Below are 51,841 nucleotides of genomic sequence, written 5' to 3'. Positions count from 1 at the left end.
TCATGTTCAGGGAGAAAACTAAGTTTCAGAATCCGAACAAAAACATGAAAGATAGATACTAAGAACTCATGTGGAACGAATCTATGGAATGAAGACTCCAATCTTCCGATTTGGAGTCTTCAATCTTCAATTCTCTCTCTAGAAGTGTTCTTGGAGGTGGTGTGAGTGTTGGAGGCGGTAAGTGTAGAATGATTCTCGTCTAATCCAACCCTAGCCTTTTCTTCTCGTTTTTCCACTTCAAAAATCGCATTTTCAGCACGCGTCAAACTGACGTACCCGGCCGGGTAGAATTTATGAACTGTAAATCCACCCGGTCGGGTGACCATTTCAGACCCCTTTCTGAACTCGTCACGCTGTCTTCAGGATACCCGGCCGGGTGGAATATTTGTGCTGTAAATTCACCCGGCCGGGTGTCGTTTTCCGGATCCTTTCTGGTCCTCAAGTCCTACCCGGCCGAGTAGAATTTATAAGAGTAAAACTCACCAGGCCGGGTGTAGCCTTTGAAGGCCCTGCTGCCTCCTATGCACAATCGGCCGGATTTTTGCCTCTTTTTTATCTACTTATCCTAGAACACTCAACAAACACATGAAACTCCAAAAGATAGGTTAATTGGCTGGAAATAGACAATTCAAGCATCAAAACTCAACATTAAGCACCTCAACATACCAATTAAACCGACTAAAACATGATTTTATCAGCTACCTATATCTCTGATGTAGTTAAGCTGAAATAGAGAGGTCGAGTGAACAGTTACAAGCAATGCCAGAGCAAGCCACTATTAGGTGCGCGAGCAGTTAGAGAAGCAAAATGAGGCGTCGCGCGGGGAGTTGGAGAGGCAAAATACAGCAGCATGTGCTGAATTAGAGAACAAAATACGAGTTGCGCCTAGATTTAGAGAAAAAAAAATGGGAGGTTGGAACAGTTGATGAACTAGGGGTGTCGAAACGGGTAGCGGGTATTGGGAAACCCTCAACCCGACTCGCTACCCGCCGGGTAACGGGTACCCGCTACCCGACGACAACGGGAAATGGGGCGGGATCGGGTAGTTTGTTTTAAATTTTTGCGGGTATGGGTATACCCGCTACCCGCTCGAGTATACCCGTTAAACCCGATAATACCCGTTATTTATAGGGGTTTCAAATATTTTATTTTAGTTAGTTAGTTTCAAATCCATATATACTCCCTGATGATACACTTTATTTCCAATTATTTATCCGCTGCCAAATGAAGGATTGCAAGATTGGTGAAAGTGAAACTTTTATTAGTTTAGTGTCTTTATATTAAAGATTTAAAATATATAGACTTTTAGTTGAAGTTATATATATTTAGACTTTTGATGAAAGTGAATTATTTTTTATTTTATATTAGACTTTTGAATGGTGATTTAATTTTAGACATGCTTGACGTTTCTATCATATTTGCTTATTTTGGATTTGCATTATATTCCATACATAGTCATATTATATTTAAGAGATGAGAAATCATCATATTTGTGCATAGTTAATAGTTGGAAATTATACAAATACAACAAAGTAAAAAAAATAAAAATCTAAAGTCGAAGTGTAGCAACTAGCAACAATCCCAAAATTCATTCTAGAATTTCAAACAAGTACAAAAAATTATTATATATATTAGATGATTAGCATTGATGATAAGCGAAAACTAAAAGCATAATACCGTTGAATAATATAATACACAATTCAAATTATGTGTGCGGGTTTGGGTACCCGCAACTGCGGGTTTGGGATACCCGATGCGAGTATGGGATTACCCGTTTAACTATACGGGTCGGGATTGGGTAATATTATATTGAAGTTTTCGGGTACGGGTACGGGTACCCGCAAAATCGGAATTGGATACCCGCGGGTACCCATTTCGACACCCCTCTATGATGAACCATAGTGAGTAAGTTGATGAAATGAGAAGTCAAAAATAGATCAAGTCTTATAAACTAAAAGTGTAAAACAATATTACTAATTTTATGTAATTTTAGAAATTTGTTACTTTTTTTGTTGTCATTATAATTTTCATTTTAATAAATTGTCCAAATAAATAAATTTAAAAAAATAATACTATTAGAATTGCTGATGAATACTAATTTTTGCGAGCAAAAAATTTGTGATGTATATACTAATTTTGCTAGCACAAATGGTCGAAAACCTGCTAGCAAAGTAGAGGTGCTAGAAAATTGCGAGCATAACAGAGGTGATAGCAACCTTGCGAGCACAAATGTGGTGTGGTCGACTTCGCCTATTAGCGAGCACAAAGGTGCTAGAAAAATAACTTCTGCTCGCAAAAGTGGTCGTAAAGTTTGCTACGAGCGTCGTAGCTAGCACAACCGGTGCTCGTAGTGTGTTATTGTTACCTTTTTGTGAGCACAAATAGTGCTAGCAAATCACCTCCTTTTTGTAGTTACTGAAGGATTAACGACGGCAATAGGTAAAGATTTAACCCGTTGTTGACCCGAAAAAAATGAAAAAATATTATTGTAGGGATCAGATCATTTGGGATTCACTAATTACTGGGACCTCTTATATTGTATTGCACTTAAGAGATGGTCAATCTCCAAGAACTGACACCAAGGATACAATAGATACAAACTATACAATCTAACGAGCTGCTACAAGTTAAGAAAACCCTAGCTCTAGTCAAAACCCTTGACCGGTTCTGGACTCCGAGCTTCTAATGGCTGGAACTTGACCTGCACTCTAACAAGATTAATTAGTATAGTAAGAAATCAGATCCTAAGTGATCTGAGACAAGAAAACACAATGAAGCACAACAAGTCAGAAACCGAGGGACTATGGCTCAGGTTGCACACGCAACTTCACAGGGCCAAAGACCCGTCTGCACCACGAGTCACAAGGGAGCACCGTGAGACAAATCAAACCCCCAAACCCTAGGGATTAACCGACTACTACTTCACCGAAGCCGTTCACAACACAAGCCAACACACACTCATCTCAATCACTGCCAAACCACCAAGAACATCACCGATTGTTCCCCATGTTAGGTTTGGTATACTAAAAAGCATGTTTCGAGCAAGTTTCGTGCGAATAGAATCTTGCTTGTATACGGAAAACTCTACAATCCACTTTTAACCCGATTCAGTATTATTCGAGCAGTTTTGCATGAATAGAATCACTATTATTATTACATTGTGTTTGCTTGTGCATTTATAAGATGTTTTACAAACATTTAAATACATAAGAAGTAACAAAGCCTAAGTCTTTTGCTTAGTAGACCGGTTGTGGGCGAGTCCACTTTAAGGTAATACGGTCAGTTCTATGCAATGCTTTGCAAAAGAGAGAGAAGAATTTCACAACCTAGATAGGCTTTGGCTACCTATCGTGAAAGGTTGCAATATCAGTCCGATTATTTCTAAGCCTTTCTGAAATAAGATAACGTTGGTGTGGTATAGCACTGAATGGATCTAACAGCAAGACGTGTCTTTATGCCATCTACTGAAAGACTAGGTCTTAATAAAATACTATTTCTTAATCTACATACGTTAGCATTGAACATACGGTATTGATTATGCTTTACTTTGACTTAGCAAATGGTGCGGGATTTTCGCAACCCAATAATCATGATATATTGGGTAGTGATGATTAATATCTAGCGGTGCTAGGATTGCTATTATGTTGAGTTGCGCGCGAGGTGAGTCTCGTTAGATAATGTCCTCAAGAAGAGCTCGAACAAGGTTTTGTTATTTAGAAAAGGGGTAACTGCTTTTAAAGTCACCAACTTTCCATGAATTCAGGTTTTTCCCACGAACTTTAAAAAGTTCGTGTAATGTCACGAACTTTATTGTCGGTTGCCATTTTCCCATGTCAGGTTTTCCGGTCTGATTCAAACTGTTCGTTTCCTATTAAGACAATGTCCAAATTCTTTTTCTTATTATCGTTATCTTCGTCTTTGAAATAGCTTTGCGTGGGTACCTTGTACGCCTCAATCGAAACTCGGATGAAGAAGTTATGGTCATTTGATGAAGGCTGCGACCTTTGTGCGACCTTGTACCATCATAATGGCCATAACTTCTTCATCCGAGTTCCGATTGAGGCGTACAAGGTACCCACGCGAAGCAATTTCAAAGACGAAGATAACGATAGTAAGAAAAAATAATTTGGACATTGTCTTAATAGAAAACGAACAGTTTGAATCAGACCGGAAAACTGACATGGGAAAATGGCAACCGACAATAAAGTTCGTGACATTACACGAACTTTTTAAAGTTCGTGGGAAAAACCGGAATTCATGGAAAGTTGGTGACTTTAAAAGCAGTTATCCCTTTAGAAAACTGGTCAGTTGGAGTTTTATCACTCTGTGAATAATAAATAAGTGTTTCTTGCTAAGTCCACTCTTGGAATTAATAAGATGTTAATTAATTAAGTCCATAGCAGACATTAATTAGTTAATGGGCATTTATATCTTAAGCATGGGAAATAAATAATATAAATAATGGAAACCAGGATAACTCATAATTTTGGATTTGGATGGGGAGTGCAATATTACTTCTGTAGTGGCTGCTCGTAATATTCCAATTAAAAGCTTTTATTAAATTGGGGTTCAATTTAATTAGTAAAACGCTAATTGGAGGAACTCATATCCAAAACCTTTCATAGATCTCTGTATGGGCCCAATATGAACTTAATATAAATAGGAGAATAAATGAGACAGAAATTAATTTTTTCCCATAGAAAATAGCGTCTCTTTCTTCTCTTTAGTAGGAGACGATTTTTCCTTTGATTTTCTCCTCCGTGAGATTTCCAGCTCCTCCTCAGTGAGGAATTTTCTGTCTTCTTTATTCGAGTCCTAGTATTTTGATAAGATCAACCCACCCTGATATCGAGATACAGTTTGGAAACCAGTCAGAAGATCTGTGGTCTAATATTGAAATCATCACGTGGAGAAGGCGCGAGCAATCGTTGATTTTTTGGGAAATCAAAAATCGGTAACCCTAAACCGTAGAAATCATGTTTAGGATTTATATTTTCTAAGCATGAATTATTTGCATTCTAGCATGCAATTATCTGTTTAACATGTGAATTGATTAATCGCATAATCGGTCAAATAGATCCTTGTCTGATTTATTTATATTGTACAAGTCTTCCGCTGTACAAGGGACACCAAACCCCAGCGTCACACACCTCAAACTCCTCATAAATCTTCACCGAATGAACAGATCGAGACTTAATAGTTCGATCACTGCCAGATCCACCACATCAACACAGCCGTTGAAGGATCTCACTCTTCCTCACACAAATAGAGAAAAGAATGACCGGAGATGAGAGAGAGAGAGAGAGAGAGAGGGGGGGGGGGCAATCGCTAGAGAGAATGCAGAGAGAACTCGAGAGTCAAAGAGAGAGAGAAGTGTCTAGAACAAAATGAGGCTGTAGAGAGAGAGAGAAGTCAGATTAAACACTCACAACAAACACACCCTTGATCCAACAGCCTTCATTCAAGATCAAAGTGAAACGGCTACATGGCAGCCATCGGTTAACCCTAGGTAAGTAACGGACCTCAATAGATTTGGGCCACACAAAACAGAATCTGGGCTTTAAATTAATTCAGCCCAATGATTTAATTCCTCATGCCCAATTTCAATTGGTCCATTTTCTCACAATTATAACCTGATAAAATTTCAATTTGATTATCTCGCAATCCACTGAATTAGATTTGTGAGCAATTATTGTCTATCTTCCATTATTCTGCATGTTTTAGCAACTGATTCGACACTTTATTAAGATTTTAATAAATCGAATAGCTTTATATTTAATATATACACATATATATATATAGGGTCCGGCTGAAGTACTATGAAGTCTCAATCATACTCCACTTACTCTAAAATTATTGAATATGTGTATATGTTTCATTTTGATGTTACAGTTTTGGTACATCACGAGCTTGTTATTTTCATTTTTATCTTTGAGTGGAATCACGTTCGTGGTATAAAATGGACCTAAACAAGACCAGATTGGTTGAATCACATTAATTTGAAAACAGAGAACTAAAACATGTACAGTTAGGTTGAGCTTGAAAATTACTAGTATGGAGTACTTTTTATTATATCAAATCCCATTGCTCATAAACACCATTTGAAGATATACAATTATAAAAAATTCAATCAGGCCCATTATATGCTAGGAGAAAATTAAAGAACCAGGATATTTCCTTCGAATTGGACCATTTAATAAAAGTTAAAATTAGGCCCACTTTTATGAGCAAGAAATGAATACTCGGCCCATTTTAAACCTAGTCCTAATCATTATAATCAGCACCCAATTTTGATAATTATATGTAATTGATTAATACTCTCTCCATAAAAGTATATGCACTTTCCATTTTTGTCTGTCCCAAAAAATATGTGTATTTCATTTTTATGAAGTTATATTAATTTAATAATAATATAGGTATCACTCTCCACTAACACTACTTTAACTACCATTCTCCTCCTTAGAGAATGTTATATTGCTTAACTCAATACTTAATTGCTAACTACAATTAAATAATAGCCATTAGATATTCAAATTAAGGGCCTAGATCATCAGCCCCGGAATGTCAATACTTTCAACAAAAAACGCCAATAAGGGTATTAAGGTCAATTTACAACAAATTAGTTGTAACTAACTTTTGAAAAATATCTCATAACTTTAAAACGCATATTACTTTCTCGATTTAAATTATTTTTTCGCACAACATATATCAAATTAAAGATAATTTCATAAGGATTCTAACGAGATCTCACTTGCATATGTTTCGATGTCAAAATTTGAAAAAAAAAATCAAATTTTTTTTATTTTTCAATACAACAACAAATGTCAAAATGATATATAAAATATGTCAATATAATACATGTAGAATGTCAATATAAGCAATGTGTTAACATTCTCAAAACATTGTCTTGACATTCTCAAAGCATTGTGAAGATATTTTCGAAACATCATAGTTACATTTTCATCCAAAATCCTAATTCGGAGTAGTTTTTTTTATCTTTTTCGATTTAATTAATAAAAACAAAAATTACACGTGGCAAATTGTAGACCATAAATTTTCTAAAATTATATGATCTTAAATTAGTTATAGTTAGCAATCAAATGATGAGTTCCCCTCTCCTCTTTTCTCTTACTTTACCAAGCATTCTCCTTATTCCTCTTACTTTATCAATTTTGTCTTAACTCTCGTACTATATCTATTAATCATATTTTTATTGAACATAGGAAGTAAAATATTTTTACTCTCACCGATAAATTATCATTATCTAAATCAAAGATACATGATTACATAAAAACTCCATTGATAAAATCTTTCTTAAAATTCTCGCCAATAAATCCTTTAATCAATGGTAAAAAAAATTTACATGATTTAAAATATTCATTATTGAGTTTGAAAAGTATATTGGACCCTAAAAATCATACACTTGACAAATTCTTATATTTATCACATACTTGAAAAGTTGTTTGAAATACTAGTATGCCATAACTAGTACATTTCGTGTGTTAAAATCCCAATACTAGTCGACGTCATATCCGACTGACGTACATGATATTTTTTTGTGTAAATAGCCCAAATAATCACAAAATTTGGTTAAATTCAAGTATATCCCTTAACTTTAAAAAATGACCAATCAAATCATAACTTTGATTATTTTATGAATTAACGCATGAGGCCATGAATTTGAATTTTAGAAGAATTGAGCATGACGTGGATGCACGTATGATGTGGACATCAGGAACATATTAATAAGCTCATATGTTTGTTCCACGACATGCTCAATTCTCTCTAGACGGTCCCAACGTCCACGTCATGCAAAATTCCCCCAAATTTAAATCCATGAGACAATTCAGAAGACTGCCCAAGTAATGATTTAATCGGTATTTTAAAGTTATGAGATTCATTAGAATTTGACTAAACTTCCTGGCTTATTTTGCTATTTTTCATATTTTTATCATACTTGACACAACTAATTTGACGTGACTTTCTACATGAATTTTAAAAGTTGTCTAAAATATCGTAAATATTTAAAAGTTGCTTACGAAAGATTAGTTTATGTCAAAAATCATATTCATGTCAAATTAAATTATACTCCCTCCGGATAATTCGTCTCACTTTGACCGGGCACAGGTTTTAAGAAATGTAAAGAAAAGTGAGTTGAAAAAGTTAGTGAAATATGAGTCTACTTTTATATATTAGTTTTATAATAAAATGTGAGTAGGAATGAGTTAGTGGAATATGAGGTTCACTACCAAAAATGATAACAGTGAAATGAGACAAATTATATGGGACGGACCAAAATGGAAAAATGGGACAAATTATCCGGGACGGAGGGAGTAATACACAAAATATAAAATTTGTATATTTAAGACCGTTTTTAAAGCACGTAGAAAATACCAAAATTCAAGTTTTTATGAACCAAAATATATCACTCTAAGAGCATCCGCAATAGCGGATGTCCCGGCAAGCTGATCATCCGTCCGGGAAGTCCGCTATTGCGTCGAACGAGACGGACACGGACGTTGGGGGGGGGGGGGGGGGGGGGGTCAGCCGCGGGTGAGCGCGGACGTCCGTCGTGACGTCCCGTGTTGCGGTGGCACGACGGACGTCCCGGCGGACGTCCCAGGCTCGTTGTAACTCTATATATACAATTTTTTTAAAAACGCTAACGCATGTATTATCAGCGAGACCACCATTCGGCTAGCGGCAAACTATACAGATTCAAGGCATAACATGTACTTTGTTTGAATCGTTTTTTGGTTTGGGATGTTTTTTTTTTGGTGAACTATGTATTTTGTTTAATTTAAATATGTACATTTTTTTTAAAAATAAAATGGTTGCATTTTCTTTGTATTCCTGTCGAAATTTTAATTTCGTAAATTGCATATTTTGTGAATTTTTATTATTGTATTGTCCGCCGGGATGTACTTGGGGATGTCCGCTATTGTGCAGTGGTGTCCTTATGACGTGTCAGTGTTGTGGGATGACCTTATGACGTGGCAGGAGATGTTTTTCGAGTGTCCGTCGGGATGTGCCGGGACATCGTCCCTATTGTGGATGCCCTAAAAGACACTACTCAATTTTCACTTATTACAAAGTAACAGTTGCCCTCAAAAAAAAGATAAAGAAAAGGCGTATGCGTGAGAAATCATTTTTTCTACTCAATATCAATTCTCGAAATAAACTACAAATCTCATACTCACACGAAATGTTTATGCATAAATAATGCCTCCAACATCAAAATTCACGTAGTATATATAATTCCTGCAATTACGTAAACAATGAGAGTTAATTAAAACTATTCAATCACGCTTAAAAAAACTGTGGAACAGAGTTTAATTAGAAGATGAAACCAAAGAAATTCAATGACTAATATAATAGAAATAGAAAATAACATATTGAGTGATAGAAATAGAAAATAACATATTGAGTGAGTGAAATCATAGCTACCACATGTCATATATGTGTAGACCATGAAAAAAATAAAATTTAATATAACTTTTTAAATATCTAAATTTAAATAAAAATAATAAAGGTTCCAAAAGTCTCCTAAAAATTAACGTGTGCCATTAAGTACATGAAACTAATTGCATAGGGAAAGGTTTAATTTGATTTTACAATGGTCTAATTTCAGTTACTAACGTATGGTGTCATTAAGTACATGAATGTAGTTGCATAGACTTATAAGGTTTAATTTGATTTTACAATGCACTAATTTAGATATTTTCAGTTATTAACGTATTGGTATTTTCCGGTTATCAAAGCTAATCTGGCGCCTGATGCCTTATGGGAGGTAATTTTATTAACAATTATCACCAAATTAAAGTACTTTGATTGGTCCAAAATGGAATTATTTGAATTAGATGCAAAATTAAGGTAATTTAATATAGAATAAGCTGTTACATTGTTTTATTAATGGCACAATATCCTATTAACTATTAATAAAACTTACTACACGTACTTAGCTCAAAAATAATTTATATTTTTTAAAATTATTTAAAATTTTGCCCAAGATTCATAAGTATTTAAAATCTCTCCCAAAACTTATAAATATTCAAATTGAGACCAAAACTCGCATTTTATATATGTATAGATATAGAGATAGGGTCATATTCTAATGCTTATAGCACCCTAATCCAAAATCAAGACTAAATCTCCACCCTTAGATTTTAAAATGAGTGGATGAGATTAAATCTTACGAATCTTAATAAATAGTAGAAAAAATATCAACAAAAGGGTAATATCATCATTATGTTATCATATGATAATTTTCGTAAATGTTTTTTTATATCAACATAGTGTATTACAAATATCAACAATATGACATAAAAATATCAACACTAGTACAAGAAAATATCAACACATATTTATTTAGATTTTTATGGTTTTATTGAGATTTTTTTGATGTATTTGTTGATAAAAATCTGGTTATCAACATTTACGAAAACTAAAATAAAAAATATCAAATTTCATCATCTGAACGTTGTCGGAACATATGCAATTGAGATCTCGTTGGAATCCTTATAAAATTCTCTTTAATTTGATATATTTTTTGCGAAAAAATAATTTAAATCGAGAGAGTTATGTAAATTTAAAGTTTTAAGATGATTTTAATGAGAGGGAATTGACATTAATACCCTCTAATTTTATTTATTAATTTTTTTAATTAAATATATAATCCATGTGACATTATTTCAACCACTTGATCTTCTAATCTAATGGCTAAAATTTAGTCTTAATTTTGAATTGCTAATTAGTTAGCAATTGATCACTCCCCTTTATATAGATATTTATTAAGTAATAAATATATAATGTGCAATAATCCCATGCCACGTCCAAATACTATATGCCATTCTTTGTAAATTAGTACAAATATTTATAAAGTACTAATAATAATACAAAGTGTGCAATAAGTGTTCGTTTCTAAAATTGATACAATGATATAGAAGTAGATGGTAGGCAAGATGAATTAAAATTTGAACCTAGCATATAAGAGAAAGTAGGCGAATAAACACCTACGGAATTATTACTTACAATATTCATAAAAACATAGTAAGAGTTGATAGAGGGGCATGAAACCTACCTCTAACATATTATTGCCTTATTCAAAGACACACAAACAACGTGCATAACATAATGCTTAACTCGACCATAGTCGTATAGATGCTACATCCAATGAAATACTAGGATCAGTGCCTAACATTAGTCGTGATTGACATCCTGCACGAGTTTGAGTCTTTTCTCTGCATTCATATTCTCCCCGTTCTCTTCATATATTCTCTTCTCAGACCGTGGTCGTGGGACCCACCATGGATGGAACCACACAGGCGGCTGGCTTTTGCTCTTGAGAAACTTAGCGAACCATGCGGCCGAATTCTTAGGATACCTTGTGAGATCATTCACATAGTCTACGTAGTTCAACCCAAACCTAACTGTGTAGCCATCGCCCCATTCAAAGTTGTCGCACCATGACCACACGAAGTATCCCTTCAGTTTCCTCGAAATGTCTGTGTGTCTGTCATCCATGCACATCACGTGTATTAATTAATAGTAGCGAGATAAAAGATTACTATACTATTAATTTGAGATATTAATTTAGATCTTACTTCATTGCTTTGAGCATGTTAGCAAGATGATCTTGGTGGTATTTAGTCCTATCATGGTCATCATCACACACCATTTTGGCTGTCTTCGTGTGATCACTCTTAGTTGAAAACCCTTTCGGAAGTAAAGCAAGTAGGTTATTAATAACATTTCATATCTTTTATTTAAAAATATATTATATGCCTTATAACCTAATAAATGAATATTACCATTTTCAGTGATGTATATTTCTTTGAGTTGTGGATGCTTGTCATTCAAATACAACAGAATCTCATAAATCCCTTTTGGAACAGAGTGCAGCCACACAGATCCAGACTAAAACAAAAGATTTAGGTGAGATATATATATACAAATATATAAATGGTTTTTAATAGTACTAATGAATAGGAGATGGTCCTTACCTTTGTTCCAATGTATTCATCTCCCTTCTTCACTGCAAAATGAAAAGAAATTACATAACTTTGTGACCATGATGATGATACTGACCAAACATGAGAACTCATTGCAAAAAGTCAAGACAAAGAGTCCATTTGTTCTATAAACAGCATATCAGTTGCTTTACACAGCTGATGTGTCCCGTAACATAATACTCACCGGAATACTTAACCCGTTGATCTGCAAAGTAGCCCTCTCCATCCGGAAGGTGAGGATCATCGGAAGCATACGGCGTCGTGTAATAATTTAGACCAAGGAAATCATAAGATCCTATGACCTTTTTCAATTCTTGAGGTGTGAATGATGCAAGATTGTCCGGTGGAACGCACTCCTCCATGCTTCGGGGGTAATGCCCATACAATATAGGCTCTAGAAACCTATATGATTATATTCAAAATGACGACGACGATGATAAAGATGAAGATAATGATTCAAATAATAATGGGAATGGTACTAGTATTTACTATGTACCATCCAAACATGAAGTCCACTCCCCTCAAAGCGGCTTCTACATCTGCGGCCGAATGCTCATCGAAGGGCGTAAACCAATGGGAATTCAGCACTATCCCTATCTTCCCTCCTTGCGCCTCTTGAAAGTGGCTTCTGTAGAGATCGACTGCTTCTGCGTGTGCGAGGAGAAGGTTTCTTCCGACTGTGTACGCCTCAGAAGGGTCAGCGATGATGAACTTGTCGCCCGTGGCAGAGTTGAGGAGTGGGAGGCCTCTACCGGGGGCGATCTTCGTGGAAAGTTTGTCGTCCGGGACACGAACTTTGTGGCCCGGTGCAAATGAGCCTCGGACGTATCCGTTCACCGCGTAGGTCCATGGCTCGTTCACGGTTGTCCACTGCTTCACGCGATCCCCAAATTCCCAGAAGCATACCTCTGCAAACTCGCGGAAATCGTCCCTGCACAACTCAGTTGGTAAGACATTTTTTGGAGACTACTTAGTGGAGTAGTAATCAAGAGTGGGATTGGATTTCTTTACTTGATTCTTTTGGATAAGAAGCCACCATACTCTTTCTCCAAGCATAAAGGAAGATCCCAATGAAATAATGTCACAAATGGTGTCATGTCTGCACATTTATATCCATATATTATAGCCTTATTACTTATTGTCATCGAAGATGAAATTAAAAAATCAATCAACTAACCATGTCAACAAAGTGTTGATAAGATCATTATAGTAAGCAATTCCTTCTTTGTTGATTCCACCACTACATCTTCCGGCTGTTGAGAGTTTCATTATAATTGATTAATCAATTACTCAAAAAACACATTCTTTAACTAAATTTAGTGCAACTCAAACCAAGCAATATTCTTGGCCATGATATGGAAAATCTATACGAATTAAACCCCATATGCTTCATCATTGCAATATCTTCCTGCAATATATACACAGAATTTAGAAACGGCACGAGTTTTAATTGTTGATGTTGAAAAAAAATAATAACCTTATATCTGTTGTACATATCACATGCAACATTTCCATTAGATCCATCAGCTATTTTCCCTGTACCCACACACACACAAACAAGCAACAATCATATTAATATATCACTTCTTACTCAATTATTTCCATGCTCTTAATTAATTAATTAATTAATTTCAAGATAGAGAGAGACAAGGAAGCCTCATAGAGAAGTCATCCCATATGCTAATGCCTTTGCCTCCTTTAGCAGCAGCCCCTTCAACCTGCACATCCAAAACAACAAATGCAACTCTAGTAATTAGCCTCATTTAGTTATATAATCATAATAAATGAAAAAAACCTGAAAGGCAGCAGTTCCAGTTCCAAACACAAAGTCTTGAGGAAACCAGTGATGGTTTATGCCACTGTTGTCGTGATAAGCCGGCACTGGTCCGTCGATCTCCCACCACCTTGAAGCACCAACTGACAATGTCTGATCTTCAACGATGACGTTGCTGTTGTCGTCCAGATGAACCATCTCAACTCCTTGGATCGCCATTGCTTCAAATTTGCACAAATATTTCTTAGTGGGTGAGTGAAATATGCAGAACCAACTTCAATTATTTATAGTAGGGCAAATGGAAAAAAAAACCATAAAGTTTGGTCAAATTATGGTCTATCTCCCAACTTAAAAAAATGGTCAATAATATCACCTCTTAATTTTATCTACGTAATACGTACATATGTTAAAATTAAAAACGTAAATGACTAAAAGTATTAAATGGCACCATCGTTTAAATAGCTGAATATTTTGTTTGCATGATAGCCGAGTATATAATTTCTCTCAAATCATGGACTTATGAGACAATTGAGAAAAATATTAAAATTATGATCACTTATAGTAATTGGCAATTTTGTTAAATTGCGGGGATAGACCAGAAATTGATCATCAAACTTGATGATTATTTTGGTCTTTTGCCATCATTGCATCTCACCTTTTATCTCATTTTCTTTATATTTTTGCAATCCTTGGTTGATTTTTACTTAGGATAAGGAAATTTAAAGCTATATGTATCGTATATGTTGTGTGGAGGACAAATTTCTAATTTAATTTTTGTTGTTTATTTGCCCTTTTTTGCTGTTTATTTGCCATTTTAATTTCTAATTTGTGTTGCTCGATTAATTCTTTATTATATACAGAGTACTAATTTATGTCAATTAGTATCACGTGAAATGAAATATGAGGACTGAGCTATCGTTGTAGTGATCGTGAAAAATTATGTTTTATCCTTTTAATTTGTTTCACATTGAGAATTTGTGTTCACTTTAGAGTTGTGTGTGAACGCTGACGTCGAGTCGATACCATCATTTAAAAGCTCTTAATGAAATTGCTGGCGTTTTCACATTGGCGCTACCTTGGATATTTTTACCTATTATTAAATCATGTTCACATAAATATTACTGAATGAACTGTAAAAAAAAAAAAAAACTGGAATTTACAACACCTACTGAAAGTCGAATGATAGTGTGTAATTGTTAATAAGTATTACTTCCTCCGTCCCGCTTAAGATGACACATTTTAATTTTTAGTTTGTGCCCAACTAAGATGACACATTTTCTTTTTTGGTAACTTTTTCTCTCCAATTAATACACCCAACCACTTTTTCTCACTCCTATTAAAATATTCATCTATCTTTCTCTCTCTATTTTAATACTTACACCCACCTTTTCTCTCTCCAATTAAACACTTTAACCAATAACTCCTAAAATCTCGTACCGGTCAAGAAGTGTGTCATCCTAGCCGGAACGGAGGGAGTAGTTTAGAATTTTGTTGAGATATAATTATTAAAAGTTTTAAATGTTACGTATATTTTTCAATTTTATCTAGGGGAATAGAAACTCAAACAAGGACAGATTGGTTAAAACTCATTAATTTGGAAACAGTGAACATTAGGTAGAAATACAAGTTAATTTGAATAGGGAAGGCCAAACTAGTACTGTGTTGCTGCTATAACTAACAGATCGATCGAAAACATTCGTAGATACATACTCAAGGATTAACAACGGCAATAGGTAAAGATTTAACCCGTTGTTGACCAGAAAAAAATGGAAAAAATTTATAATCCGATAAATTTTCAATTCAATTATCTCGCAATCCAATGAATTAGATCTGTACGCAGTTATTGTCTATCTTCTATTGTTCTGCATGTTATGCAACTGATTCAACACTTCATTAATATTTTAATAAATCGAATAACTATAAATTTAATATATAGGAGTACATACTAATTACTATGAAGTCTAAATCATACTCCACTTACTTTAAAATTTATTGAAAATGTGCACATGTTTCAGTTTGATGTTAAAGTTTTGGTACATCATGAGCTTATTATTTTCATTTTTATCTTTAAGTGGAATCACGTGCATGGTATAAAATGGACCCAAACAAGAACAGATTGATTGAATCACATTAATTTGAAAACAGAGAACTAAAACATGTAGAGTTTGGTTGAAATTCACTAATTTGAAAATAAAAGGCCAAACTAGTACAGTTAAGCTGTAACTAATTAATTTGACAGAAAGAAGCAAAGCAACCCAACTTAAATTATTGTATTAATTAATAGTCAAATTAGATAGTGAAAACAGTTGCCATATTAATTAGCAAGAATAACTATTTGCCCAAGAAGACGACACGTAGAGTTCCAATTTTTGTGAGGTACAAGTACCACAAATCATAATAGTAATAGTATATACTTTTTTTTTATCAATCTTATTGCCCATACACACTATTTCTATGAAAAAAAATATTAAAATAAGCTGAACCTTAAATCAAGCTAAGAAATGAAGTGAAAACATTTTAAATTATGAGAAAAATATCTCTAAAAGAGAAAATCAAATTAGTTGCGATTCGCTCTAAAGTAAAGAAAGGAAAATGATTTATAGAGATAATGGTAATGCAATAATGGGGGCTAAGTAGTAATTTTATCATGATTATTTCTTATTAAATTAATATTTTGTAAATGTACGTGGTTGTCCCTATAACCGTTTCTCTCTTCTAAGATGAATGAGATTTTATATCCCTATAATTGTGGCATATACCTAATACTTTCTTAACTAATTAATTAGTTACAACAAAATTTCGATTTGATAATTTTATTGGTTAAAAGTTGATTGTGATTCACTTAAAATTCGCAAATGTTGATAAATTAAATTGATTATTTTTTTGGTTTAGTATTATTAATAAAATCAATACTAATATTATAAAATATAAAATAATCAAACATTTAATAACAAGTTAATTGAAGATATACCATGCAAAATAAAATAAATTAATAAAGTCATAGATTTTTTTATTATATCTTTCAAAATAACTCTATCATACTTCAATTTTATAAGTAGTTTATTTTCTCTTTTCTTTATAGAGGAGTATTAGAGTTTTTAGTTCAATTAATGCATTAGGAGACAAATTAAAATTTGATTAATGACTTTAGTTATATCGATTGAGTTTACGATTTTGATTTGAATTCTTTACTTTCTCAAAGTTCAATTTCTATAGTCTTTTTAGAGCATTACGATCGAACTTTGATTAAAAAAATTCACATATTTTTAACTCATTTATATAATATTTTAAAGTTATGTGGTTAACATTTTGTCTTTTATGCTATAAAAATGTTAGAGTTCTTAGGTCAATTCTTAATATTATGAAACAAATTAAAATTTGTTACATAATATAGTAATACTGATTGAGTTCATAATTTGGTTTTAGCTATTCACTTTTTAAAATTCTATTTTCTTTTTATTCTTATTTTTCAGAATATTGCAATTGAATATATCTTTTAATCCAAGAACAAAAATATTAATTTTTGGAGTAATTTTTATACTTATCAAGTACAACTTAATTGGTAACACACTTCCATCCAATAGGTCAAAGGGTTTGAGTCATCACATGATAAATGCAAAATGACTATTGATCTTTTAAAGGCTATACTTTCCATTGATCATAACACTAATTTTTGTTCACAAAAATAAATGGAGTAATTTTTATTCAAAATAATAATATTTATATTAAAATAGTAAATTTTACTAGTAAGAAGAATAACTTTTATTAGTATAAACATTGACGTTTACTCAGAATTATAATTTAAATCATATATAATAACTTTTATTTATAAAAGTAATAGAGTAATTTTTATAAATAAAATAGTAAATTATTTTTTTAAGAGCAATCATTTTTAATTTTATATTTTAAAAATCGTATGACCTCTTTCTCGTATAAAATATATGTATTTTAAAAATTATTATTTAATTAATAAATTTTATACTATTAAGTAAGTATGTTAATAATAAAAAAATAAATTGTCGTACCATTTCATAAAATTATAATCAAGACTTTAAATACTCTAATTAAAACTACGGATACATTAAATACTAGCTAATTTAATTTTCTTAATCTAAGCTATCTTTTTAAACTAACATTCGGGTATATAAGTCAAAATATTGATTATACTTATAGCAAAGTGACATAGGGGCATTATGGCATACAGACATTATGTCTCTAAATCACTACCTATAGAGAAAATCGTGCACTAAACGTTGCCCACGCGCCACAAAAAAATCTGTAATTAATACATCTTAATTAAAACTTAATTATCCTAATTAATATTCAACTCTACAATTAATAGTGGTTAATTATATAGAGCTCCTTTATTCTGTCGCTGGTTCTCTTTGAAGTCAAAGATATACAATTATAAAAAATACAGTCAGGTCCATTATATGCTAGAAGAAAATTAATGAGCCAGAATATTTTCCTTCGAATTGGACCATTTAATAAAAGTTAAAAATAGGCCCTTTTATGAGCAAGAAATGAATACTCGGCCCATTTTAAACCTAGTCCTAATCATTATAAATAATACTCCGTCCGTCTATAAAAAATAGAACAATTTGTGTATGACACGAGTTTTAATGTAGAATTGGTAAAGCAACAGAGAAGAGGAAAGAGTAAAAGAGAATGAGAAAAAGTAAGTGAGAAATAGTGTTAGTGAAATGATGTATAGGGTTATTATTTGTTAAAAACTTTCCATAAATGAATGTCCTATATTTTTTATGGACGACCAAAAATAGTAATTGTGCTCTATTTTTTATGGACGGAGGAAATCAGCAGTCGCCGGTCAGCATCCAAGTTTGATAATTATATGTAATTAACTAATAAAATATTTTTCACTCTCGGCGATAAATCATCTTATCAATAAATCAATAAAATACATGATTACATAAAAACTCAATATGATTACATAAAAACTCAATTGGTAAAATCTTTCTTACTCTCGCCAATAAATCCTTTGATCAATGGTAAAAAATTACTACATGATTTAAAAAAATCATGATTGAATTTAAAAAGTATATCGAACCCTAATATAATAAACTAAAGACAAATCTTATATTTCTCATATAATTAAATAGTAGTCTAAAATAGAAGTATATACGTACATTTCATGTGTTAAATCCCAGGACGAGTCAATCGTCATATCCGACTGACGTACATGGTATTTTTTTTGTGTAAATAGCCAAAAAAATCACAAAATTTGTCAAATTCCGGTATATCCCTTAGTTTTATAAAATGACCTATTAAACTTTAATGATTTTCTGAATTATTCCCTGAATTTGAATGTCAAGAGAATTAAGCATGATGTGTACACTAAGAACGAATTATATGGGCTTCGGGAACATATTAATAAGCTCATATGTTTATTTCACGCCATACTCAATTCTCTCTGGACATTCTGACATCCACATCATGCACAATTCTCTCAAATTTAAATCCATGAGACAATTCAGAAGATCGTCAAAGTTATAATTTAATCAGTCTTTTTTTAAAGTTATGGAAAAACTACAATTTGACTAAACTTTGTGGTTTTTATGTTTTCATTTTTATTTTCATACTTGACACAACTAATTCGACATGGCTTTCTACATGATTCTTTTAATCTTGGCATGCATTTTAAAAGTGATCTAAAATACCATAAATATTTGACGGTTGCCCACATAAGATTAGTTTTTGTCGGAAATATCGTATGCAGGTCGAATTAAAACATAACACACGAAATATAAAGTTTGTAACTTTGTATACAATTTAAGACTATTTTTAAAGCTGAAATTATCTTACTCGGATAGTGATAAGATGCAAACTTATATATTGTACAAACTCAAAACTCATCAACATAGCTTCAACACAGTTTCAATACAATATCAACACAATGTAAAATTTCAAGATTTTAATGTCAACAGTATCAACACAATATCAATCATTGACTACCGTTGAAATTCTTTTGACATTTCCCTGTTGATGTTTTTTTTTTATCTATTAACATTTTTTAATGATCCAATTAGAGTTTTCATTGATCAAATTCCTATCTTCCTCAATCTTCACTTTCAGAAGTAACAGTTGCCCTCAAAAAAAGAAAAGGAAAAAACAGAAAAATTTGAACAAAAATCGGCGTCTGCAAATCATTTTTCTTTAAAGATTTGTTTGATTTTTCAATATTTTGCAGTTTAAATAATAGAAAAATGAAATATTGACAAGATAAAATGACCATAATAGGTCGGCGCCTACAAAGATTCACAGAGCGGATGATACCGCAACTGGTTTCACCAACCGCCGCATCGCCTTTTCTACCCATTCTCAATCTACGCTCCTCCACCACCATGAGCGCCGCCGCACCTCTAGAAGCCCTTTTCAAGGAGAAAAAGGCGCTTCGCTCCAGAGTCAGGAAACAGCTCAAGTCCATGGACCCCGCCCTCAGATCTCAAGAAGGCAATCACCAATAACCAATGCTTACATTTTTGGATGATTTTCTCTCCATTCTGGAGAAAAGATTGGATTTTGAAATGTGGGCCTCTTTTTTTTGTTGATGCAGATGAGGCAATCCAGCGTGTGGTTTTGGAGGCTCCTTGGTTCAAGTCTTGTAGAAGTCTCTGTGCTTATATCAGCTGTGCTGCTTTGAGAGAAGTTGATACTACTAAAGTGTTGTCTGAAATCTTGAAGAATACACCCCAAGGTAGTGTGTGTGTGTGTGTGTGTCTGTGTGTGAAAATTGATTAAGCAGTATCATCAGCTTGAGCTGGCTTATATGTGATCTTTCTTGTTCCAATGGTATTTCAAATTGCAGTTTGATTTTAGGTCTTTTATGAATTTTATAAATGATTTTTTTGTATATGCAATCTGTGATGCTATGTGAAGTCTATTTGGTGCAATGTACTGTATGAAACAAGAATCCTTTTTTAGCATTTTGTAGTATGTGATTTTGCACAATGTCACTCGTTTGGCTTTGAAAATTGGGAAGGTAGAGGTGTCTGGAAAGGGATAAGGGGGGTTTCTTGATGAGATTGTGTGTGGTGAAATGAGTATTAATTGACCTGTTGGGCAGATGATGATTCGCAGGCGAGGAAGAAGCTCTATGTTCCGAGGGTGGAAGACAAGAACAGTTTCATGAGGATGTTGAACATCACTAGAATGGATGATTTGGTTGCAAACTCAATGGATATTTTGGAACCTGAACCTTGCGATGCTGAGGGGAAGGAACGTGAAGACGGTATGTAAAATTCCTCGCTATACTAACTGTTGAACAGCATGCGTTTTTTGCTTAATTTCTTTAAATTTGACAGTTATATCAAATGTTTCTTCCTTGGACTTGGGACTTGCTCTACAGCATTGAGAAACTCTACGTCATTTATTCAATGTTATGATTGTCTTGAAAATAGACTTGGAATGCAAACAGTTGTGCGTGTTTCAATTAAATTCAAATCTAGATGATTAATGAAAGCATACTTTTAGTTGGTCCTTGATCCTTGCCCTTGTTATTACTGTCGTAAAATCGTACTCAAAACAATCTCTGATTCTAACTAAGCTTGCTTATTCGTATGCAGTCATGCTTGCAGATGAACCTGTAGATTTGTTTCTTTTACCAGGTACGCCTTCAATCCTTTTCAGTCGACGATTCTTCTAGGAATCCTAATATAAAGATTCAACTAGACCTATGTTCTTTTATTTTACAGGGCTTGCTTTTGACAAATCTGGTAGGCGCATTGGCCGCGGGGGAGGGTATGTTGCTAAATCTTGTCCTTGATATGTTGGATTTTCTACGGTTTAACATGTCATCATCCATCTATCTATACTTGATGATCTTTCAGAATTTTGTAAGATCTTAAAGTAACAAATCTCAATATAGAAAGAATAATTTACAGTAGTCTTATCATTTATTGCCTTGATGTGTGATGTATATATATTCATGACTGAAAGAGTATTGCAGAAGGCAGAAGAAGACACCAGTTTGTTTTCTCTCTTAGTTTAAGTTATGATATTCTCTCTTCTTCGAGCACGTATTGATTTTCCATCTCCCTTTTTGTTTCTTTCGACGTTGCAATTCATATACTGAAGTTATTACGACACATTCCTCACAAAATACCAAGAGCTTGCAAAGGATCGTAAGTGGAAGAAACCACTATTTGGTGCGTTTCTCTATCCTTCGTACTTGGACATACATTTGAAGTTTTTAGCTACTGCATTTCACATTACAGAGCAGTCTGCACATATACTAACACATTCATTTGCTTTCATGTATAGTTGCTCTTTCTTATTCACTGCAAATATTGGAAGATGGTGTTATACCCATCACCCCCAACGATGTCCCCATTGATGCTCTTGTCTCATCCTCTGGGGTGATCCCTATTAGTCAAGCAGCCAACAAGATGCACCTGTGATAGAGGTACGACTTCTCTGCATCACCACGTTTGTCCGCTGAGTTACTCAAGCAGCATATGTTACAAGGAAATTTGGAATTGTTGATGGACAAAATGCTCTTAAACACAATATCACATCTCTATTTCATTTTTCCTGATTTTTACTGGATTTCATGTATTCCTACAATTTACCTATGCATCTATGTTAGATTTTGTTGTTGGTAAATTTCAGTTCTTACAAGAGATTGGTCTATTATATAAATCATAAAGGAAGATTCTTTCTTGGTTTTTCATTGTTGGTTGTAATATTCTGGATTTTAAGAGATTAGGCAGTTTTGTTGATCTCCACTCTCATTTGTCATATTAAACCATGAAGTGTGCATGTGTGACAGCAAAACAGTCACTTTAGTCCGGTTTCGATTCCAATATGTTTGAACTGCGAACCAACAGTTACATGAACCAGCAAAAAACCACAGTTTTGGCTCAAATCTTGATATAACTGGCCAAAAACAGGTAAAAACAACCAAAAACAACGCCGGTTTTGACACAAAACCGTAAGTCGTAACTGCCGGTTTTCGATTCAAAATCGGAACTGCTAATAGGGGACTAGTAGCAGAAAACCAAGCCAACCACAGATGCCATTCATTAACAATGTACAATGATTGTTGAGCAGCAAAATGCTGCATTTACTCAATAGCACTTCAGCATTTATCTGAATGAGACTCGTAGAACTCACTGAGGCACGGCGACATCACTTCCCGCTCCAACAACTGTAGCACCTGCTGCATCGTTGGACGTGCCTCAGGGTCTGCATCCGTGCATCTCAATGCAATCTCAACCAGCACCTCCACAGTCTCCATTGTCGCGTCCCTGCACCTCCTATCCACTATGCCCTCCATTCTATTCTGCGTGTTGATCCATCCCACCACATTCAATCCCCTTTGCACAAACATCAGATCCGTTGGCCTTTTCCCCGTCACCAGCTCCAGCAGCAGCACGCCAAAGCTGTACACGTCCGACTTCTCTGTTGCTCTACCACTCTGCAAATACTCTGCACCGCGTATTACAGATACTCCCATTAAGTAGCTTTATGAGTGGAGAAGATACTCCGACTTTATGAATTGAAACGAACCTGGAGCCAAGTAGCCGAATGTGCCTGCAACCACAGTTGTGACATGAGCGTCCTCGTCCACCAGCAGCTTAGCAAGGCCGAAGTCTGACACGCGGGGCTCTAGTTTTTCATCAAGGAGGATGTTGCTCGACTTTATATCACGATGGACTATCTTCGGAGAGCAGTCATGATGCAGATACGCCACTCCTCTAGCAGAGCCAATAGCTATCTTCATACGAGCGTTCCAGTTCAGCAGACGCTCTTCATGGATATTGTCTGAACGCCAAGTGTTAGTAATCATATGATAAACATTGGGTTTTTCATTGGATTCGAACGAAGAAAGCTATACCGTGCAAGAAATAGTCCAAGCTGCCCATGGCTAAGTAGTCATATATAAGAAGCCTCGCTGTAGGGAGACGACAGTAACCTCTCAGGTTTACAAGATTTCTATGCTTGACACTGCCTAAGATCTCGAGCTCTCTCTCAAACACTTGATCTGAGCCTTGTCTTGTCCCATCAATCTTCTTGACTGCAAAAGTTCCACAATCGTTCATAACCATTCTATATACAGTTCCAAACCCTCCAGCTCCAACGACATCTTCCTCTTCAAGAGACTCGATTTTCTCTACAAGCTCGCACGAAGGGTATGGAAGGTCACCATGGAAAGTTATGAGCTTGGCTCCTATTACAATATCAACAGGAAGATAATAAGATATAAAAAGGATTGAAGGAATCTGCAAAATTTGTTGAGGCATTTGTTCACACTTCCTTCTTGATGGACTTGTTTTTTCACTTCTGTGTAAGTTTTTGCAGCTCTCTCTTTCTTCGTCAGCAGCCAAACCCAGAGAAAACCGAGAAGGAAAATAATCCCAACGCCTAACATGGATACTGCTCCAATCACGATACCTTTGATGTAGTGAGAGGATCGCTTGTGCACGGTCGAACCTACAAATTGTGTTAATACTTGCTGTAAAATCCGTAAACCACAGCTGCATTTTTAGTCGTTGCTACTACTAGAATGCATGTGATACCTGTTGCTTCGTCACTTTCAGCATGAGGAAATACAGCCGGAAAACCAAGTGAAGTTCGACAAGGCTTGTTTACTAGTTGGCCACACAGATCTAAATTACCGATAAACCTAAGCATAAGCATAGAACATTAGAAAAGTTTCTGAATATTGTTGGCAAAAATTCGATCTATTTAATGATGCAGTTCGAGACAGGATCGTACGATTTGCTCCCAAACTTGCTTAGCACACCATCATCAGGGACTTCACCAGACAAGAAGTTTGATGACAAATTTCTGGAAAAATTGCATACACAACTTTGTTCATCAGTAAAATAAATTGCAACTCTCAACATCTCCTTGAAGCAATAGAGTGGCATGTATGACAGAATGTTATGTAACTTACAGATATGCTAGACGCGTTAAACGACCTAGAGAAGACGGTATAGCACCTTTCAGTGTATTGCTCGATAAATCCCTATGCATCACAGCACATACATCCATCAATAAAGCTAGACATTAAGTAAACAGATGCTACAATCTGAAGAAAATAAGCATTGATCTTACAATATGGTCAGCATAGAAACGTTTCCAATAGTCGAAGGTATTCCTCCTTGAAAATAGTTAGCTCGAAGATACCTACACAATCTCACAAATAAGGATTACTTTTATCCCATAAGAACACCCATTCATTCCAAGAAAAACTAAATCACCAAAAAAGAGCTTCCATTGTTTCACTTACAAGGCTCTGAGTTCAGAACACTGTGCAATCTCATTAGGAATAGAACCATGAAGACTATTCTGATGAAGTGCCCTAAATCAAACAATTCAAAACAAGCAAATTAGATAAACTAATATGCTTGTAAACTGACAATAAAAACAACAAGATTACAAGAGGGACTCTCACAGTCTTTGTAATTTGTTGAGTGCACAAATGCTAGGGGGTATAATTCCTCCAAGCTGCATATGTGGTAGGTTTCTAAATGCAGAAAAACAAAATTCCTATCAATATAAGCTGAAAAATTGATGAATGAACAAGAATGTGAGAGCAAAAATAAGTTTTACACACACATACATAGATATCACTCTTTGATCTTGTGGGCTGCAAGCAATACCAGTCCAATTACATGGAGATTCATCAATATCTTTCCAGTTACTCAGAAAGTTGTCGCTGTCATTCAAACTGGCCTTCACTTCCAACAGTGTAAGACCTAGAGAGAGAATATTAAAAAGACTAGATTTTTACAATGATTTTGGAGAAAGAAGATGCTATACCATCTGGAGAGAGAGCAAGAGAGGAGCCCAGCAAAAGGGCTGTTGCCAAAGCAGCTAGGAACTCCAAAATTGAAACACCCATTTTCATTTCTGGACTCCAAATGTGAAATTTTTTAACACGTACATAAAGCTTCCAAGAATGGATTTTTTTTTCACTTATTAATGTAGCACTACTTTCGTGGAAGAATTTGAATGGAAAGAGAAAAGGGAAAAGTATTTATGATGAAAAGGTTGAAGCTTTGTAGGGATGGTGGGTAGTATGATTAAAAATGTGCTTACTTCAAAAATTCATAATTACTACTATTACTTAGTAATTTCATTACAAGGAGAAGTTACTAGCTAAACAATAACACTTCTTCTATCTCACACACCACACAGCTGTTTACAGTTTAAATATGGTGGATTGGAAGATTCACTTTGAACACTGTATGGGAATCTGTGCAGCGAATTTGCTGCCATTTTGAGGCGCGCAAATAAATATTTGAAAACTGTTTGGTAAAATGAAGAAATAAGAGAGAGAGAGGTGTCCGAACGGATATCAGGATATCAGGTTTCAAGATCAGGATCGGGTAGACAAATTATACGAATCCAAACATATCACAGGTATCCCAAGATTTCCATTAACATCAGGACCATAACAAAAAAAATACTAAAATCACTGTCCATAACAAAACATAAATTAAATATTGTTAATAAGAAAATAATGACTAAAGCTAACATAAATTAGTACTCCATAGAAATACTTTAATATGCAAATATAAAGTCCTCCAAAACATATAGACAAAGTTGTAAATGAAAATGCGGTGAAAATAATGTTAGTGGATTATGGGATCCACATTTTAAATGATGTGTATGATGTGGTTAGTATTAGTTTGAAACTTTCTATTGTTAGAGTTACTAATTTTGTTGGATGATCCAAAATCGTAAAATTTGTCTATTTTATGTGGGAGGAACGAGGATAATAAAAGTAGAGCAGTATTTAAAATATGTAAACAGATAATATAAGAAGGTTAGTTCATTATTTTTTACGTTTTCTGATAGGGTTTTGTTTACACTTCTGTAGTTGGGTTTTCCTTCTTTCATAAGGCCCAACAATCTTTTCTAGTTGGGTTTTTCCTTTATCTCTCTTTACATAATAAGGCCCAACTATAATGAATATAATTAGCCCACCACTTCTTTTCTATATTTTCCACTTTGTTGATACATAAACAAATCCAACTTATACTTCATTTTGATATTCTTCAACTTATACACCGATAAATTATCTTTACTGATATTGTATGTCGAATATTCTTCAGAAATAGAAATACTAATTTAAATTGTTGTACAACATTTACAAAAATATGCACATATCGTTTGGATTTATTGCCAAATTTACAAATCCATCCCTGGGTTTGGACGGAACAAAGAAGCGGAGACTGTAGGGTCCGATGACAATGGAAGGCGCGTGTAGAGTGATCAATTGCTAACTCACTCTCTAGTTGCTAACTATAACTAATTTAAGACTATAGGATTTTAGAAATCTAGTGGTCTAAAATATAAAAATTTCATACTTTCCAAAATTAGAAAGTTCCATATTCTTCAACTTAGGGACGGAGGGAGTGTGGAGTAATCAATTGCTAACTCACTCTCTAGTTGCTAACTATAACTAATTTAAGACCATAAGATTCTAGAAATGTAGTGGTCTAAAATTTGCCACAAGTAATTTTCGTTTTTATTAATTAAATCGAAAAGGATAAAAAAAAACTACCAAATTAGGGTTTTGGATGAAAAATGTCAATATAGTATTTTGAAAATATCGACACAATGCTTTGACAATGTCGACACAATGCTTATGTCAACACATTACTTTTCAGGTACGGACTAAAAAGTATGAACTTTCTAATTTTGGAACCTCCCTCCTCTCTAATGAGGTGGGACTCATTCTCTATTAACAATACTTTAAAAACTTTTTCGTTCTATCTCTCTTACATGTCCAATTATACAATAAAACCTATGGCAAGCCAAATGTTCATACTCTTTGAATACAGAAGGAGTATAACATGTTTCACCTCTTTTACAATACTTCAATCTACCTTTTTTCTCTCTTATCTCCTTATTTATTTAATTTCACATTAAAATCTGAATAGCTCACTGCCAAGTTTTTTTTTTTTTAACGGATTTAATTGTATATTGCTTTCCTCTTATAATTTGGAAGGGAATGGCATGACGCAACCTTTTCTACCTAACCCAATTTGTGATTATTGGTATTATGGCTTACTCAATTGCTTAATTTGAAAAAAGGAAATGGAATTCATGCAGTATCACTAAGTTCTAATTTTGTGGTTTGAGATAATATTCGAAAATTTCATAGATGATTAAGGACTTTGCTTTAAACCTGAGTAATCTAATCTTCAATCTTTAATGCTCTCATCGACCATACACTTGCGCCCAACCAACGAGTATCTTTTAGTTCGTTGCTACTCCCTCCGTCCCATGTTACTTGCACTGTTGTTTTTCGGCTCGTCACAAACTCCTTACACTATTTATAGTTTTAAGTTAGAATTAATGCAGTTAATTAATATGTTAGATTAAGTTAAGAGCTCATTTATTAAGTTACGTCTCAATACACTTAAAATTTTAATTTAATTATACTAAAAAATCAATCCCAAATTTACAGTTTAAAATGAAAAGTGCGAGTAATTACATGGGACTGAGGGAGTACATGATCCCTACTTTCACATCAAAAATCCTATTTTTCTATTTATGATTTGTTAGTTCATAAAAATTACTACCTCTGTCCCTGAAAATTTGATACATATTACCATTTTGGTCCGTCCCTGAAAATTTGATACACTTCACTTTTACCATTTTTGGTAGTGGACCCCATATTCCACTAACTCATTCCTACTCACATTTTATTATAAAACTAATACTTTAAAAGTAGGACCCACATCCCACCAACTTTTTCAACTCATTTTCCATTACTTTTCTTAAAACCCGTGTCGGGTCAAAATGTAGCAAATTTTGGGGGACGGAGGTAGTAGTAGTTATCTTCTAGTGGATGTTTTTAGAAAACGCTCAAAGGTGGTGACACAAAAGAATTAATCCTTATTTTATTTGAACAAAATTTATAAGATCATAACATTCTTATCATAAATATTTCGAACTCAGTAAAATATTACTCCTACGGTCCTACCTCATTAACGAATGTGATGTTAGTGTCAATGTGAACACCCTAACACCACTTTGACTTATACACGCATTTACATTATCTATTTGCTTCCACCTAAAGTAGATTGTTTTCTTGCTGCCTAACTTTGTTTTACATGATGAGAAAATGCACCAATTAACTAAAATAAAATTTGATGATCATAATATGCTATAGCTTTCTTTTGGCCCTAAGTGAGATTTGCAGCTTAATTATATATGCCTACATAAATAACGAATGAGGTTAATTGTCTTTAAAATTACAAAATTTGTTTCACTTCTGATTTAATTTGTTCAGCATTTTTTAAAAAAATTCTCAATTGTTCTTGATAGTAACTTTTTTTGAATGCTAAATTGGTGCTGACGTGCAAAATTTTAGTATTGTCAATGAATAGTGACGAAAATGTGCATTAATGTGACGTGAATAGCTAATAGACGTCGTTTTGAGGTTAAGAAAATTATAATAATAGCACAACTTTGATCAAATGGGACATTGAGAATTTCTGAAACTTCATAATTTGTAATTTAAATTTTAGAAAGTACAAGACAATTCAGAATTTAATCAAACTTTGTAATTTTATAGGCAATTAATCCTAAAAATAAGTAGCAGTTGCATATGAATTTGATCTAAATTGTATACTTGTAAACTTAAATATTTGAAGATTTATGTCATTCAAATGTTACCCACAAGATCTTCGCCCATCTAGCTAATTCTAATAGATGATATTTTCACTTATATGTGATGTCAAACGTATATAAATATTTATTGGGATAGGAAAAGGACATTATGACATATACAGATGGAGCACTAAATAAATGGACCACTTCATTACTCATCATAAATTCATGCATAATAGTAGCTTCCACTCTTTCACTTATCAATCATGATTCATGCCAACTCTTTTTATTTTACCTTTTCCCGAAATTGTTGAACATGATATTATTGCCGCAAAAACTATAAGCGCAGTTTGGTGATGACTAAAATAATCTTGAGGCTTCTCCAAAAAAAGTCCATTTATAGTTCAAAATACTACTCATTCGTTGGGCTGGGAAAAAATATCGAAAAAATGATATATCGTTCGTATCGTATTGAAAAATATCGATACGATACGATAACGGATCGTAACTTTTCGATACGATAACGATATGAATTTCCTTATATTGCGATATATCGTTTTAAATCGAATATACGATATAATCGATATTTTCGATATATCGTTTTATATCGAATACACGATATATATTGTATATATCGAAACATATTGAAATTCAATACATATTGAAGTTTAAAATTATAAATATATATAAATCCATTTAATTTTTGTGTTATTTTTCAATTTTGAAATTATATTTTTCAATATACAGGACGATAACGATATTTCGATATATCGTTAAGAACGATATATTGAATTTCGGTACGATATATCAAAATATCGATATGATAATGATAATGATATTATCCATATCGAAAGTTCGATATATCGAAATTCAATATATCGAAACTTTCGATACAATAACGATATGAAATTCTTTCATATCGATATTTTCAATGTCATACACGATACAACGTTTTCAATACGATATATCGTATCGACCCACCCCTACTCATTCGTCTGATTAGAAGTCTCATTTGAGTTTAGTATGGATTTTAATAAATATATTCAAAGTGGTTGAAAAAAGATAGTTGAATGTGAGATCTATTTTTATATAGTTTTACAATAGAATGTGAGTGGTATGAGTTAGTGAAAAATGACATGTACCTACCATTTATAGTAAAAGTGAACCGAGATTCCTAATGACTGACGAACTAAAATGATAAACTGGGAGTCCTAATCGCCAACCGATGGACTAATTAGTAAATGAGGAACTTTTTTATGGAACCCTGATGACGAAAAAGATAATTATTGAACATAAATTAATTTAAGCTTTTTTTCATAAATGAATTTAAGTTGGAACTTGCCTTGCCCGCAAATGTACGTACATGCCGATAATTAGCATGCGGCTTGGTACTATTCTACTAGTAGGGAGTATTAAATTTGAAAACCTTCATTCCTTTAAATTATTTTTTAAAATAAAAGTTTGATCTGAAATTAAAGGATAAACATTTCATTTTGTCTCATTGTCTTGATGTTTTAATAAAATATCTCAATTTTCTAATAATGAAGAGCAATACCCAAAATTCAATATTCACTTAAAAAAAATCGACATTAATATTCGGACAAAATTGTCCATGGTGAAATTTATCTCCAAATAAGATGGTCCAAAATGAAACCAACACAAAATTCACTAGATATAGCCATTTAAGTTTGACGTAAGGTTATCTCCTACGGCGCCCTTCCCGTTCGCCCGTCCGACCAAAATGAAACCAACACAAAATTCACTAGATATAGCCATTTAAGTTTGACGTAAGGTTATCTCCTACGGCGCCCTTCCCGTTCGCCCGTCGGGGACGGGCGACCCGACGGGCGCCATAGTGGGCGGGAAGGGCGCCCACGCCCGTCCCGGGTGCCCCTGCGATGAGCTCGCCCCTCCCGTCGACGGGCGAGTGGACGGGCGCCACTGTGGCGAAGGTCGCCCGTCCCAACTCGGACGTCCGACATTTTTTTTTTTTTTTTTTTTTTTTTAAACTCTATAAATAGGGCTCCTCCAACATCATGTACGCGTGTATCATTCTGCACAACATGATTGTCGAAAGTGAAGGGGACGAATTGACTCAGTGGAACAGCGAAGATGACACGGGTGCCGGACCCAGCCACGGCGTGGCCACCGCGAATGTGAACATGGGTGTACCTCATGGAGAGGTTGAGCGGTTGCGCGCATTTACCGACATGCGGCAAAGAAATGCCCATATTCGACTTCAGGAGGATATCATCGAAGAGGTTTGGACGCGGAGGGGTGGACACTGACGTGGTTGTTGTTTTTTTCGCATGATGTGTGTTTTTTTTTTCTACTATGTAATTTTTTTTTTCGAATTATGTATGTTTTTTTTTTTAATGAAATATTCGTATTTCCCGTTCGTATTTTTGTCGGATTATGTCTTCCGTGAATTTAAATTTTAATTGTGAATTAATTTAATTGTGGGAAGGGCGAGTGGGAAGGGCTAGTGCAGTGGGAAGGGCTAGTGATGTGGCAGTGGAATGGGAGGGGCTAGTGCTGACGTGGCATGGGAAGGGCGCGTGGGAGGGGCGAATGGGAGGGGCGCCGCCGGAGACAACCTAAGTTACCTTCCCAAGAACACCATTCCTGACAGTCTGCATGGTCCATGTATTAAATCACCAATTATTCCGATTTATGAATCATACCGCAAAGTGATGGGGTATCTGATACAGATCAAATGGGAGAATTCATCCCAAAAGACTAATTTATTAGGAGAGAACTTATTTAGAGCCGTAACATTCGACCAACGTCCTCGTTGGTCACGGCTAGTTCTTTGTAAGGCCACCACTCCGAGCCGTTTGGGCTCAATGAAAGTACCAATTGATACAAATCAAACGAGAGAACTCATCCCAAATGACTAGAAAGAATCTATATAGTCCACCCCAGTTTTTCTCACGATAATATAAAATTTTAATCCCTAACAATATCTTATCATGAATCCATAACCCAAACATAAAAATAAAATAAAACATAGCTGCGGCAATACACCCTCTCTACAAATATGCAAATCACTGTCACAACTATATATTATATGGCTGATTATTATTCTTACACCGAAAATTTTAGAAAAGTCGAGAGAGATGAATTAAATTAAATTCGAGCATATTATATTTACAACTACAATTATGAATTATCCCATTCTTTATCGCACTAATCTTCATATATTTGTCGAACAAAACCAGAGATCTCCAAAATCGGGAGTCAAACTTACCTCCTAAACTAATTAATTCATTTAGTGTCTGAAACAACAGTGTAGATGGATAATCAATCATCAATCCACAATCCAAATCCCCAATTTCTCCCAATTTTCTCCCAAAATTCCACACCCAAATTTTGGCGTTTGAGCAAATACCTCATGTGCACCCGTCGTCGTCATCATCACACAATATTTTTTTCTACAGAAAACGTGCCCTACCTTGGACAAGGACAGGTTAATTTCATTATATATTCGCGGGCAGACAACGTTAACAAATCGCCCACGCTTCTGAGCTAATGCTCTTCCATTGCCATTTCCTCTCACATCGTAAACAATGGCGGAAAATGAGAGAGAAAATGGCGACGGATCTCAGATCCGCCACAAGAATAACAACGATGAGGAAATTGTGGTCGGAGACGATGATGAGCCTGAGGTTAATTACAGAGGAATCAGAGCCATGCCTTATATCATTGGTACGGTACACTAATTAATCCATTTTCCTATTGTTCTTCAATTGATTATGAAGATTAATTTTGTGTGGTTTGGATTTTGATAGGGAATGAGACGTTTGAGAAGCTTGGAGCGTTGGGAACACTTGCTAATCTCCAGGTTTACTTAACCACCGTTTTCAACATGTCGCGCGTTTCCGCAACCACGCTTCTTAGCATCTTCGGCGGCACCACCAACCTCGCCACTCTCCTCGGCGCTTTCTTCTCCGACACCTACTTCGGCCGCTACAAGACCCTCGGCTTCGGCTCCGTCGCCTCCTTCCTGGTTCGTACTCATTTAAATCACCAATTTTGGTTTTACTTTCAGTTCCACGATTTAAAGTCTTATTTTAACCAAGTACGGATTTTAAGAAATACCAAGGAAAATAGATAGAAAAAATTAGGCTTGGATTGATTTACTATCGTTGAGTCAATTTTTTCACACTACAGCAGAAATGTCTATTACTCAAAAGCAGAGGAAATATGAACTTTATGTAATTATTCAGTTGAGTTTGGAGTTCTACCGAAAAAAAATATATGCACTTCAAATCTTGGATGCTCCGAAATGGAAAATGCGAACTTATTTTGTGGACGGATGGAGTATAATATTTAAAAATTGAATACATCTATTACAAAATGACGTCTTTTGGTGAAAAACTACCAGGGTCTGCTGGTGATAACGATGACGGCGGTGTTCAAGGGGCTGCACCCGCCGCACTGCGCCCCAGAAGCGGCGCAGTGCGTGGGGGCGACGCCATGGCAGATGACGGTGCTGCTGCTGGGGTTTGGGCTGATGATCGTGGGGGCGGGGGCGATCCGGCCGTGCAACCTGGCGTTCGGGGCGGACCAGTTCAACCCGAAGACGGAGGCCGGGAAGAGGGGGATCGACAGCTTCTTCAACTGGTACTTCTTCACGCTGACGTTCGCGCAGATGGTGTCGGTTACGCTCGTCGTGTACGTGCAGTCGGACATCAGCTGGTCGATCGGGCTCGCGATCCCCACGCTCTTCATGCTCATCTCTTGCTTCTTGTTCTTCCTCGGGACTAAGATTTATGTGATAGTGAGGCCGGAGGGGAGTTTCCTCACCAGCTTGGCGCAGGTGGTGGCGGTCGCCGCGAAGAAGCGGCGGCTCAAGCGGCCGAAGCAGCCGTGGCTCAGCCTGTACAAGTACATGCCGCCCAAGTCCATGAACTCCAAGCTGCCCTATACCGATCAGTTCAGGTAAGTGTTTTACTCCATTTTTTTTCCTTTAATTAACTTAATTCATTATTATTATATATGGGAATCAAATCTAACCTTTTCTTTTGGAATCTAAAAACAATAGTATGATGGAATGATAACATTAATAATATTGTGGAACTGGTCCCACATGTACCAACCCACACCACTAGTGCAAGCACCACCTACTACTAAATCAAACAATAATAATTGCATGACCAGCGATAATTGCATGATAGGGACGTGTGTGAGTTGGGCAAGCGATACTTGCATGATAGTGGTGTGTCTGAGTAGTTAGTATCTAAAGTCAAATATCTCGGGTTCGAGTCCTTTGTGGTGCAGTTTTTAAATTTATATTTATTTAACCATAAAAAAATAATAATAACTGCGTGATAGTATTTTCCTATCAATTAAAATAAAATAAATGCGTGTAATCTTCTACTTTAAAATGTTGGTATTGTTAAAATATTATACCTAAAAATTAAATGATAAAATACCATTAGTCCAGTTACATCAGAACTCTAAAGTAAATCTTCCGACAAGAAAAAAAGAGCATGTTAAAAATTCCCATCCAATCTCACTTTATAAAAGTGCTTTGCTAAAATCTTAACTTTCCACCACTCACTTTAGAAAATCATAGTCAATTTTTACTCTAAAAGAGTGAACACATGAGAAGGATTTAAAGTTACATTTGTTTAAGATTCATCTATATGCGATGTCACAAAATAACATCACACACTACACATGTGTGCTGCTGAGATGCAATCTTCTTTAAGTAGATCAATTTAATTAATCCTCAAATACCACAACTTAAATCAATTGATTTGGATATACTCGAATCATATTTTCTTACTATTCCACTTTATCCCATAAAAATATATGTTATTTCGATTTTCATCCGTCCCATTAAAATATGGGCAAAACCATTTATGAAAAGTTGTCCCTAACTCATTATTCATATACATTAATTTGTTTACAACTTATATCACTATGATCCATCATTATAACTCATTAAATATTAATAATAATGTGGATCCTATTATCTACTAGTAACACTTTATTAATAGTATATTAATTCTTGTGCTATTTCAAAATGTATATATTTTTATGAGATAGTATAATTTTTGTCAGTGTCACTCCAAAAACGATACCCATCATAAAATACTAGGGTTTAGCCCCCAAAATAATTTACAATAACAACGTTAAAATCAGTAATTGGAGTCAAACTCTAATAGTAAAAAAACATATAAGTAAAATTACAATTTTCGCAATTATTTTATCTGTATATAAAATGTATTTTTGATGGTGATTTATGAAACTAAATATTTTCTTATGTTTTCTTTTTTCGTTTTTATTATATTATTTTAATAAAAATCATCTCGTTTAAATAATTAAAGTACTAAAAAAATTATTTTGTAAACGGAAAAATTAATTAAACTTTTTAAAAATATTATAGCACAAATTCTTATCATTCAAATATCTGTTATATTATTCTTTCATTTAATAAATAATTACATAATTGCCACCAGATTTCTGGACAAGGCGGCGATCATAACAGGCGGCGACGAGATGAACCCCGACGGCTCCGCGGCGAACCCGTGGCGCCTGTGCAGCCTGCAGCAAGTGGAGGAGATGAAGTGCGTGCTCCGCGTGATCCCAATCTGGGCCGCCGCGATCCTCTACCACGTCGGCGAGAAGCAGCAATACATCGTCTTCCAGGCCATGCAGTCCGACCGCCACCTCGGCCGCCGCGACACCAAATTCCAAATCCCCCCCGCCACCTACAACATCTTCTCCATGCTCACCCTCACCCTCTTCGTCCCCCTCTACGACCGCGCCTTCGTCCCCCTCCTCCGCCGCCTCACCGGCAAGCCCGGCGGCATCACCGTCCTCCAGCGCATCGGCATCGGCATCTTCCTCACCGTCGTCGAGTCCCTCGTCGCCGCCCTCGTCGAGGACCGCCGCCGCGCCCTCGCCGCCGGCCACCGCCCCGTCGCCGGCGGCGGCCACCGCGGCGCGGTGTCGTCGATGTCGGCCATGTGGCTGGTGCCGCAGCTGGTGCTGGCCGGCCTGGCCGAGTCGTTCTCGGCCATCGGGCAGGTGGAGTTTTTCTACAAGCAGTTCCCGGAGAATATGAGGAGCATCGCGGGCGCATTTTTCTTCCTGGGGTCCGCGGCCGCGAACTACGTGAATGGGCTGCTGATCACGGTGGTGCATCGGATGACGGAGGGGTCGGCGGCGGGGAACTGGCTGCCGGAGGATTTGAATCAGGGGAGGTTGGATTACTATTACTATCTCATTGCGGCGCTCTGTGCTTTGAATTTTGGGTATTTTGTGATGTGTGCAAGATGGTATAATTATAAAGGGAGTGTGGAGAATGGTGAGCATGAGATGAGTAACAAGGACATTATAGATATAGACTTGGATTCAAGAGTTGTGTGACAAATTATATTTTAGTATTTAGGGTGGATGAGATTGGTAAAATGAAATGTTGTGAAATTGGAACTTTGTATCCATAGTTTCTAATCTCTGTGTCTACTTTTTGGTGTATAGTTCATTTCCTATAGTTAATTTACACGGACAGCAATATTGAAGGTTTTTACTTTTTACCACTGCCTCAGAAACAGAAGCACAAAAAACTAAAACTCTTCCATGTTTATATGAACATTCACTTCTAACATTAGTATATCTTAAATACTAAACACTTTTGCTTGGATGCAGCTGCAAGCCTCACCTCAAATCAAATATCTACTTCAATTGCACCCATCCTCAATCTGCTTATACCGTGTACGACTGCTGAATCGTATCTATGTCGAGACCCTTCAGCCTCACCACGGACTCCACGTGACCCTTCAGCGTATGCAGCTCCCTTAACCTGCACACGATGTTCCATCACACGTCAACTTTGTCGACAACGCCATTTTTTAGCATAAAGATGTAGAGTATAATTACCTAGCAATCTCAGCTCTCCTCTTTGCTTCCTCGGCCAACTGATTGAGTTCGGAGAAGTTGTTCGTTTCACTGAACAATTTGGTGTCGGGTACTTGTAGGCCGTGGAGAGTCCTCTGCGCATGCGCCCATTTCAGCTCGCGTTGCTCTTTCCCGAAATCCTTCTTCCTGGTGAAAGCAATCTGCAACACATAAAACCTCATTAGAAAGAAAGTTAGAAATCAATCAAGAAAAGCAGAATAACTCACCCTTTGCTCAAGAACAAGATCCCAGGCCCTTCCACTGAGGGCGTAACGGATCAAGAATTTGATGATATCGAGCGGGATGTAGAAGATGATGTTGTAGAGCCAGATCACCCCTGCCCAGCCCCACCCAATCCCTTCAATTGCTGCAAAGCTCCAGTTTGCATATACCGCGATCAAAGTGGCAACCTGTTTTAGTCAAGTACGGATATCAAGGCATTTTTTAAGAAATTGAACTGGAGGTAAAAGAGTTATGCTAACCAGCTGTGCAACCACAAACGCTGCCACGAGCAACAAACCGGGACGCTCAACATACGACCAGTTTCGGGATCTTGTAACGAATATCAGAGCCTGGCTGATAGTGCTCACTTGAAGGTATATTGCTGAAGCGAGCTTTTGGAAGTCGTCAGTTGCTGTCTTTTCGAGGGTCGACACTCCAAATACTCTCTGGCAATCAAGATCAGAAAAAAAACTATGTTCAGCAAGAGCAAGATATATATAGGCCTTAAAATTATGAAATGGATGCCTGTCAATCGTATCATCCCAAAAACGACCCCAGACGAAATTTGCTAATTTGATATCGAAAATAGTGAAAAATACTATTATTGAAATTATTTGAAATGATACATGAATTATAAAGAATCGAAATGATTTTCGAAACTAAAATTTTTTGGTAAGATGTTCCCGGATATTAATTTGAAATCGAGTAAGGGTTGTTACATGTCCGGCTGTAAAGAATAAGCTCGGAGAATAGCCTCACAAAACCTAAACAGGCAAGATCAACGTACCGGGAAGAAATCTGTTTTGTATGCTGCCCAAAAGAATATCACAGTCATCATTGCCAAGTAACCACCTAGAATGACTCCAGTTGCGAAAATCTCGGAAAGCTTCCAGCTGTCTGGAAGAGGCGATGGCTTCACTCGATCTTTCGATATGGTCATGATGGTACCTTCACAGTAAGCATTGCACCAGAAGTGTCAAGAGAAGCACTAAAAATATGTGTGTAGAGAGAAAGAGAGAGGGAAGAGCAAACCATCATTGAGTATTGCAATGATAAGCACCATGAATGGAGGAAAGTCAAATTCCCAAATCAGGGCTAACAACATGAAACCGAGCTGGTGCACAACGACAAAGAAGAGCAAAAAAATGGAGGAAGACATCAGAGATACGTTTAAGATGAAACAAAATAGTCGAAGGAACTGACCAAAGAAGAATGGAGCATATATAACGTACCACAATACGGATTGTTATAGAAACAGCATAAATCTGCGAGAAGGGCGGGAATGTGAAATAGGTTAGAATAGGCCACAAAACACAGAAATGGTTTTTTTGCTCCTTAAGTCATGACTTTGAACTCAAATGACAGAACATCGAGGGTAGGGAGTACCGTGTAATTTTTCATCCTTTGGAAGATCGAACGACTAGTTAAAACAGCACTAATAATGACACTGAGGCCGGGTTCTGTAAGTACAATATCAGAAGCACTGCGAGCTGCATCAGTCGCATCAGCAACAGCAATTCCAATATCGGCCTTCTTCAAAGCAGGAGCGTCGTTTACTCCATCACCAGTCATTCCACAAATATGCTTCCTCGCTTGTAGTCGCTTCACTATTTCATATTTGTGCTCTGGCCAACATACAAAACTGGTAAGTGAGTAAACGAGATTTGGGTATACGTTGTTTAATATGATGAATGATCAAAAAATTTACCAGGGAAGACACCAGCAAAACCATCGGCTTTCTCTATGAGCTCATCGATAGGTAGAGAAGCAATTGATTCGTCTTTGTTCTGTCCCAGCAAAGCCGACGAAGGATACATGTTGGTTCCCATCCCCAATCTCCGTCCTGTTTCCTTTCCGATAGCAAGCTGATCCCCTATCAAAACATACCATCAAGCCATTATAATTCAAGAAAACGTGTCGAAAAAAGCACGACGTGATGATAATATTTTCATTGGATCCTCAGCATTGTAAATAAAACTCTATTTTAACAAATAAAAAACAAGTCTTTATGTTTCTATAAAGTTGCAATAAGAAATTTACCTGTTATCATTTTAACATTCACTCCAAGATTTAAAGCCCGTCTTATAGTTTCCGCACTGTCGTGCCTGGGTGGATCAAAAAGAGGCATGAGACCAACGAACTGCCACGGGCCTCCAGGACTCTCTTTGGATCCTTCAGGAACTTCCTGCAAGAACAAGCATAGGTTGCACCTCAAGCTACAGTAAAGCATCGTAGTTCAATGTGTACAGATTACACGGAATGATGCAAATGCATACCTGGTATGCCACTGCAAGCGATCTTAAACCTCGTTCAGCAAACTTGTCAATCACAGTATGAACCCTTCTCTCTATTTCTGACTTGTTGTGTGCAAGGTGTAGAATCTGGAGGAATGGCGGAAATTAGCATTCCCATCAAACGAAAACAAAAAACCAGATTAATAAGACTAAGGATTGTACCTGCTCCGGTGCACCTTTACTGACCCTGTGCCATTTTCCTTCACCGTCTATGTAAGTCAATGCTGTCCGTTTGTCAGTGGGATTAAAAGGAAGGAAGTGTACCTCTCGAATTCCAGCACGAGCCTGTTCATTACATAGTTTAAGTAGCTTGCAGCAACATCGAAACCAGTGTTTTTCATTACAGGACATGACAAAGAGTAAAAATACCTCTTTCGGGTCAGCCAACATTCCAACTATAGCTGCATCTATCGCATCTTGATTTTCTGTTCGAGATGCTCGAGCAGCCATTAGAACAACCATATCTGAATCAACACCTTTGGTGAAAACCTATGCACAGAATTGACAGAGGACCAAAGTTTCAATCTTTTTAACATAAGGTAATGAAGGCATAATCATGAGAGAAGGGAGAAGAATCACTGACCTCAATAAGATTCTTGTCAACGGTAAGCTTATTCAGAGTCAGAGTCCCGGTCTTATCGCTGCAAAGAACATCCATACCTGCCATCTCCTCTATAGCAGTCATTCTCTTTGTGATAGCTCCCTGCACGGACAAACATCTCGTTACATACTGAAATCACTAGAGAAGAATTTAATCAACATTATGATAAGAATAACGCGGACCTGCTGAGCCAAACGATGAGAACCAATGGCCATTGTAACTGAAAGAACAGTCGGCATGGCAATTGGAATTCCTCCAATGAGCAGTACCAGAAGATTGTCAATCCCGGGGCGATATTTCCTATGTTGAATAGGGTACATGACAATGATCTCTATAATCATCCCCACCGCAATAGAGCATATGCAAAAGTTTCCAATAGCAGTTAAAACCTGAGAGCACAAAAAGAATTGAGAAATTCATATTTTCCAAAAAATACGTTGGGGGGATCCGGAATGACTATCGGCTACTAAAGAAACTCGCCTTCTGGAAGTGCCCGACTTGATTAGTAGAATCAACAAGGTGTGCTGCCTTCCCAAAAAAGGTGTGAACTCCAGTGGCAATAACAATAGCCTCAATCTCTCCCTGTTTGCAGGTGGATCCAGAGTAGACGCCATCCCCTGGCCCCTTTGTCACAGGAAGGGATTCGCCCGTCAAAGCAGACTGCACAAGCACATCATTAATCCAGTTAAAGAGCAAAAGACTATGTTAGTATGAATGCTGAACGCACAAAAAGAGAGGGCACACACTTGGTCAATTTTCAGTGGATCACCGTCAAGCAAACGAGCATCAGCAGGAACGATATCTCCCAGTTTAATGCTAATGATATCACCAGGCACTAATATGGATGCCTCCTCCTCACTCCATCTTTCATCTCTCAGAACCTTCACAACCACCATCAATCAGATGACCTCGAAAATCACACAACTACGCATCAGAACATTCCAAAATAAGATAGTAACAGACCTTGGCTTTTGGAGCAAGACGGGCCATGAGAGCAGCTGCTGCATTTCCAGCATTGTTCTCCTCAAGAAAACTGATTGTTGAGTTTATCACAAGCAAAGTGATGATACCCACAAAATCCTGCCAGTCCGGAGGCTTCCCCTGCCAAAATACACCAAGAATCAATATTTCTCTCCAAAACACGAAAAGGAAGAGAGGAACTAGCTAGACATCGAGTCCGAACCCCTCCGTTTGCAAGAGCAATGGCCATGATAGCAGCAGCTTCCATAACCCATGAGAGAGGGTTCCACATAAACCCCAAAAACTTGAGGAATTTGCTTTCCTGGGACAATATGAAAGTTAGATAATGACAGAAGCAAAAACAAATCATTGATTCAATGAAGAGAGAGAACCACCAGCAGTCAAGATTTAAACTTTGAACATTGAACAATATCTCATTTGGAGCTGAACCATCTCAAATTTAGACAGGTTGAAAAATGGAGGCAAAGAAAGAGGTTAAAAGCTCAATTAAGACCCAGAAGAGCTCGTGAACCACATTACTTCACAAGAAATAAATACACAAAGCAGATAAAAGTAGAAAACGAAAAAAAGAATCTTTTAACAAAATCAGAATTGAAAGGAACGAAACAAAGATCAAAAGTTGCTGTGAGCATTCAAAAACCTTCTTCTCCTCAAGCTTGTTGTGTCCAAAAATGACCAATCTTTCCTCAGCAGCCTTGGTTGTGAGACCTGCTTTGGTGCATCTTAGATTCTCAAACACTTCCTCAATGGGTATGTTTTCCTGCAAAAACACACACACAGAGAAAACATTAGCTACAGCTTGAAACTAAAGAAGCTAGCACACTCTACAATCACCAAAATCTTGAATTGCAGCTATCAGATCCATTACCAAATCAACAGTTTCCTTCAACACAGCATCAAGAGCTTCAGGCTTCTCTCCCATCTTGAAAATCTGAAAACTTTCTTCTTTAACCAAAAGCCCTCTTACAAATCAATAACTATCCAAGGACCACCATGAACAAGAGGTCTGTTGAAGCAGGCAAATTTGTTGGAAGTTGTGAAGCAGCCAAGATGGAGAAAAAACAACTCAAACTGGAGCAGAATAAGAAAACAAGATTTCAAGAGAAACAATGAGGCTCACCGACCAACACCAAATCTTTGAAACCGCTGTTATCAGTTACAGTAGAGCAAAACCTTTGTCTCTTTTATTTTGCATTTCCCATTATTTATATGTTAAAGAACAGGCTTTTCTTTTAAAAATGAAAAAAAAAAAATCTTTTTCACTTTCCTTATTTTGGTGGGTTAGCTTTTAGGTATTTAAACCATCAAACATCAACATTTGTACATTATTCATAACATAAAGGTGAAAGCTTTCGATATATTTTTTTTATTATTTAAGGTGAAAGATGGATTTAGGGATAAATTGATGGATTTAGGGATAATGATTGAATCTTTATTGAATTTATGAGCAGCAGCACACAAAACTGCACATGGGGCTCTGTAGTCTGAACCCAACTCGTTAATTTCCTCTGCTTTTTTAATTTTCATTTTCCATTTCTTGGAATAATTCCATAAAATACTACTCCTAGATTGCATAAATTTTAGTAGAGCAGCAATTAATAGGGTAATAACATAAATAATTCGGATTCTTTGTGGATCTCACTGTGTGTGTACTGTTACTGTAAATTTAAAATTGCAATTTGCAGCATAGAAATAGAACCATCGTTTCTGAGTTTTCTACAGCAGAAGAAATCAGTCATAGCTTATGTATTTTTAAAATAATCTTGCACCCTGAAACATAGACTTCTTCACTTCTGTCCCACTCTTTCTCTCTCTTCATAGTTTTTCATACCAATATTTTAAGGTGGTCCATTTTTTCTGCTGGAAAGGGATGCCTGATTTATGGGAACCATGTGTTTGGAGTGTGGTGTGCATGTCTATTATCATTTTATCTTTTCCTCAGAAACTTGGCACTTCAAAGAGTAAAAATAGTTTGAACTTTGAAGTAGTTTGATTTGTTTGGTTTGGTTTGTTTGTAGACCAAGAAGTTGTTGAAATTAGTAGGGAATTTGATAAAGCCATGTGTTTGACTTATATACTAATATAAATTTTATGTATTCTAATTAACATTTTATTGCTTATGATGATTCCCCCGATTAAATTGCAATTTATATACTAATATAAATTTAATTATTGTTGAACTTTTATACAAATAAAAGATAGCTTTTCAAATGTTGGAGTGAATCTAAAATTTAACCTACGTTAGATCACATACGCGTCGTCTAATCTATAACTTCAATTTCAAACTATAACGCAAGCGTACAATTGTTAATGTGTCTTGAATATCCACGTATCCGAGTCAGATGCTGATTAGCACATTAAATTATTCATGTGGCGGAGAATTCCTGCAGCCCATGCACAAATACGCAAAGTACTGAGCTAATAGTCTGATGTGCAATATCAAAAGCGAGAGAATATACATATTCACTTTGTCTCAAGGTAGATGATCTCTTTTTTTGGGCAGCATATATAGAATTTTATCAGTATTATTTTTGTGTGTTAAGTGAATAAAAAAATAAAATAGAGATAAATGAAGTATATTTAATGTTTAATAATTGGTTATTTTGATTATGATAAACTAAACAGAAAGTTGGTGATCTTATTTTGACAAATGGAGTATATATGTAATTTAAAAATTATCTTGAATTTTGGGTACTCGATTAATATGTATTACAACTACATTTATAAAGTGAACCCTAGCCATCTCACACAAATCAAGAGTTTTCTAATTTTCAACATTGGGTTCGAAAATATCAATGTCATTGCGCTGCACCACGTGTTTGTGACTATAGTGACTTACCACAACTCGTTATTTATGACATTTTCATGGAAACGTATCACAAATTCAACTTATTATTTATTTGTTGAAACTTGATAGCATTAAATTAATCAGTTATTTTCTTCTCCTTTTGTTAGGTGTTATAGGCTTAATTATAGCGTCTTCATTATTATTATTCTTATTATTTAATAAGCGCTATTATCATTATTACATTTTTCATATAAGGAAATACGATATTATCTTATTGGGACGGCCTATAGTGATTACGAGTAAGATCAAGTCATGATTAAATTCAAATACATTGAAAACTAGTACTACATCTGTTTAATGATCTTATGTCTCATTTTTTGTGTGTATATTTTGCTATAAAGAAAAAAGTTGCAAGATAATATGCGTGGAAACCCATATTTTGATTACAATTTTGTATCTATTTGTTTATTTAAAGAAGAAATAAGAGACGGGACCTAATCCAATTCCAGATAGATAAACGATAGGCATACGTGCTCACCATTTATATTTTTTAGTGAGAGGGATTATATTTTTTGTTTTCATTTCACTTTTTCTGTATATTATTGAAAATGTATCCACATCGTAGTTGAATTTTATTTGCAAAGAAAGCCATTTTGTATTAATGTTTTTGATAGTATCAAACTATTTTTTTTTCATTGTCATATGAGCCAAAACCATTATGATGATTTTATAAATGATCAAGGCTATATCACGTTTTATATAGGGTTATTTACTTATTTTTACACAATTAGTTATGTACTCCTATTTTTGTGGCTATATGAACGACTCCAAATTTAAGTTCACTGTATATAAACCACCGTCACAACTTACAACCACACATGATTAGAACATGGATTAAAAATGCATTTTGTGCAAGTACCTAATTTTACACAATAATCTAGATTTTATATAAATAGTACTCTCTCAGTCCCTGAAAATTTGTCACATTTTTCTATTTCCGTCTGTCCCATAAATTTTGTCACATTTCACTTTTTACCATTTTTTATAATGGACCTCACAATCCACTAACTTATTCTCACTCACATTTTATTATAAAACTAATACTTTAAAAATAGGACACACTAGCTACTAACTTTTTCAACTACTTTCTATTACATTTCTTAAAATCTGTGTCCGATCAAACTGAGACAAAATTTAAGGGACGGATGGAGTAGTTATGAAACCATTTATAGAAAAAACAATTTGTCTGTAAAGTCATGAACTTTCAAAATAGTTTGGTTTTTCTCATGAACTTTAATGTTGCATGAAAAGTCATGAACTTTACCGGACTGTGTAAATTTCTCATCCGACCGGACCTGATAGATTTCCGACACAAACTTATCCCATGTGGCGTGCCGGAGGCGTGACTTAGCAAATGACAAATTTAGGGTTCAATTCGAATTATGGAATTAATGTTTCTTTTATGCTGAATTCAATTTATGGAATTCGATTCGTATGTTTAATGTCGATTTGTATGTTGAAGTCGATTTGTGGAATTCAATATGTATGTTTCATTTGTGCTAGTTGTATGTTTGTATTAAGTACATGGCCAGAGAATGCAAAGATAGAAGAGAAACAATTAGAATTAGTGGAGTTTTGTCAAGCCATGCCTTCGGCGCATCGCGTAGGATAAGTTTGTGTCGAAAATCTATCCGATCGGCCGGATGGGATATTTACACATTTTGATAAATTCATGACTTTTCATACAACATTTAAAATTTACGGGAAAAACCAAACAATTTTAAAAGTCCATGACTTTAGAAGCAATTCGCCCTTATAAAATTGAAATGCATGAACTTAAATATACATATTTCCTAATCGAAATGCATTACTTTATTGCTAGCTAGATCGATTGAAGTTCTTTGTATTTAGGTAGGTTAGGTATGCATGAATATGGCTGATTGTTTATATTTGACTTGCTATTTGCTAATAGTCATGAGTTATTAATCTCAAATTAGCAAAATTAATAGTTTGATTAGAGAAGGGTTAGCTTTGTTCCAATTTACAAATGTTTCCTCTCCTAACCAGTATTCACCTTATTATTTTTTTATTTTAGGTGTATACAACATCAACTATTACATCATGTTACTTTAAACAAGGTGGTGTCGAATATAAGAAAAAATAGAGTACATTACGTATTTTAAAAACCGTATATTGGGTAATCGTTGTTGATCACAAGAGGGGCCTAAATAACATATATATACATTAAAATAAACTATTTATATACGTATCAGAATCAGATGGAATTTGGAAAAAATATCTTTGAAGCAAAAATTCACATTCTCTACATGTCGAAGCAATAAATAATATGTAAATCATATAGTATGTGAAAAAGGCCCTTTTTAAGGGAAAATAAAGATTTAGATATTTCTAATGTAGTTTAAAATTTTTGGGACCCCTAAAATTTGGTCTTTGGGGGCTCGTAGACATGTCTTAATATATTTCATGTGTAACGAATTTCCAAAAGAAATATGAAAACATTCACTACTTATATTGCATATACCGGCATAAATACTTGTATAATTAACACATAGCATACCTATCGCAACCCTATTATTACTCATTATTTTCAGATGGTTGGAAGCATAATAGCCATAAAAAAAGCACCAATTCCTCCTATTTGATATATATATATATATATATATATATATACTTTTCAAAGTTTTGTATTGAATAGTATATCAACTTATGAGCTATGATAGGTGCTAATGTGCTATAGTTGTTCAAGGATGCTTCATTAATACGTGCATTTATGACATATTATACTCACAAAAAAAATGCATTTTTAATATTTGTATGATAATTAATAAAAACTTTGAAGGATATAATTATGCATTTCCTATTTTTGATAACGACGCAAATAGGTGACTACTCTATTATTTGCGAGTAATTAATGATTAAAAAAGTCCAATGTCAAATATCAAAAAGCAAATAAAATTAATGATGCAAGGGTGTGTTTGACATTAATAAAACAAGGAAAATTGAGTTTGAATTCTGGAGAAAGTAAAAAAAAGTACTAGCGCCCACCGTGGGGCTCGAACCCACGACCACAAGGTTAAGAGCCTTGCGCTCTACCAACTGAGCTAGACGGGCCTCTGTGTTGTCTTTCTCAACGTAATCATTTGCCTGTTTTGATCTTTTAGGTAGTTTTTGAAATTAAACGTACTCCCTCCGTCCTCGATTAGGAGTCACACTTTGACCAGGCACGGGTTTTAAGAAATGTAAAGAAAAGTTGGTTGAAAAAGTTAGTGGAATGTGAGACCCATTTTTTTATATTAGTTTTATAATAAAATGTGAGTGAATTGAGTTAGTGGAACGTGAGACCTACTTACTATATATGGTAAAAATGAAGTGTGACTCTAGATAGAGGTTATATTTTCTAAAATTTATTCAAAAATACTCCATATTTTTAGATGGTTTAATAATTAAAAGGAATTTTTGCATAAAATTTAAATACTACAGTATTATATAAAAAGTTAAAAAATAAATTTGATGTAAAAATATAGGCGTGTAATGATTCACAGAGTAACACTATTGTACATTTCGGAGGAAAATAATTAAATACTTATGATAGGAGATTGCAAGGTTTCAACTTTCAAGATGTGCATAGTAAAGAGTGCATATTGTCTTAACTCCTAACATGTTATAATTTCGGTGTGGGCCAACAACTAATAATTAATACTCCTAATTACTAGCACTAAACATAAACAAAATAATAAATTAATGACAGTAAAAATAACTTGATCTCACTTCCACAAATTCCCTGAAATTCTTTCTTGTGTGATATCCACAAAAAATCATGCATCTATAACATTTCCAATCAACAAAAATAAACTATGGTGTTAAAAAAAAGGGCACACTATATATACAACAAACATGATAAAAATGCGAAAACACAAACATATATATATCTATATAGATTACATATCCTACCTGAAGGATGAAGCTCCTCCACTTGAGAAGCTTTGTGTTTTCAGGGTGTTTGATTCGAGCAAGACGGGATCGCTTCGCTTCAAGTTAAGATGACGTGAAATACGGAGGCTTAGTGTGATAGTTGATGGTGATGAAAACCTTTTAAACTACAGCAGTTTGGCCAGAGAAGCCATCCTGCAGCAGCAGAGACCCATCTTTCATCAGGTTGACGCTTAAGCTCTTGAACCGTTCTCTTGAATATTGTCGTGACGCCTTTCTCCAGTCCGTTCCCGTCTTCATCATTGCAACAAACTCGTCATAGCTGATTCGGCCGTCCTGAAATAAGATCGTCGATTGCTCAGCTTAGATTCATCAAAAGTAATCCAACACATGCTTATGTATTCTGTATCACCTTGTCAGTGTCGACTTCTCGCATGATGTCATTGAGCACCTCAGCATCGGTCTCTCCTGATTCATCGGCCAATGCTTCTCGTAGTTCGTCTAGTTCTATGTAACCGCTCCCGTCTTTGTCAAAGAACATGAATGCTCTGCGGATGTGTTCGTCGTTCTCCATCCTCTGTAAGTGGATGGTGACTGCAACGAACTCCCCGTAGTCCAATACTCCGTTTCCATCCACATCAGCCTATATGTATCATTCTGTTAGGCCTTGCTAACTAACAAGTTATACATTGTAAAACTGCATAACAAGAGCATGATTATTACCACATCCATCAGCAACTTCATCTCAGCCTCAGCCAGCTGAGAACCAACTTTTCTTAAACCAGTTTTTAGCTCATCGAATGTAACCTTCCCGTCGTCGTCGGTATCCATCAAAGCGAACATGTCTCTGATTACTTCCATCTCCTCAACGGATAAATGCTCTGCTATCACCTATTGAGTTATATGAAAAAAATTAACTTTTAAGATATAGTCATGACCTCTCGTCTATACATCGAGACCGTTTCTATGTATACCAGTTCTATTCATTTACCAACTCAAATTGACCACAAATTTATGAGTATGCTATACTTACCCTCAATGCTCTCTTCTTGAACCGATTCATGACAGAGAACTGCTTGAGCCTTGCCCTTACAACGTCACCAAGTGGAACATTCGAAGCTTTCTTGGCGTTCTGTATCCACGGGTGATCTAACAAAGACAATAAAGGAAAGAAGTATGGGTCAGAGCCGTCACATGAGCCAAATGCAGCAAAAAGATCACGTCTAGTATACTCTCTCGTCTCCATTTCATACTCCAGGTTAACTATAGTTTATAGGGCAACTCAGTAGACTCTGGTACAGCTCAGCAGTGCCCAGTGAACACGAAACTAGTTACGAAAAATAGAACCCAAGTTACCACTAAACTGGAATTTCAGATTATCCAGAGGCCAGTTCCTTAATCTTCCAACAAGTTTCAGTGAAGAAGTACTAATGTTCCCAATTATTTAATCTAATACACTGGATATGATGAATAAATTATCTAGTGGTCTAATCTTGAATTCTTATATCTGGATTAGGATGGTCACGCTATCAAAACAATAGAAAAATTGAACATTTTAGAGCTGAAAATAGGGCTTTTCACTTTTGATCTGATTTCAAAAAATTTCGCCCAACAGCTCTAACCATATCAGCTATCGGACAACTGAGACGATTCCATTGCTGCAATCAATAAAATCAGCAAAGTTCATCCAAAAACACCATGATCACCATACAGGCTGTACATGCTAAGCAGACTATCATCTGTAAACACTTCTCTTTTCTTTATTATTATTGCTCCTTTAACACTTGCTTTTCACATCCTAAATCTTTATAGAAAGTTCACAGTTTTGCACGCTAAATGCATCTTTTCCTCCCTCAGCCTGAAACATCATCATTTTCAAACAGTAATCGATTCGACACTTACCAAGAACTTGCTGGGCTGTCAGCCGCTTTTTCGGGTCCGGATTCAACATCTGTCTAACAAGACTCTTCGCACTCTCAGAAACTTGAGGCCATGGTTCCCTCTTGAAATCAATCACTCCTCTCAAGATTGACAGTGCAACACCTTGCTCGGTTTCTAAAAAGCACAGTTTTCGTGTAAGCAAAACCGGGTTAAATCAACTGAAGAAGGAGCAGAGGAAGAAGAGGTACCACCTGCCCAGAAAGGAGGAACTCCACATAACAAAATGTAAAGAATCACACCAGCACTCCAGATATCGACTTCGGGCCCATAATTCCTCTTCAGCACCTCCGGTGCCATGTAGTATGGACTTCCCACAATCTCAGAGAACTTCTCACCTGATTCAAATTCATTTCTTCATTAAAGAAAGTGATCATGAGCTTATAGTATTAGTAGAGAAGAAGCTTTCGTCGAATTCAGTTTTAATTTTTGTTAGATTGCAGATAAACCATTCAATCATCAAACAGCATAATAAATTACCAGAAATCGATAGGAATTGAGTGGGAAAAAAAAAGAGAATTCAAAAATCACTGAAACAATCGAATTGTAGCTCACTGGAGAGAAGAACACCAAAACCCCCAAATTGAAAGGGGGGAAATGAAAACAGCGAATTAAAAACCTAATTCTACAGAAGAAGAGGAAGAGATTTCTCATTTCTCTCACCAGGCTTGAAAAACACAGACAATCCGAAATCAATAGCCTTGAGAGCCGAATTCTCCTTCTTATTCGCGAATAGGAAGTTCTCCGGCTTCAGATCGCGATGCATAACCCCATGCTCGTGGCACATCCTGACCACCTCCGCGATCGTCCTGGCCACGGCGGCGGCGGCGCGCTCGCTGTAGTGGCCGCGCGCCACGATCCGGTCGAAGAGCTCCCCGCCCTCGCAGAGCTCCATGACGAGGTGCACGGCCTCGGCGTCCTCGTAGGTGGCGCGCAGCTTGACCACGTTGAGGTGGTCGGGGAGGCTGGACATGATGGCGACCTCGCGGCGCACGTCCTCGACGTCGACGGCGGTGCGCAGCTTCTTCTTCGAGATGGACTTGCAGGCGAGCGCCTCGCGCGTCTCGCGGTCCGTGCAGAGGTAGGTCACGCCGAACTCGCCGCGGCCGAGCTCGCGGCCGAGGACGTACTTGTCGGAGATCTTGGCGCGCGGGATGAAGTCCTTGAGGACTCTCGCCGGAGACGGGGATTGGGCGTAGGGATTGGGGTGGCGCTCGCGCGCTTTTCGGTTGGCTTTGGGGGTGGAGGGGGAGGCTTCGGGGGCTCGGATGCACGCGTTGCAGTTTCCCATGGCGGAGGAGGTTGTGGTGGCTCCGCCGTCAACGGTGGTGAGAGGAAGAAGAAGAAGAAGAAGAGTGCGTGATGAAGAAGAAACGTCTTTAACTAGAAAACGCGGGTCAAATTGGATAAATATTTGGCATTTGAAAATAAGGAGTATTATTATTATTATTATTTGATAAAAAGATATTTTTGTTTCAAGAATGCTGTGATTTTTCAAGTAAAGAAATTATCATGATGGATTATTATCTTGTTGGAAGATTGATGGAATTGGCGCTAAAAGTCAACATTTGTTTTACAAAACGGCAAAAGTAATTTGAGACTAAATAAATTGTGTGATTATCGAGTCACTACCAACCACTTGCATGATTGGTTCAAACACAATTGATTTTTTTCATTTTTTATTGTCTTCTATGGTTTGTTCAAGTATTGTGTTTTTGAAATATAGTTGAATTAAGTTTATTAGTATTATTATAAAACTATTGTGATACCCTAATC

At 35.8% G+C, this 51,841-nt stretch overlaps 6 protein-coding genes and 1 non-coding gene across 7 annotated transcripts; 2 read left to right on the top strand and 5 right to left on the bottom strand.

The window, feature by feature from the left end:
- Positions 1–10,962: 10,962 nt before the first annotated feature.
- LOC125213461 (beta-glucosidase 12-like) lies at positions 10,963–14,032 on the bottom strand. The gene is made up of 12 exons (XM_048114028.2): positions 13,807–14,032; positions 13,660–13,729; positions 13,489–13,547; positions 13,344–13,419; positions 13,193–13,264; positions 13,023–13,116; positions 12,508–12,942; positions 12,196–12,413; positions 12,003–12,034; positions 11,811–11,916; positions 11,604–11,715; positions 10,963–11,512 (listed from the first exon to the last, which is right to left on the bottom strand). Exons 1-12 carry the CDS (start codon positions 14,002–14,004, stop codon positions 11,200–11,202), a joined length of 1,785 nt encoding a protein of 594 aa, XP_047969985.2. The 5' UTR covers positions 14,005–14,032; the 3' UTR covers positions 10,963–11,199.
- Positions 14,033–20,005: 5,973 nt separating this feature from the next.
- Positions 20,006–22,474, top strand: 5-FCL (5-formyltetrahydrofolate cycloligase). Its single transcript, XM_048116717.2, has 7 exons — positions 20,006–20,256; positions 20,360–20,500; positions 20,870–21,034; positions 21,369–21,410; positions 21,498–21,543; positions 21,880–21,950; positions 22,066–22,474. The coding sequence occupies exons 1-7, from the start codon at positions 20,031–20,033 to the stop codon at positions 22,200–22,202; spliced, it is 828 nt and encodes a 275-aa protein (XP_047972674.1). The 5' UTR covers positions 20,006–20,030; the 3' UTR covers positions 22,203–22,474.
- Positions 22,475–22,559: 85 nt separating this feature from the next.
- On the bottom strand, positions 22,560–26,002 carry LOC125215328 (LRR receptor-like serine/threonine-protein kinase FEI 1). Its single transcript, XM_048116716.2, has 12 exons — positions 25,573–26,002; positions 25,373–25,508; positions 25,205–25,276; positions 25,040–25,111; positions 24,865–24,936; positions 24,704–24,775; positions 24,523–24,594; positions 24,324–24,430; positions 24,058–24,237; positions 23,642–23,974; positions 23,314–23,568; positions 22,560–23,232 (listed from the first exon to the last, which is right to left on the bottom strand). The coding sequence occupies exons 1-12, from the start codon at positions 25,658–25,660 to the stop codon at positions 22,883–22,885; spliced, it is 1,809 nt and encodes a 602-aa protein (XP_047972673.1). The 5' UTR covers positions 25,661–26,002; the 3' UTR covers positions 22,560–22,882.
- Positions 26,003–32,777: 6,775 nt separating this feature from the next.
- LOC125210900 (protein NRT1/ PTR FAMILY 2.11-like) lies at positions 32,778–36,929 on the top strand. The gene is made up of 4 exons (XM_048110531.2): positions 32,778–33,087; positions 33,171–33,388; positions 33,767–34,323; positions 35,850–36,929. Exons 1-4 carry the CDS (start codon positions 32,949–32,951, stop codon positions 36,760–36,762), a joined length of 1,827 nt encoding a protein of 608 aa, XP_047966488.1. The 5' UTR covers positions 32,778–32,948; the 3' UTR covers positions 36,763–36,929.
- LOC125210899 (plasma membrane ATPase 3) lies at positions 36,906–42,654 on the bottom strand. Its single transcript, XM_089068479.1, has 22 exons — positions 42,509–42,654; positions 42,257–42,394; positions 42,029–42,148; positions 41,591–41,689; positions 41,371–41,508; positions 41,154–41,288; positions 40,888–41,067; positions 40,590–40,796; positions 40,390–40,509; positions 40,176–40,295; positions 39,969–40,091; positions 39,789–39,893; positions 39,553–39,697; positions 39,221–39,385; positions 38,899–39,137; positions 38,745–38,777; positions 38,545–38,626; positions 38,300–38,460; positions 37,773–37,958; positions 37,518–37,700; positions 37,273–37,451; positions 36,906–37,195 (listed from the first exon to the last, which is right to left on the bottom strand). The coding sequence occupies exons 2-22, from the start codon at positions 42,308–42,310 to the stop codon at positions 37,099–37,101; spliced, it is 2,871 nt and encodes a 956-aa protein (XP_088924605.1). The 5' UTR covers positions 42,311–42,394; positions 42,509–42,654; the 3' UTR covers positions 36,906–37,098.
- Positions 42,655–47,235: 4,581 nt separating this feature from the next.
- On the bottom strand, positions 47,236–47,308 carry TRNAK-CUU (transfer RNA lysine (anticodon CUU)). The gene has a single exon. It is a non-coding gene; the product is annotated as a tRNA-Lys (tRNA).
- A 631-nt stretch (positions 47,309–47,939) lies between these two features.
- Positions 47,940–51,454, bottom strand: LOC125210902 (calcium-dependent protein kinase 10-like). The gene is made up of 7 exons (XM_048110532.2): positions 50,729–51,454; positions 50,260–50,403; positions 50,030–50,182; positions 49,161–49,276; positions 48,851–49,018; positions 48,540–48,770; positions 47,940–48,463 (listed from the first exon to the last, which is right to left on the bottom strand). The coding sequence occupies exons 1-7, from the start codon at positions 51,354–51,356 to the stop codon at positions 48,290–48,292; spliced, it is 1,614 nt and encodes a 537-aa protein (XP_047966489.1). The 5' UTR covers positions 51,357–51,454; the 3' UTR covers positions 47,940–48,289.
- Positions 51,455–51,841: the final 387 nt, after the last annotated feature.

This window comes from Salvia hispanica, chromosome 3 (genome assembly GCF_029641045.1).
Source record: "Salvia hispanica isolate PSC_SH4W2 chromosome 3, Shi_PSC_v1, whole genome shotgun sequence".
In the NCBI taxonomy this organism is placed as follows: Eukaryota; Viridiplantae; Streptophyta; class Magnoliopsida; order Lamiales; family Lamiaceae; genus Salvia; species Salvia hispanica.
This window is presented reverse-complemented; position numbering and strand designations above follow the sequence as displayed.

Bases quoted from the DNA above. Each gene is read 5' to 3' on its own strand.
- LOC125213461 (XM_048114028.2), bottom strand. From the start codon at position 14,004: ATGGCGATCCAAGGAGTTGAGATGGTTCATCTGGACGACAACAGCAAC. The intron at 13,117-13,192 runs CATGGTTAGTTG...ATGGATATAAAT, and splicing joins TCTTATCAACACTTTGTTGA to GTGCAGACATGACACCATTT. The intron at 12,414-12,507 runs GTACATAGTAAA...ATAATCATATAG, and splicing joins GTGGACTTCATGTTTGGATG to GTTTCTAGAGCCTATATTGT.
- 5-FCL (XM_048116717.2), top strand. From the start codon at position 20,031: ATGACCATAATAGGTCGGCGCCTACAAAGATTCACAGAGCGGATGATA. The intron at 20,257-20,359 runs GCAATCACCAAT...TTGTTGATGCAG, and splicing joins CGCCCTCAGATCTCAAGAAG to ATGAGGCAATCCAGCGTGTG. The intron at 21,411-21,497 runs GTACGCCTTCAA...TTTATTTTACAG, and splicing joins AGATTTGTTTCTTTTACCAG to GGCTTGCTTTTGACAAATCT.
- LOC125215328 (XM_048116716.2), bottom strand. From the start codon at position 25,660: ATGAAAATGGGTGTTTCAATTTTGGAGTTCCTAGCTGCTTTGGCAACA. The intron at 25,277-25,372 runs GTATGTGTGTGT...TTCTGCATTTAG, and splicing joins GATCAAAGAGTGATATCTAT to AAACCTACCACATATGCAGC. The intron at 24,937-25,039 runs GTAAGTGAAACA...GAGATTGTGTAG, and splicing joins TGTTCTGAACTCAGAGCCTT to GTATCTTCGAGCTAACTATT.
- LOC125210900 (XM_048110531.2), top strand. From the start codon at position 32,949: ATGGCGGAAAATGAGAGAGAAAATGGCGACGGATCTCAGATCCGCCAC. The intron at 33,088-33,170 runs GTACGGTACACT...GGATTTTGATAG, and splicing joins AGCCATGCCTTATATCATTG to GGAATGAGACGTTTGAGAAG. The intron at 34,324-35,849 runs GTAAGTGTTTTA...AATTGCCACCAG, and splicing joins CCCTATACCGATCAGTTCAG to ATTTCTGGACAAGGCGGCGA.
- LOC125210899 (XM_089068479.1), bottom strand. From the start codon at position 42,310: ATGGGAGAGAAGCCTGAAGCTCTTGATGCTGTGTTGAAGGAAACTGTT. The intron at 40,510-40,589 runs GTCCGCGTTATT...TTGTCCGTGCAG, and splicing joins CTCATCGTTTGGCTCAGCAG to GGAGCTATCACAAAGAGAAT. The intron at 39,894-39,968 runs GTACAATCCTTA...CCATTCCTCCAG, and splicing joins GTAAAGGTGCACCGGAGCAG to ATTCTACACCTTGCACACAA.
- LOC125210902 (XM_048110532.2), bottom strand. From the start codon at position 51,356: ATGGGAAACTGCAACGCGTGCATCCGAGCCCCCGAAGCCTCCCCCTCC. The intron at 50,404-50,728 runs GTGAGAGAAATG...AATTTGAATCAG, and splicing joins GTCTGTGTTTTTCAAGCCTG to GTGAGAAGTTCTCTGAGATT. The intron at 50,183-50,259 runs GTGGTACCTCTT...TGTGCTTTTTAG, and splicing joins AGTTCCTCCTTTCTGGGCAG to AAACCGAGCAAGGTGTTGCA.